We start from the raw sequence: 60948 nt of genomic DNA, 5'->3' as shown, positions 1-60948 counted from the left end.
AGACTCCGATGCTAAGTGATGCTCATAGACATAGAAATACGAGCCCCACGTGCTTATATATGTGGCGCTCATTCGGACCCCCGAACACGCACTGTAGCAAACATTGCGTCTTTGGGGGAGAACACGCAACACCCTCCCTGGAAAAGGGGGCCCAACCCAAGCTCAGGGAGCCAAAACTGAGGCTTGATTGACCTAGATGCTGTTTGACTGCCTTTTGTTGTGTCTTAGCCTCCCTCAATCCCTAGGGGTGTTGACGGGTCGGGTATGACCCGATCTCGACCTATCTCAGATCCGATAAGGTTTGGGTTCAGAATTCAGATAGTAGAATTCAGAGGACCCACTCACTATTCGATCCAACCCTTCAAGTCAGGTTAGCATCTCTCTCTCTCTCTCTCTCTCTCTCTCTCTCTATATATATATATATATATATATATATATATATATATATATATATATATATATATATATATATATATATATATATATATATATATATAGAGAGAGAGAGAGAGAGAGAGAGAGAGAGAGAGAGAGAGAGAGAGAGCTAAGCATGGTTTATATGAAATTTCATACCAGACTTGGTTCCATAATTTTTAACCTAAAACATAATTTTTTTTATCTTAGTAGGTCTAGTCCTAACTTATTTTATGTTATCTTTGACTTTATAAGACTTAGGCATGGTTTTACCTACAGTAGATCTGGTCGAACCTGATACTAACTAACATTTTGAAGTTAGCTTTAGGTCCAGCCAGACTCACCAAGGTCGCGTTGACACCCGTAGTTTTAATTCTAATGATTCTCTAGAACCTAGTGGGCTTAAGTTGACTGAGAAAACTTCGGGCACATTGCTTACATACGTTGACAGGTCAGACCTAGGCTGTTGACCTCTGGCCCAGACTTGAGGCTCACCTCTCACCCTTGCCTGCTTCAGTGGTCTTGATCCCAAACTCCTCCGACCCGACTTGGCTTTGGTGACCTGGACCTACACTGGATCCGGCTATATGAGGACATGTATAGCTTTAACTCCGCATTGTCAGGGTTGGCGTTGCGTTGGCCCCAAACAACCCAAACGCATTCCGATCTCCTGTTTGAGGCATGATCAGGTGAAATCACTTCGTTTGGCTTAAACGAGTTGAGCCCGAACACAGGGTGTTCAGTTTGAGAGAGCTCATATAGTTAAAATTTATATATATTTTATGTATAATACAAATATTAAGTGTAATATAGAAAAAATAATAATACAGAAAATATATATATATATATATATATATATATATATATATATATATATATATATTCCATGTATAAATAACATGGAATGCTTTTCCAAAGCTTCATCTCATTCAGGGACAAGCCGAGCTCAAGCTCCGCTCGGATAAAAATGAACACTAGCCAATCCATGAGCTCAATCCACTGGTAATCGAGCCGAGCCTGAACAAGCCCTGTTTGGTTGTTTTGCCTCTCTTACCAGTTCCACCCTCCATCCTCTGTTGTACAGCTTGTCAGAGTGGGGCCCAACAGTAGATGGATGGTGATCAGGTACAGCGGCACATTGAAATTATGCAATGTGATTGCACCATATCCTAACATCATTTACTTTCCCCTTGTTTTCTCTATTCCCCCCTTATTTTCTCAGTCTGCATTTGGAAGCCAGAAAAAACCTTGTAAGGAAAAAAAAGGTTGCCTAAGAATGCTTTTTTTATATGAAAATTTCTGTTTGTTTGTACGACATGAGAAAATCAGTTTGATGACAAGAAACCCTCACCAAAGCAATCAAAATCTCAAGTGGGACCCTGCAACCACCCTACATTATGTGGCCCACCTCTGAAAGCTACGGACACACCCTTGCGCCAGCGGGGTTTGATCTCATTCCAGAACATCCTCCACCGTTTTTCTGCAAAACTCTCTCCACCGGTGCACTCAACGACTACCCTGATCACCTCCTGTATGCACCCAACCACTGAGTCGCTGGAATCCTCCTCGCCAGTAACAAAGAGCACATTGACCATCCTCCCATCAAGCGTGATTGCAAACGAAAGAAGGGCACCCGTCGATTCCCAGTCTTTTTCGAGTTTGAGCTATCTGGAGGAGAGAGAGTATTGTTTATGTTCATTTTTGGCGCGCCCGTCGATGCACAATTTTTTTTTTTGACGCACGGGACGAGCCATTAAACATGCCCTCAGGTAACCTGTTCCTGTGCCTTGCAGAAGGGGCACATGAGGACTGAAACTCGAGACCTCTATCGACAAGCCCGAGACCACGTGGGCAACTCCCTCGGGTATTCAAAAGTTACAAGCAATGGGCAACTGAAAAGCGAAGATAGTAAAAATAGCATTTATTGCATTGATGTGATAAACTTTCCATTCTTTTTTCCTTTAAATATTCTGCAAATGGATATAAGTAACAAATGTTCAAGAGACCCTGAGGCAAATTGTACAAGAAATTTAGTGGGAGACCACAACCCCTCCGGAATTGAAACTATGTCATGCAGATATAAAACATACTAAAAGTCAGAGATATATCATAAATAAGTTAACTACTATGTGAATCGGGGCCATCCTTCTACAGGCAGTAATTGAAATCTGAACAAGATGAAACACGTCAAAGAAGGGAGCTATTTGATCGATAGAATATTACACAAAAAAACTCAAAGGGGTCGGTTTTTGTACAAAATATGAGGACCGATTTACTGAAAACCCCATACTGAAATAAGTCATAATCAATGATCAAACAGCCAAAGACGAACAGATTCATAACTGAATTGCATTAACTCTCGAATTAAGTCACCCAACCTCATTTCCTTCATATCAGTATCGTTAGCAAATCCTCGAGTATATGCGACCTCCTACTTTGGCAGCCAAAGATTAGCAGTAGTCGGAAACATCGTGCAGACGCAGCTTACAAAGTCATTCTGCTCTTATAACTCATGCATCAATCTTCATGATTTTCTGGAACAAGGGCACCAAACCTCACATTCGCTACCACAACATTCTCATCAGCAAAAAGTGATTTGATGACTGCAGGAGTTTGGAGTGGCCGCCGGCCAGTCATCCGAGGGTATACATCTTCTAGGAAGTAATAAGCATGTCCAGCTGCCATACCCTGGACAGTCAGTGTTCTACAAAGTTAGAACATATTGCAAGCATAATTACTCAAATATCGAAAACACTATAAAGCATAATCAATGATCAAACACGATGATTCAGTCAAGAAGTCAACCTAAATGGGATGCATTAGCAGGATAATGAAAATTTGAGAGTGCTAGAAGCAGGCAAGCAACAATTGAGATACTTACCAGAAGATCAACCCAGGGACTGCTACCCACAAGTATGGAGAAGCCCAAAAGAACCTGCAGACATGCATATATTCAGATTGTGGATGAAACAAAAACATTTTCATTCCACTGAAGATGATGCTATTTTTTCCTCCTTTTTTCCATTCAAAGAGAATTCCATGTGTGAACAGAAAGATAAGAAATAGGTAACAATGGCCAAGTATTCATCAATGGGAAAACAGAAGCCTCATGGACCAATAGCATAAACAGGAGCATCTCCATTTCCATCACTACCACATTTCACATATACACCAATATGACCCTTGCCTTCATCCTTCATTTCTATTTTAATTAGAAAACGAAAGAAATCCGATGTCATAAGAACAGAGAAAATTATTGATGTATATTATTCTATCTATAAGCTTGTTTTCAAATGACATGGATTTATTTTGTGCATTCAAGAACACATCTGAAAGATATATAGCTATAAGTCCAAGTTCAAAGGATGGAAACTTGCATCTCACAAGTAAATGTGTTAGAAATCATGGGTTCTATCATTCAATCACAAGAACGAATAAAGAATAGAGAGAGAACATGGTGGCTGCAGAAAACCTCAATTAGGGTTTACGGTATCTGGCGGTATCTGGCTTATCATTATATATAGGTTGGTACAAATATTAGGGTAGAAGAATACCCCATTACACAACAAGCAAAATTACAATAGATCATTAATGAACATGTGATCCGAGATCCAAACCCAGTCATGAATGACGACTCCTTTTCATCCTCCCTCAAGTTGTATATGATTTTGAACCATGAACAACTTGCCTTTTAACATCCAAAATCGGTCCTCGATAAGCCCTTTTGTAAACAAGTCAACAACTTGATCAGCAGTCCGAACGAATTCGGGTTCAATTTCCTTCTCTTCGACCTTCTGACTTACAAAATTTTGATCAATTTCAATATGCTTGGCACGACTGCGGTAGATAGGATTAAACGACATATTGATGGCACTTTGATTGTCATGTAAGAGAATACATCTAGATATGGATTCTCCTACTTCCGTCAACAGGTGTCTAATCCATGTTACTGCGGCTGTAGTAGCTTCCATTGATCTATATTTGGCTTCTGTGTTGGACATGGCAATGACTCTTTTTCCTATTGCTCCATGAGACAAGATTTAGGCAAATGAAAACACAATATCCTGATACTGACCTGCGCTCATCTGGATCTCTTGCCCAGTCTGCATCTGTGTAAACAAGAAGTTCATGCATGTGATGCTCATTCATACTCTTTCTGTACAGAAGACCATCCCCAATAGTTCCCTTCAAATATCGAAGAATGCGTTTAACAACTTCCATATACCCAATATGTGGTTCATGCATGAACTGAGATACCTGATTGACTGAATAAACAATATCAGGGCGAGTGAAGATGAGATATTGAAGCATCCCTACTATCCTACGATACCCTATAGGGTCCTCATATAAATCTCCATCTTGGTAGTTGAGTATCTGATGAAGTACACTAGGTGTGCTTAGAGGCTTGCAATCTTTCGCACCAGAACATCAATGGTATGTTAAAAATGTAATCCTTTTGTACGTATATATTAGTATATATATAGAGATACATATACATATATACTAATATATATATTTATTTTAGTCTTAATACCCGAAAAGGGTATTTTTGTAATTTCCCTTTTTATGCATATTCCACTTAGGAATATGATTGTAATTCTTTTTTTCCTTTTTATCTTTTTTATTTGCTTTTATTTTTTATTTATTTGTGGTTTTCGTGCCACATTAGGAGGCTCCCCAAAAGAGTCGTTGGGGAGCCCCCAACAGTCACAATTGTGATCGTTGGGGGCTCCCAACGACTCCTTTGGGAGCCCCCAAGGTGGCTCCCTCTTGAGGTGTGTATATAGGGGTGTTCCCCCTTGTATTTATGTAAGGCTTGAGAGTCTCAAACTTCTCTCCTTTTATTCAATACATTCGTATTACATGCATTTGTGCATGTTTGCATTATTTTATGCTTTTTGCGTATTTGCTCAAGTGTTCTTTGAGTGCCTTTGTGCACATCTTTTGTGAAGTACTAGTGCTTGTATGCATATTGTCTCTTCATAGACATTTTTACATGGTATCAAAGCTTGGTCAAAGATTGAAGATCGTGTGATTCTTCGTTTTTTGGGTACCTCGAAAAACATGCCTTTGACTTCTTGGAGATTGGAGTGGGGGCTTCTCTTTCTTCAATATTTTGGAAGTTTCCTACATCAAGTAAGACCTTAAATTTTATTATGGTACATGATTTTTTCTTTATTCTCTCCTCTCTAATGGGCGAAAAAGACTCTCACTTCTCTCTTGGCTTCAAGTTGAATGACTCAAAGTATCATGTTTGGGCCGGGAACATGGAAGCTCACATAAAAGGTAAAGGTCTTTGGGGGTACGTTCTTGGTTCTATACCAGAACCCGAACCAAAGATTACTTTGGTAGAGAAAGGTGAAATTAAAATTCTCGAAGGAGAAAAAAGTAGAGCTCTTGAAGAATATTCCAAGAAACATGAGGAATGGGAAATAAAAATTTTCAAGATTCTTTCTTGGATTTTTTCATCGGTAGGAACTAAGATCAATGCCAATATTATTAAATTCAAGAAAGCATCCAAAGCTTAGCATTATCTTGAGAAAATGTACACGTCAAGAGACTTGTCTCACAAGTACTATCTCCAAAAAAGGGCTTTGACCCTTCAACAAAATGAAATGTCTATAAGAGAATATTTTGCGAAATTATCATCCATATGAGATGAACTCGTCATGCTTGAGCCTAAATGGAGTGGAGAAGCCATTGAGCTTAGGTACAAACAATTGGAAGATGACCATTTTTTTTTATTTTTTGAATGGGCTTAGGCCCGAGTTCGAGCAAATTCCGTCCGCTCTTCTCTCCTCTTTTGTTTCCCCCTCGCTTGAAGATGTCCTTACAAAGCTTAGTGGGGAGGAAACGTGTATGAATACTTGCAAAAACAATCTGAGTGTTCTTGCAACTTCAACTAATGAAGAAAGTGATGTCATTAATGTCGTTTCAAGACCGGAGAACAATGTTCGAACTTATAAGCCTCTTCACTTCAAAAATCAAAATCAAGGATCAAGTGGTCAAGAAGGAAGAAAGGACTATAGTAAAATTGTGTGCCATTTTTGTAAAGAACCGAGGTACATCAAACCTGTTTGCCCAAAATGGAAAAAGTTGCTTGCCATGGCAACCACATCTCAAAAAGAAGAAAACGTGACTCCCTCAAATGAAACTCTTTCTCTACATCGGATCATGGAAGCACTTCAACCACTTCTTAAGGGAGTTGTTTCTGGAGCCGCTACATCTACCTACTCTTCCCTTGGTAAGACCTCTTGGCACTTAGATTGGGGTGCCTCTTTTCATATGTCCCCCAACATATGTTCTTTATCCGATTTTTTAAAGAATTCATCACCATCTTTTGTTTCAATTACCGATGGCACTTCTCTTGAAATTAAAGGAACTGAAAATTTTGAAGAAAAAGATTTTTTTATTCCTAAAATTAGATTTATTCCAAAACTAAATTTAAACTTGCGTTCTGTCTCTCAACTCTCGGACCATGGATGTGATATAAAATTCTCATCTAATAAATGTTGGATACAGGATCGCCAGTCCAGGAAATTGATTAGGGAAGGCTCTAGAAAAGGATATCTTTACTATGTAGACTTTCTTCAAATTCCAAAAGATTCTTTTTGTAATGTGTTACATCACAAAGACATTAATGTATGGCACAAAAGACTTGGGCATCCCATTGTCAAAAAAAAATTGTATCTTCCGCTTGCCAAACACTTATGTAAAGAAAATTTTGTTTGTAATGATTGCACACTTGGAAAAATGAGAAGATTGCCATATTATCAAAGATCCATGTTTACTTCAAAACCTTTTGAACTTGTCCATTCAGATTTTTGGGGACCGGCACCCATTATTTCAAAAGGAGGGTTCTCCTATTATGTGATATTTGTGGATGATTTCTCTAGATTTACCTAGATATATTTCCTCAAATATAAACACGAGGTTTTTGCAACATTTAAATCTTCTCATATGATGATTCAGAATCAATTTGATGAAAAAAAAAAAATTCTTAGAACCGATTCTGGTGGAGAATATCTTTCAAATGATTTTAAAAGTTATCTTGAGAAATATAAGATAATTCATCAAAAATCTTGTCTTAAAACAGCCCAACAAAATGGTTTGATCGAAAGAAAACATAGGCACATTATTGAGACAACCAGGACCCTACTTATTTCCCAAAACATCCAAAAAAGATTTTGGGCCGAAGTTGCCCTTGCATCTGTCTATCTTATCAATCGTCTTCCATCCAAAAACTTGGGTAAAATTTCACCATTTGAAATTTTGTATAAAAGAGATCCTGATTATAGTAGGTTAAGGGTTTTTGGGTGCAAATGTTCTATTTTGACAGATAAAAATGATAAACTTTCTCCTAAGGCCATTCCATGTGCCTTCCTTGGGTATTCCGAGACTCAAAAAGGATTTTGGTGCTATGAAATCAAGAATAATAAGTTATATGTGTTTAGAAATGTAAGCTTTTTAGAAAATGTTAGTAGTTTTGAAAAAACTGAATCTCATGAGGAAAATATGGATTATTCTTTTTTATTTGATCTTTTGTCAAGGGATGATGACAACAGTGATAAGGAATATGATTACAAGTAGAAGAAAATGTCCATCCTCCTTAGCCTCTTATCTATCATGAGGCAGATGATAGATCCTCTAGGTAACCGGTTGTATACAAACATAGAGACCAAAAGTAGTTTTAAAAGTGCTATAGAAAAATATAGTGAGCCTAGTGAAACTATCACTTTGGGTGAAAGTTCTCAAAGAACTGAGAGAAATAGGAGACCTCCTTCTAGATTCATATCTTATGACTCATTTTCTCCCAAACATAGAGCGTGCCTTAGTGCCATACACTCATACGTTGAGCCCAAATTTTTTGAAGAAGCCAAAAAGATGAATGAATGGGTAGAAGCCATGAAAAATGAACTAAGAGCTCTTAGGAAAGCTAAAACATGGAGTTTCAGGATCTTCCTAAAGGAAAGAAAAGTATAGGATGTAGGTGGGTTTTTAAAGTCAAGACCAAGAGTAATGGAACTCTTGAAAGATATAAGGTGCGTCTAGTTGCTAAGGGATATGGGCAAGAATATGGGGTAGACTATGATGAAACGTTTGCCCTCGTTGCTCGAATGGTTAGAGTTAGATGTCTTATTACCATCGCATCAATTAAAAAATGAAATATTTATCAAATGGACGTTTAAAATGCTTTCTTAAATGGAGATTTAAATGAAGAAGTTTATATGACTGCTCCTCCTGGAATGGATTGCCCTAATGGTAAAGTTCTCCGTTTATGAAAATCTCTTTATGGTCTAAAACAAGTTCTCAAAGCTTGGTATGACCGATTTAACAGTTTAATGATAGAAAATGGATTTGTCTCATGCTATACTGACACTGCCTTATTTGTAAAGAAATTTGATAAAGGAATTATTATTTTGCTGCTATATGTTGATGACATGTTAATTACAGGTGATAATACCAAGGGAATTAAAAAAATTAAGACTGCGCTAGCTGAAAATTTTGAAATGTCAAACTTAGGTTTCCTGACATACTTTCTGGCTGCTTTCTCTCATAGAGGATATTTTTTATCCCAAACTAAGCATGCTTGTGAGATAATTGACAGGTCAGGCATTACTGATGACAAAATTTGTGAAACACCTGAAGTTGGATCCAAAATGAGGATCGATGATGAGATTATTTTGGACAATCCCACTCCTTACAGACAGTTGGTTGGGTCATTGATGTATCTTAGCATCACTAGGCCTGATATATCTCATGCAGTTCACATTGCAAGTCAATTCCAACATGCTCCTACATCGGTTCACATGAGTGCATTCCTTCGAATCATCCAATATATAAAGGGAACAACAAATAAGGGAGTATTTCTTTCCTCGTCCTTTGAATTAAATTTAATTGTGTATACTGCCTCTGATTGGAGAGGTGACCTTAATAATCGTCACCCCACCACTGGTTTCTGTATCTTTTTAGGTGAATCACTGGTCTCTTGGAGGTGTAAGAAGCAACAAAAGGTCTTTTTGTCCTCCATCGAAGCTGAGTATAGAGCCATGACATCCACAACCATGAAAATAGTATGGATTCGGCGTCTGCTAGAAGATATGGGAGTTCATATTCTAGAACCAACAAAGTTATGTTGTGACAATAAGAGTGCGATATACATTGCCAAAAATCACACCTTTCATGAGTGCACGAAGCACACAGAGATGGACTACCACTATGTTTGGGAAGAATATTTAAAAAGAATCATCGATCTACCATATGCGACAACAGAGTATCAACTAGCGGACTTCTTCACTAAGGCGCTTTGCTCCCATCATTTTTATTTTCTTTTGGGCAAACTTGCGGTTATCGCACCGTAAGTTTGAGGGGAGTGTTAAAAATATAATCCTTTTATACGTATATATTAGTATATATATAGAGATAAGTATACATACATATATATATATATACATATGTATACGTATCTATATATATACTAATATATATATTTATTTTAGTCTTAATACCTGAAAAGGGTATTTTTGTAATTTTCCTTTTTATGCATATTCCACTTAGGAATATGATTGTAATTCTTTTTTTTTCCTTTTTATCTTTTTCATTTTCATTTTTTTATTTTTTATTTATTTGTGGTTTACGTGCCACATTGGGAGGCTCCCCAAAAGAGTCGTTGGGGGCTCCCAACGACTCCTTTAGGAGCCCCCAAGGTGGCTCCAACGACTCCTTTGGGAGCCCCCAAGGTGGCTCCCTCTTGAGGTGTATATATAGGGGTGTTCCCCCTTGTATTTATGTAAGGCTTGAGAGTCTCAAGCTTCTCTCATTTTATTCAATACATTCGTATTACATGCATTTGTGCATGTTTGCATTATTTTACGCTTTTTGCGTATTTGCTCAAGTGTTCTTTAAGTGCCTTTGTGCACATCTTTTGTGAAGTATTAGTGCTTGTATGCATATTGTCTCTTCGTATACATTTTTACATGGTATACTTATGTTGGGTGAGTGTCATGCCTTCAGTAGTCCTGTCGACTTCTACTCCAAGAAAATATTGCAATTTACCAAGATCCTTCATCTTGAACCTGTGGTTCAGGAGTTCTTTGACCTGCTCAATATGTTCATTAGAGTTACCTATAATGATAATGTCATCTACATATATCAATAACAGGGTAATTGTATCTTTGTATTTGAATATGAAAAGAAAATGATCAAGAAGAGACCGATTAAAGTCATATTTCTCTACTTCAAGAGAAAATGTCAAACCAAGATCGAGATATGCCTGCTTCAAACCATATATAGCTCTCTTTAACCTGCACGCATATTCTTTGGAGTTCCCTTCTGCGTACCTAGTGGGATGCTCCATGTACACTTCTTCAGAGTTCCACGAAGAAATGCATTTTTCACATCCAGTTGACTGATAGTTCACTGATGCTCAATAGCCAATGATAGTATGATGCAAATAGTTCTCATTTTCACAACGGGATTGAAGGTCTCATCGTAGTCTTGTCCTTGCTCCTGTGTGAAGCCCTTGGCAACCAGTCTAACCTTATATCACTCAATAGTACCATCCGACTTATACTTTATTTTATACACCCACTTTGACCCAACCACATTCCGATCATGTGGTCTGGGAACAATATCTCAAGTGACACATTCATGAAGGGCCTCCATTTCTTCATTCATAGCTTCAATCCATCTCTTAGAATTTGTTGCTTGATAAAATGTTGTTGGTTGATATTCCTTACCTAAAGAGGTTAAGAAGAATTGAAAATCCATGAAGAAATTCTCATAACTAACCCACCTATCAATAGGATGTCGAGAGCGAGTAGATCTTCTGGGAGCAGAGGAATCAACAGAAAAAGAATTCATCTCCTGATCAGAGTTGGGGAGGGTCTCTTTCTCACGTCGAGAGTAAACAATGCCTTTATACCTTTCAGGAGCCAAGAGTGGTTCTGAAATCGCATTGTCCTGAGTCTTTTGGGCAACATCAGACATGTTTTCCTCATCTCTTTGATTACATTATGAAGGGCAAACATTATCAACGCTAGAAAAGAGATCAAAATTCAACCAGGGGTGATAAACTTCAGTTTCAGGAGAAGTGTTAGCATTGTGGTCAAAATTTAATTCATTAAATACAACATTCCTGGATATTTTGATACGCTTACTCATGGGATCATAACATTTGTATCCTTTATAATCATCAACGTACCCCACAAATCTGCACTTCAAGGCCTTATCTTGAAGCTTGTGGTGCATTGAACTGTCAACATGAACATAACACACACCCGAATACACACAAATCATGATAACTTGGATGAACACCATGCAAAGAAAATTAGAGTGATTTGTTTTTCAAGATATTCATGGGCAATCGATTTATGATATGGACCGTTGAATGGAAAGCTTCTGCCCAGAAAGTAACTGAAAGGTTACTATCATGCATCATGCTCATTGCACTCTCGATAATATGGCGATGCTTCCGTTCAGCAATCTCATTCTATTGAGGTGTATGAGGGCAAGACACCCGCCTACTTATTCCATTAGTTTGGAGAAAATTAATAAAGTCATTTAAAGAGAAATCACCCCCTCCATCACAGTGGAAACAAAGGATATTATCAGAGAAGTGATTTTGAACAAAAGAATGAAAATTCTGAAATAACTTGAAGGTTTCAGATTTACATTTCATAAAAACTAGCTATCAACAAAGATGAGATAATATCGAATGTCAGACATAGAAGGAACTGGAGTCGGACCCCAAAAATCAGAACAGATAATTTCAAACGGTCTTGAAGCTCTTTCATTAATAGAATGAAAAGGGAGAACATAGACTCTTACACTGAAGACAACTAGAACATTTTTTATCATTGACACTTAAACTTAGACTTGACTTAGGAATAAGACTGCTTGAAACAAGCTTTTCAATAAAACGACTACTACAATGACCCAGACGACCATGCCAAAGATTCGGCTCAATATATTCAGAAAGATTAAAAACACTCTCAGGAGGAACTGAAGAAGATGTGAGCTTCAAGGTGGGAGCAACATGTTGAACACGAGTGGAAGGATTCTCTTGGAACACGTACATATTCCCTTGACGTTTTCCTTCAGCGAACGTTTCTCTCGTGTGAAGATCCTTGACACGAACAGAAAAGAGAGTAAACTCAACTGAAGCACTAATATCATCTACATGCTTAAAGACAAAAACAATATTTTTCTTGATATTAGGAGCACGAATGACATTTGAAAGAGCGAGTGAAGAGTTGGACATAGGGATGACAAAATTTCCAATGTGAGAAATATGGTGATGAGATCCATCTCCAGAAATTGTACTATTTCTACCAACATAAGGAACAAGATTTAGGAGCTTAACAGCATCACCAGTAACATGAGTAGCTGCTCTAGAATCAACATACCAAGTGCCTGGATCATTCTGTTTCAGATTCAAGTCAGTCAAGGCAGATAATAACTCTTTGACTTCTCCACTATTCTTTAATTTATTTGTTCTCTTTCTTGTCTCTGATTGCTTTCCTCTATTTTGAGGATTAAACCAACACTTAGCTTTGATGTGCCCCTTTTTGTTACATAGAAAGCAAGTGGATATTGTCCGTTGCCTCTGCAAATTAGGAGGAATATTGGGTGTAGGCAATATTCCACGAGCTCCTTGTACATTCCTCTCTTGACTGCTTCTTTCCCGAGATTCATACCTGCCATGTCCTCGACCATAAGTAACTCTTGTGGCAAGAACGTCTTGTGCTCCAATGTGAGTGTGAGTATTTTCAAGGAATCCCTTCAAAGTCATCTCATATTGTAAGAGTTTAGCACGACGATCTTCAAAAGCAGGTAAGTCTGGTAAACACAATAAAGAAGTAACCATCATATGATAATCGGGTCCCAGCCCGCTCAAAGTTTGTTGCACCATATTTTTGTCACTGACCGCACAACCCATGATGGCCAACTGATCTATGATAGTCTTCATTTTGTTGAAGTACTCCATGATAGTCATGAAATCCTTTCTCAACATTTGAAACTCTTTCTTTAAAAATATAACTCTGAATTGAGAAACTTAAGAATACGTCAGAACAAGTCGGTGCCATAACTGCATGGCTGAGCAATCATCTGGGATTGCCATTAAGAATATGTTTGAACAAGTCGGTGCCATAACTGCATGGTTGAGCAATCATCTGAGATTGCCACAAGCACCTCCTGTGACAGAGTAGAAGTCATGTAGGCAACCAAAGCCTGATCTCGCTTCATTCAGGATATGTACTATGGATTTCTAACAAAGGTAATAGAAGTGTAACTCTCTTCATTCTTTCCTTCTTGTGATATGAACTCTAAAGGAACAAGAACATAGTCATCCAGATGTCCAGAAAGATCCTGACTTCTTATGAATGAGATGATTTGTCTCTTCCAGGTTAGGAAATTAGAATTGTTCAGTTTCTCGTATACAAGTTGACTAAGAAAGTTGGAAGGAAGACCAGATTGAGAAGAGGAAAATGAATCCATAGTCGATTGAAGACGAAAACAAGAAACAAGAAAAAACTAAAAGGAAGAAAGAGTCAAAACCGCGTAGCAATTTGCTAAAGAACACCGCAAATTATGTAGCGATTTGCTGAAGGACACTGTAAATCGCATAGCAATTTGCTAAAGAATACCTTAAATCATCAAGCGATTTGCCTCTTTTTTTTAAATAACGATATGCAGATCCGAGGCAGAAAATCAGGCGATGCAGTAAAATCTGTTCTGAATGAAGTTAACCAATAAGAGGCACGTTATTGAAAATAATGTGTTTTTATTTTCAGAATGGCAAGGAAAGAGACAGAAGTTCCAAAGGATGAATCTGATCCAAAAAAGATTCAAAGATAATATCAATCAATTAAAAACAGATCTGAGTTCACGTTTAGATCAGAATCTGATCTGACATTAATTTGAAAACGCTGAGAAAACAAGACTGACGTGATTTCAACTCTTGAAATCACACAAAGATCAAATGTGATCGTGCGTGATTATCAAAACTGCTATTGGAGAAGATCGTTTTCAGCAATGAGAAAAGAAGAACAGAAAAGCAGAGAAAAGAAATAGATGAAAAGAAAAGTCCACATGAACAAATCCAAAACTTGGATTTTAGAAGAAAAGAAACATGTTAACTTGAATAGATTTAAGATTGGGTTTAAGAACAAGAGAATAAAATGGAGAATAGATGAAATCGAATTGAGAGATACCTTAGAAAGAGACAGAGAAACTCAGCTTAAAGCTCATAAGAAGGACACGGTCTTCAAGATTGGATCTTCTGCTCTGATACCATGTTAGAAATCATGGGTTTTGCCATTCAATCACAAGAACGAATAAAGAATAGAGAGAGAGAACGTGGTGGATGCAGAAAACCCCAATTAAGGTCTGCGGTATCTGGCTTATCATTATATATAGGCTGGTACAAATATTACGGCACGACAATACCCATTACACAACAAGCAAAATTACAATAGGCCATTAATGAACATGTGACTAAGTAAACTCGAGTTGGGTCTGTGATCCGAGATCCAAACCCAGTCATGAATGATGACTCCTTTTCAAAATGAACATCCGACTCGGTCATCTATCAACTTGTTAAAATGTATTGATTCATATTGTTAAGATTTTTTTTGTTTCTGAAAGGAAAGCTGGGGTTAGGCATATCCCCACCAGTTACACAACATACCATTTGGTTTTGAGCTTGCAACGTCGACGTAGACATCTCAAGTAGTCAATTTATGCAAAGTTTGTGTAATTTTTCTGCTTGTAATTAAATTTAATATATTAAACAATTCAATTTCCTTTATTTCAAATTCCAATTCATTCCTTATGATGCCCATGAATACAACACCTGGATAACCCATTCAATCTGGAGATTATAATGACACTCCATGATATTCACGAATACAACACTAAGTGCTAATAATATCTTTAACATGGTAATTATCTAAAGGCCCCAGGTCCAGCCCAAAGCCCCATTAACCATAGTTGGCCAACCCTGCAATTCGACTCGGGAATCGCCCGAGTCAGATCAGATTGCCAGCTTAATGGGGACGCCAATTCAACCCAATCTTGGTTTAACCAGAATCGGGTGTGAATCGGCTTGGAATCGCCCGACTCAACGACAAGTCAGTCCTGAATTATCCGATTTTGGACTGAGACATCGTGTACCAATTTGGCACAGAGTCTCTGAGTCGGTTCGGTTTTTTAATCGATTCACCAGATATGAAACATTATAAAACATCATTTTTTTATCGAGAAGTCTCTTCCAGACTTCCTCTCCTCAAAGGCTCAAACCCTAGCAGGCCAGCAGAAGCAGGCGACCGCCATCCGCCGTCGACAGCCACCATCGACCGCCGACAACCAGGTCTCTCTCTCTCTGCTTCGCTCACTGAAGCGAGACCACCAACAACAACAACAACAACCAACAAAGAAAATCATTCTGGGTCTTCCACATGAATCCTTCTCCTCCAATCATTTCTATCCAATGTCATGTCCTCGGTGAGGTTCAAAGCATGCATATCCTTTCCTATCATCTCCATCCAAGTCTTCCTAGGCCTACCCCGACCTCTTTTAACTAATATATTTTCCCATTTCTTCATCCTTCTAACTGAAGCGAGACCCTTCTTTGAAAATTAAAAATTTCAAGTATGCTTCTTTATTTCTTTATAGTTTATACTCTAGTTTATTTAATATTCTGCTATATTATGCATTAACCATTAATTGCATTTTATGATTTTCAATTGTTAATGTATATTGCATAATGCTCTTAGAAATTATTAGACATTACAAATGTAGTTATTACTAGTTTTACTTGTTTTACAGTTAGACTTATGAGCAGCTTAATTATTCATTTCATTATTGCTCTTATCAATGTGCAGCTATGATTATTATTTTACTTTTTATGCCGATATTTTGTAGTTTTTGTTCTTTGATGCTTTGATTTAATGGATTTGTTGCTTGGAGTTTGATTATTTGCATCTGCATTGTAGAAAACATAGTGTTATATTCAATATTTAAAGTATTATGTAAAAAAAACAATTAAAAATTTAGGTCCCGAGTCAGCGAGTCAAGAGTCGGGTGATCCGAGTCCAAATCACGGGTTTGCCAACTATGCCATAAACCTTTTATAAGGTATGTGAAGACACAAACAAGCAACACATAGGGCTCATTTGTTTTAGCTGAAATGGTGGGAAAATGGGCCATTTCTCACCCTGCGCAAAACAAATACCTTTCATGTGGTTCCCAGTGGGTCTGGTCATGTTCATAAACTTCCCCTGCCCCTGGGGGAAGCATTTCCCCTCGATGACATGAAATTATTTGGTAAAAAGCGTCTTTTGTATAAAAGATCTTTCCTGCATGTCAAAGAGGGCCAGAGAACAAGTTGAAAGCCAGACTCATCAGAGACATCAATCAACAATCTGTTAAGGAGATTGACAAGATCCATCCAATCTGCAATTCATTATCAAGAGACATCTACAAAAGTGAATCCACCATCCTAGTTGATAATGAATGATAAAGAGCCTCTACATTACTAGACTGCCCTCCAAATTGAATTTGAAGCATACAAACGGAAAGACAGATTGGATGGGAACATTCCTCAGCCAGGACTCCCCATAATAATGAGAATAGAAAATGAGGGTCCAGCCTTCACATAAGCCAGAATCCTTTGCCATTATCTGGCTAGAAGCCACTGCCACAGTGCTATCGAAGATGGTCATTGTTAAACAAGATCTGGAAGGTAATGCAAGGTAGATTCAGTTGTAGAATCCTCAAATTGCCTTATCTATCTAGAGTTATACAAACATCAATAGAGAATGCCTATACTTTAAAGAAAAACCTTAAGCACCGCACTAAATAATGGCACTCCAATGGGTTTAGCTCAATGCAGCTCTTTGTTTAAAAGGAAGGCAAGTGAATACAAGCTCTAGTAAGCACAATAAAACATTTTTTAAGGAAGAAAAATGAAGAAGCTATCTCTCTTCATTATAAATATTTATGTAAACTCGTAATCTAATAATCAAGTAGCCTCCAGACAAAGGCAATCCCAAAACATGACTAGGACTACATATCAATCACTTAAGAACTCCAACCCAATATTCTAGAAAACTTTCCTGACAATTTTAACATTTTATAAGTAACCATTCTTCATTAAATAAGAAAGTACATACAAAATTCAAATAGATTATCGTTGTAATGGCCTTAACAAACTAACAAGAAAGATTCACCCAACATAACTAAAGTGTGTTCACAAGTAATCATCAGGTCTTGGAAAGTAGCTCAAAGGTCGCCAGCTCTATTGTCAGAACACATGACATGAACAACTGACCTGAGACTAATGGTTATGCTGTTGAATTTGCTACACAAGTTAAAAAACTATGAACCAGCATGTTCTTCATCCCTTACATTGATTGCAAGTGAAATTCAAAATTCCAATAACAATGTAAAATGGAAAATAACTCCGCCTGTGTATAACTGTTTAGTTATACACTGCCGGTCCCAAGCCCAGATAAAGGAGGAGGGTTGCAGTAGGCCAATGACAGTCAGCATAAAAACTTAGTCATACCCTATGAATATGAACCAATATGAGAATTTCGTTGGGGCGTTCCCTACTGAGCGACGCATTGTACTCCATAGGCCCGGAGGCAGTGATAAATGGGCAAGGGTTGCTAGGTCGTCGCCCGGAAGCGACGCGTCACACCGGCGCCCGAGTGTGGTGTCAAATAGGCATGGGTTTCCTCACTTTGTTAGACGGGTGGGGGTAAAGAACTTAGTCCAAGACCATAAAATTAGGTTAGCCGCTTGGAACATAGGGTCTTTAACTGGTAAGTTGGTAGAGTTAGTAGATGTTATGTGTAGGAGAAAGATTGATATTTTATGTCTACAAGAGACCAAATTGGTAGGTGAGAAGGCAAAAGTCATAGAACCTTGGGGATATAAGATTTGCTATACAGGAATAAATAGAAATAGGAATGGAGTAGGGATTGTTATGAGTCGTGAGTTTATAGATAATGTAGTTGAGGTCCGTAGGAAGGGTGATAGGATTTTACTTATTAAATTAGTATTAGGTACGGATATTATTAATATTATTAGTGTTTATGCACCTCAAGTAGGTTTAGATGATTCCATTAAGCGTCAATTTTGGGAAGATTTAGCTGGAGTAGTACAAGGGATATCTTATGGAGAAAAGCTTTTCATCGACGGTGACCTTAATGGACATGTAGGCATTAGTAGGGATGGATTTGAGAGTATCCATGGAGGCTATGGTATAGGAGAAAGAAACGAAAGTGGAGAAAGGATTTTAAATTTTGGTTGGTCCTATGATATGATCTTAGCAAACACTTGGTTTAGGAAGAGGAAGTCTCACCTAGTAACATTTAAAAGTGGGGTTAATACGAGTCAGATAAATTTTTTCCTACTTAGAAAGAGAGATAGGGGTTGTTGCAACGATTGTAAGGTTTTACCGGGAGGAAGTGTAGCTACACAACATAGAGTCTTAATTTTAGATCTTAGAATTAGACAATGCCGCAAAAGGGATAGATATAGGATAGATCCTAGAATTAAGTGGTGGGCACTGAAAGAAGCTAAACAAAGAATGTTTGTAGAACAGGTAGTTAAGAAAGTTGATTGGTGTCTCGAGGAGGATTCAGTATCAATGTGGAATAAGATAGCGGGTGGCATGAGAAAGGTGGCTAAGGAGGTATTGGGTGAGTCTAAAGGCGGTGCACCGTTAGGTAAGGATACATCATGGTAGAACGAGGATGTCAAATTAGCTATTAAAGTTAAAAGAGAGTGTTATAGAAATCTAAGTAAGAGTCGTGATAATGAGAATTTGGAGAAGTATATGATAGCAAAGAAAGAAGCTAAAAAAGTAGTTCGAAACGCAAGAGATAAGGTATATAAGGAGGTTTATAACAAGTTGGATACCAAAAGAGAGCGGGAAGGATATTTATAGGCTTGCAAAGATGAGAGATAGGAAATCGAGGGATCTGGGTATAGTTAGATGTATCAAACATGAAACACAAAGGGTTTTAGTCAAAGATGAGGAGATTAAGGAGAGATAGAAAGATTATTTTGATAAGCTATTTAATGAAAGTCATGCTCAGGATCTTGGAGACTTGTCCATTCCTTTTCATGAGATGAATTGTGACTTCATGCGCAAGATTCAAAAGAAAGAAATTGCAGAGGCTTTGAAGAAAATGAAATCAAGAAGGGCAGTTGGCCTAGATGGTATACCTATTGAGGCTTGGAAATGCTTGGGAGAGAAAGATTTAGAATGGTTGACAAATCTTTTTAACACGATTTGGCGGACAAATAAGATGTCTAATAAGTGGAGGAAGAGTACTTTGGTGCCTTTATATAGGAATAAGGGTGATATACAAGATTGCACAAACTATCGTGGTATAAAACTCATGAGTCATACTATGAAACTTTGAGAGAGGGTGATTGAGTCTAGGTTGAGGAAGGTTGTCATGATATTGGAGAATCAATTTGGTTTTATGCCTGGAAGATCAACTATGGAAGCTATAGATCTTCTTAGACAACTTATTGAGAGAAATAGAGAGAGGAACAAAGATTTGCATATAGTTTTTATTGATTTGGAGAAGGCATACGATAGAGTACCTAGGGACGTTCTCTAGTGAACAATGATGAAAAAAAGTGTTTCTCTCAAGTACATTAGTATAATTAAGGATATGTATGAAGGAGTAGTAACCAATGTCCGCACTTGTGGAGGGGTGACAACCAATTTTCCTATAACGGTTGGCTTACATTAAGGATTTGCTTTAAGCCCTTTCCTATTTGCTATAGTGATGGATGAGCTTACGAGATCAATTCAAGAAAATGTGCCATGGTGCATGTTGTTTGTTGATGATATTGTTTTGATTGATGAGTCTAGAGCTGGGGTTAATGCTAAGTTAGAATTATGGAGACAGACATTGGAAGCAAGAAGTTTTAAGTTGAGTAAGAGTAAGACAAAATATATGGAATGTCGGTTTAGTAAGCAACGAAGTAGTGATGGGAGTGTAGTGAAGCTTGGTGAGCAAGAAATACCGGTGGATGACTGTTTCAAATATTTGGGATCTATCATTCAAAAGTATGGAGAAATTGATGGAGATGTAAATCATAGGATAAAGGTTGGGTGGATGAAATGGAAAAGTGCAACTGGAGTGTTGTGCGATCGTAGAATGCCATTGCGGTTGAAGGGAAAGTTTTATAGGACGACTATTAGGCCCGCTTTACTATATGGTACAGAATGTTGGGCTGCTAAGAGACATCATATTCAAAAAATGAGTGTAGCTGAGATGCGTATGCTTAGATGGATGTGTGGAAATACAATAAAAGATAAGATTCAAAACAAGGAGATACATAAGAAGGTAGGCGTTGCACCCATTGAAAATAAGATGAGAGAGAATCGTTTATGGTGGTTTGGACATATTCGACGAAGGCCTAATGATGCTCCAGTTAGAAGGATGGAGAAATGGGAAAATATATTAGTTAAAAGAGGTCGGGGTAGGCCTAGGAAGACTTAGATGGAGATGATAGGAAAGGATATGAATGCTTTGAACCTCACCGAGGACATGGCATTGGATAGAATTGATTGGAGGAGAAGGATTAATGTGGAAGACCCAGAATGATTTTCGTTGTTGGTTCATATCGCCGACCCCAATTGTTTTGGGATGAAGGCGTAGTTGTTGTTGAATGTAAAATGGAAAATGAAGGCTCAAAAGTTCATGTCTTCATTTGATGTAAGACACAATCTGCAGCTAAGGTTTACAAAAGGAAAATCTTAATGATTATATGCATGATAAAATTCATGGTGCATCAGTTTCTACCACATTCACTATTCCAGTAAATCCACAGAAATGGAACTCACCCAAGGAAGATAAGGAGCTGTAAATGTAAAAAGACCCAAGAAGCTCATGTGAATAAACGGATTTCTCTTGCTCCAGACATACACCTGCAAACCCAAAAATCAGAAACAAAAAAAAAACTCAAATTTTCAAGACAAAGCAAGATGGAGAACTTTAATACCAATCACATTAATCCTAATCAGCTTTAAAAAGAAGCATATGATTGATAGCTCTAGAAAGAGAAACCCATAAAACACGAGGCTTGTCGAAGAAACTGACCATCATGAATGTCAAGGAATTGCTGAGGAAGAAAATTCTTGCAAAAGATGCGGACACATAGGGTATCATGCCACCAACAAGTACAATTCCAGTCAAGACAGATGCTCCAAATAACAGCATGTAAAAGAAATCTGCCGAGCGTCCCCTGAATGAATTTTCTTCAAGGAGTTTGCAATATCGAGCAAGGAAAAACATGTGGAAAAGGAAGTCCAAGTCTGCAGAATCCATATAAGAAAAAGTTCAATATCTCCACTTTCGAATTATAAATCAAGCGCCCTCACACTCGCACACAACAGAAAAAAGGGAAAAAAGACAACTGCAATCACTATATGGTTTTTGTGCAACAGCATCCATAATTGCAATTTCCCCTAAACTGAAAAACAAACCCACACAAAGATGTACTGAAAAAGGAGAAATTTAAGAAATAAGAAACTCCAGAAGAACTCGGCCCATGAAAAACAAGCAAAGCAATATCGTGAAAAAAAAAAAACGAAACGATAAAAGGGACAGGGCATAAGATCAGAAACCAAACTAATTTGGGGAAGAAGAAATTTAAATGCATGTCCAAAGAAAAATATTCCCAAGAATGAAACATATCCTTTAACAAAAACGGAAAACTCGGAGTACAGAAATTTAGAAACAGAGGGAATCAAAATTACCCATCTTCCGGAAGTAGAAGAAATTGGTGATTAGGCGCCAGAACTCATATTGCTTCACGATCCGGCTGGGGTTCAGGTACAAGTTATACGGAGATATAATCTGAACCAAATTAAAAAGAAAAAAAAAACAGCATCACTAAATGAACCAAAAAAGGAATGATCAACGAGAGAGACGTAGAGATCAAAAAAAAAAAGAAACGAATTTCCCATCATGGACGAAAGCCAGGACCCCATCAAATCGAAACCAAATCAGAGGAGGATGGTCATAACGGAACACCTCAAGGGAGCAGCCGACGGTGGTAACGATGGCGGCAGTGAGATAGGAGCGAGTGATGATGGGCATCTGTTTGTACCAATCCTCCACGGCCTGAGCCATTCTCAAGACAAATTGGGGAAAGGGAAAAAATTGAAAAGCCCTAACTCGGACGTCGAATGAGAATGGTGCCTAGTTTCTGCCACAAATAATATGTAGGGTACAAAATGCCCTCTTGAACTTTTCGTTCGGTGATTGGCAATGAGTAACAGTGATGATGTCATGTTAAGTGACGGAAATATCCCTCTTTCTGTCCAAAATGTCCTTCCATCTTTTTTGTCTTTTTAAACTTTACGAATAAGTTCTCATGTTTCAGGTATTTGAAATAGGCTGTAGGAGTTTTAAGAAATCCCTCGAATAAGCGCTTATGTTTGAAACCCATTCACTCAACCCGAGTATCCAACAATTCAATTCTTTCTTCATCTTGGCCTCATGTCGCTTTCTTTCACGAAGCGTGGCAGGTCTTAGGTAAAAGGGAGGTTAATTTTGATTTTTGAAAGGCCGACATATAACATGTTTTATTTGATCCTCCAAACGTAGCTGTTAGGCGTCCCTGACTCTCCGTTCACATTTTAGATAAAATGTTTGACCTTCTTTCATTCTCCATGAGGTTCTTTTTTCTTTTTGTTGACCAGCCGAAGCGAGGACGACCACCCTGCCTTAGCCCACCTCCCGTGCGCCAGTTGGGTTTGATCCAATGCTTCATGGAACCTGCAGTGATAGGTTTTTATTTTTTTTCAAAAAAAAAACATTGAGGATTTTAAGTAGCAATTAGGTGATACAATGTCAAATCAACTAATTAAGCACTCCGAAAATGATTTGGGCGAGTTATGATGCAAAATAGAGTTCTTAAAAAAACTAGGATTTTCTTAAGAGAAATCTCATTGCTACCTTTAATGGTTAGTGAGTGCATGGAAGGCCGACACAACTCTCACCACCAACCGACTTGACTACACTATTTCAGAAAAGAAAAAATATCAAGCAAAAAATGTTGGGTGTTGTTACGACTGAGGTAAAAGAAAAAGTAGAAACACTAAAATAAGAACAACTATCGACATCGATATGAGGTTTGTGAACGATCTCACAATTATAACGTTGATATGAAGAAAAAGGAATGCTCTTATAACCTTTGTAGGTGAGTGAGATTCCATGTGAACATACAATTACTTGCATTAAGTATGAGGACAAGCTAACAAAATATTACTGCAACAAATACTTCAAAGTTGATTCATATATAATAGCATATCATATATTCTCATTTTTTTTCGATAATGAATAGTTTTTCACACAACTTTCAATTGACTCTTATGTCAATCTATCCACCAAATGTGATATGTAAACCGAGATGACCTAATGTGATGAGAACGATAACAACATCAAAGGATGTTATGTCATACAAGTGTAGTATATGTGGTGAGATTGACCATAATAAATAGAATCATGCATGACAGTAAGTTTGATTACTTCTTAAAAAAACAAGGCAAACATAACATTGAATCCATAGGCAAAAAAAAGGGTCAATTAATTCAGTGCCTTTTTTTAAAAGAAAATAGAGGAGGACAAGAGACTTATTATGAAGAAGTTGCTATTGAAGAATTGTAAAACTTTTTTAATTGAATTGTTGTGTACATTTATTCATAAAGAAACATCAAATATTCTGTAAATGCATTGCTTTCTTTATAGTGTGATTGATATGTATAAATTTATTAAAAGTTACTTGTATTATTGTGATGATGATGATTCTTTATGATTATTGAAAGTTAATTGAATGTATTGGCCAAGTTTTTTAAATATATGAATATATTAGTAGTTGTTTGCAATGTATTTGAATGGATGAATGTTGTAGAAGGGTTATGATTGGATGTATTTGAAGGGATAAATTGAAAGATTTATATTATATTTTATACATAAATAACATATTTTAAATGATATAAATCATAAATGCATAATATTTTATACTATATCTGAATGTATAAGCCTATTGGTAGGTTCTGAAAGATGTTCACACTAGATTTTGCAAATTCTTTACATTCGCACAAGAACATCATCCAATTATTGGAAGGTTAATGAACAATGCAAACTTCATGAAATTTGCACAAGTTATTAAATTTTCAATTAGATGATGTTCACATATCAGAGTGAGTGAACATTCAAGCATTCGTGTAGATCTAAATGTGCTAACTTCAGGACATTAACCTTTCAATTAGATGATATTTACATATCAGAGTATGAGGACATCAGGATATTAGCATAGGTTAGAGTGTAAGAATGTCAGGACATTTACACATGTCATTAACTTTCTAATTAGAAGATGTTCACATATTAGAGTGTGTGAACATCAAGACATTCACATAGACATCATGTGAACCTCCTTTAACTAAAAACTCGCTTAAACTCAAAATGTATGCCTACAAATGTGTGTATGAAGTTCACAAATATATGTTGCGAAAGTCCATGACTTTGCAAATATGTGTTAATTAATGATCTCAATAAGTTCACGTCCAACAATTGCAGATGTCAAGACCTTCATGCAGTTGGTTGTATGTGAACCTTATTTAACTAAAAACTCTTTTAAGGTAAATACGTACGTACACAAATCTGTGTCCAAACTTCACAAACATATATTGTGATAGTCCCTAACTTGACAAATCTATGTTGATTAATGATCTTGGCAAGTTCACATCACAGAATTGCAAACATCATGACCTTTGCATAATTGATTGCATGCGAACCTCCTTTGACTAAAAACTCATTAAGGTCAAGTCATACGTCAGCAAATGTCTGTATGTACTTTGCATGTCAGAGTATATGATTGTCTAGCTATTCATGCAATTGATTAACCTTATGATTATATGATGTTTGCACAACAGATTATGTTAATGTCTTGACATTCACGTAGTTGATTAACCTTCTAATTTGAATATATTCACATGTAAATGTGTGTGAACATCATCTAATGATAGGTTAATCTCCTTGTTGTAAATGTCTACACTCTAGTGTGTGAATATCATCAAATTGGAATGTTAATATTAGAGTGTACAAATGTTTTGATGTTCGCATGCTCTGATGTGCAGAAGTTATAATTCAAACACAGTATAAAAGCATGTTATTTAAATAAAAACTGCTAATACATCCCGACATTTAGACATTCAAACATAGTATAAAAACATGTTATTTTCATAAAATGTCAACATATCTAGGCATTCAAACACAATATAAAAATATATTATTTACATAAAAATTATCAATACATCCAGACATTTAAACATAGTATAAAAAGTTGATCATAGCCAAACTGCTGAACCACTCGACTCGTCATTTAGTATTCAACTTCATTCAAGTTATGCAAGCAAATGTCATTTTCTTGTAAGCTATATGGCATTGACAACCACATCCACATCATCATTTTCATTTTCTCTGTAAGGGCACCACGATACCTATATAATGAAGTTTCATTCATTAACAAATAAGTATATTGTATTATTTATAAGATCTAGAACCACTTGCTTCGCATATACTTATATGTGTTTCGGTTAATACATGTAACTTTACACTCCAAAGGGACCTTCCTATGAGATGACCCTTCCCTCTTCTATCATTGTTCTATCTCTTATGTGACCAGCTCTACATAGTCATACGTAAACCCCATGCACCGGGTCACTTCTAAGGGTCATTTCAATAGATATGTGTTCTCATTTTAAAACTTACAAGAATCAATGCACAAATTAGTATATCAAGGATCACAAATTCATGTTTTCATCTAAATCAAATAAAATCAAATCAATGAATCAATTTTTGTACTTCTAACAAAACTAAAATATCGATAAAGTTTTTTCTTCCCTACTTCACTTGACTCAGACTTGCATATAGGTATGTAAGTGAAATTTCCCTACATGAAAATTCTTTAACACAATCTAGGTCTTGCACAAGTTGCACTTAGGATGCATGAATCATATTTCCACCAGTGTCAATGAAAGAACCGGTGCCAAAGAAATATAACAAGGATACCATAAACTCTTTGTTTAGTTTATAATTGTCCTTCCTTCCCACACAAGGCAATTTTTCTTTCAATCTTCTTGCTTTGTTGTTGTCATATGTCCTCATCAACCATGACAATTTCAGCCTATCACCTTCAAACACATTATCGATTGCTCCCAATAAAACTTCACATTCGTACTTGAAAATTTAAAATCAAAGTACATTTTTTGGCTCCTCATGCCACTTTAATCTTATAATGCATGTCATATCTTCTAAGGTGATGGTAAACTAAAAATCAAAGGGCTGAAACATGCTCAATGCATGATTCAAAACCACACTATAGAATCTACGAGACTATGACCAATAGTCTATGGTGCAACCTTTAGGAATCATCATAAGTGCATTTGATCCAATCAGTCCTTAGTATCCTCTGATAGCGTTAAGAATCATTTGTGTGCTTCGAACCAATATAACCAATGTGACAAGCACTGTGGATTCTTTGCTATTTGTGGTTGTAGAACTTGCAATGCCAATAAAATTTATTTGAAATTAGTCACATGTTATACATCAATCATTGAATATAACACTAAAATTCATTTTAGTAGACTAGTTGCAACTACATACATTAATAAGAATTCGCATGGTGTCTATCACATATCACATATCAATAATTGAATATAACACCAAAATTGATTCATTTTGGTGATTAAAATGAAGCATTCACAACACATACTACATATTGTACTTATTTTTTAAATATTAAGCTATCAATTGTCATAAAAAATATAATTAATTGAGAATCACAATTTCTATTTCAGTTATACAATTTCAATCACCAAAATGATGATTCTATTTTTAAATTAAAAGAATGATTAAAGTAGATAATATTAGTATTCTAACATAATGAAAACCACTTCAATTGTATAATCAAATCGAATGCTACTACTTTATGATTCTTATGCTTGGCATGTATGTGAAAATGACATTGAAATCATGAATTAGAGTGCCCAAAAATGGAGGCACGTAACCTTGAGATAGGTTAATTATGGTTGTGCGTGAATAACAATAGAATTAATTTAATAAAAGATTAAATATGAATATTATTTCTTTTGGTGCTTACAATGAGAAGATAGGTTTTAAGCACAAAAGGTTACTTATCCCCAATCATGGAGACAGGAGAAACCCCCACAGTAGTTGCGGGGTGGTAGGTGTATAATTTATGAGTGAAGTCTGATATATAAGGTTGGTGGAGTTAGGAGCTCTCTCTCGACAATGGTCATCCCTCACCTAACACATAAATAAGGTAAATAAAGGTCTACAATATAGCATAAAACTAGAAACTTATATCTAGATAATTGAATATAAATATCTATTGAATCTAGTTTCCAAGGTTTACAATCCATCAAAAAACTATAAATAAAGAACAATCTCTTTGACATAGCATCTAGAACTTAAGTGTAATAGTGTTGCATCTAGAACTGCACACGTCAACAAAATGATACTCACATGAAATTGAATACAAAGAAAGAAAGCAGTTACATGTAAACACATTTGAGGATATATGTGAATAGGCGAATAAAAGAGACACATAAATTCGAATACAAAAAAAGAAAGATGATACAAGTAAACACATTCAAGGATGCAAACTCACATGAAATCGAATACAAAAAAGTATATACAACCAAATTCAATGATACAAGTAACAAACGAGTAAAGGATACTCACATGAAATCAAATTACAAAAAGGAAAATGAATAGACTATTGAAAATGCAAAAATATATTAAAAATTATGACATTGTTCCATAGTCATATTTATAATATAAAATAAATAAAAGATAATCAACCAAATTTGAGAATAGAGGCATATCAAATTAAGGAACAAAAACTCACATAAAATTGAATTAAACAAAAAGCAGAATAGCCTAATGAATGTGCAAAATCAACTTGAGAACCATGCCATTGTTTCATAGAATAACTGATTTATATCACTGTTTCAAAAAATAATTGTTTCAATAGTTACAAGGAATGAAACTTGTGCTTATAAGAATATCGCATTGCCGATAATGTGTTGAATGCTAAAAAACTCTCATGTTGTGAAGCCACACGATAGAAATAATGTAAGAAAAATGACATATCATCAAAAAATATACTGAAGAAAACAATATGGGAACCACACAACCCTCACTAAGAACCCTAATTTTATGCAAAATGGTCCTCATATGCGAAACAAAGCTTTGATACATATGAAACATCACATTTAATGCTCGTACGGATGTTCACACACCTTACACACGAGGATAAGGAGATTCGCAAAAACATTATGAGAATATTTGTGAATCTCGTGTTAAATATGCAAATATGTGGAATGTCCACAGTTGATGTCAGAAGTTTCGCATGTATGGTGGATGTTGGTGAGTCTTCTTGTGAACATCAAGATTACATTCACATGCCATACTTATGGTCGTTGTGTTGAAAACGTAAAACTCTACGAGCTTACTCCTTGCCCGTAGAAAGTCACCACACTTTAATGACATTCACATCTTAATTATATTTGTTTTGCATTAATTGGAATCCAGCATATAACGCTTATGAATGTAAGTCTTTTGCGAATGTTTGACTTTTGTGAACATACATTCAGACTTTATGCAAGTTTTAGTTAAAGGAAGTTCACATGGTATCCACACCAAGGCCATGACATTCACAAATGTGTGACATTAACCTGCAATAATCAGTAAACATGCAAAGGTAAGGAGGTTTGCAATACATATTTGTGAAAATCAAGACACACATTTGCAGACGTGTGTCCAGACTTTATGGGAGTTTTTAGTTAAAGAATGTTCACATGGTATCAATGTGAAGGTCGTTATGTTCGCAAATGTGACACGAACTTACAATCAATCAGTAAATATGTGAAGATAATGAGGTTCACAACACAACTTCGCAAAAATCAGAACACACATTTGTGGTTGTACGTTCAGACTTTATGCAAGTTTTTAGTTAAAAGAGGTTAACATGATATCCGTGCAAAGGTTATGAAGTTCACAAATGTGTGACACAAATCTGCAATCAATCAGTAAAGATGCAAAGGTAAGGGCATTCATACCACATATTTGTGAATGCCATACAAACATTTATGAACATACGTTAAGACTTTAAGTTTTTAGCTAAAAAAAGGTTGCATGACATCTGCACAAATGTCAAGACTACCACAAATGTATGAAACAAACCTACCAAGCTAGAACTTTTAAATTCTAGAAGGTTCACATAAGGCTTGCAAACCAAGCTTGCAAATCTTAGAAGATGCGTGCATTTGATATGCAAATCTCCTTTGTTGGGATTCAACTTAATCGGGTTTACAAATTTTTTATGCGGATATAATCAAGTTCATAATTTTTTTGTGTGAATCTCCTTGTTATTGAGATGTTGCAAGTTTTGTATGAAACATAGATTTCTATCACTGAAACATCAGCAAGTTCACTTGTGCCTAAAAAATGAAGAATCAAAATGTTAGATATGAAAAAGATTTTGGCAAGTTGTGAGGTATATCAGGTGTCATACAAAGATAGTACAATCATTTTTTGTTAATTAAATATAAATTGATGATATTTTGAAAATGTCACAATATTTTGACCATTTAAAATGACCAAAATATTATTTTTTTTGCAATATTTTCAAAATATTGCCGACATATGTAACTGGCGGTTAGCCGCACCACGCACGACTGTCTATTCAAATATGCTCTCTTTATCTCATCAATCATCATGATGGTATCATCCCCCAACAGAGAGAGAGATGTCTATTCAATCCAGTGTATTAATGACATCAAGCCTTTTTGTGATTCGATGCAGCACACATCTGGACCTGATTACTGAGTTTCAAATGCCGTGTTTTATGAACAAGGACATGCAAAGCCGTTAAGGAATACATGAGCACAAACGCATGACCACAAGTACATCAAGAAAACCTCCATTCTTTCAAAATTATCAGCTTCAATTACAACAAATTAAATACACATATCGCAAACTTACACTCGGGACAAAATTAGTGTTTTCCCTATCTTTCCCCATGAAGTGTCTGACTGCGTAGAAATACCTAGCTACCATAAATTGAGGGCTACAGTTTTGCGATCGTATAGATGTGACCCTTTTTCCGGGCAAATCAAGGGACTCTTATTGCCAACAGAATGACATTTGTTAACTTCCATATTCATGGAAGAAATACAACGCATTTTCTTCTCAAAAGAATGACCTATATTACTTGCATGAAATATACAAATGGCAGTTTGAGAGAGAGAGCGGGATGATCTGCAATTTCCTTCAAAATGTAGCTCATCACCTACAGCTTATCATAGGAGCTTGCTGGTACGTCGCTTTGTCGAGCCACCGGGAAAGAGTTTCATTATCCAACCCAAAACCCTTTCAACCACCTGAGTTCATGAACCACAAGAACAAGAGGAATTACTGGTTTAGCATATTGCACACAGCAACACAAATCTATCATTTCATATCTTGATGCAGTAGTTCAAAACATTGAGATACAAGCGCACATACAAAATGAAACAGATGAGATAATTACTCGACTTTTTAATCAAATTCTCTTTTACAATTCTGATCTACTCAACCAATGCAATTTTCATCATTTTGTGGAAAAATAGTTCCTCATATTGATATGTTTGATCCAAAATACAAAAGAAAAGAAACAGAAAATAGATAAAACAACAGATACTGGTATTGACACTGGATATGTGACAGTTCATGGACTCAATCCAGCCTATCTTGCGCACACAGTAAACACAGACTTAACTTCGTCATGCTTTTTCTGTGAACATGACTTTTAATCTTAACAAGATTATGTTTGCATTTCTTGGTAAAATATTGGCTATCGTCATGGGTTCCAAACTTCCTAGTTGAAACTCAGGTGAAGGTTGTTTTGACCAAATCTGAACCGATGGATATGTTCAACATGGTTGAAACAGTAGAAATCAACCCTTGAGTCATTTTTTTGACGTATAAATACGATTTTTTGAGGGTTGAATTTGTGGTACATTGTAGGCCATTGATTTTTCAACCCACAGATAGTCCAACGTATATACATATATATGTGAGTAATGCGCTCGTTCTGGCCTGTTAGGCCCCCCCTCCAAAAATCGTAGTTTTTTTTTTTCACACCTAACACCATAGATGTGATCTATAGGTTTTGTTTAATGGGAACCGGATTTTGGATCACCTGAATCTGACATGCTGGTGATCCAAAATCAATGGCTATGAGGGCATCAATTTTTCTCGGCTCATAAAAATACATTTTTTGTTGAAAAAACATGATCCAAGAGTTTATTCCCACTAAATCGAGCATGCTAAACACATCTAACAGTTCAGATCTATCATAAAACACTTCAAACTATGGGGCCTAATGTGGCAGAATGAGAAAAGAGGGCCTAATATGTTCAGTTCTCATATATAAATATATAAGGTTTATATTTGGTACAATACCATCTAGTTTGAATCTCACGATGCGAGTTGTTTTGACACAATCTAACCTCATAGATGTGTTCAGCATGCTCAATTTAGTAGGAATCGACTCTTGTATCATGTTTTTTTTTACTAAAAAACATGTTTTTATAAGTCAGGAAAAATTGATGCCTGCTTTGTTTTTTGGATCGCCAGAAAAACCTGTATACAAATCGGACTCCAGCAATCCAAAAGCCGGTTCCCACTAAACAAAACCGGTAGATCACACCTATGCTGTTCAATGTGAGAAAAACAAACAAACAAGGGGGTCCCACTCCATTTGCTAGGTTGTTTGCACATACAAACGACTGTAGCAAATCTTAACCCATATATATATATATATAGCTCAAATAATTAAATACATAAACATGCCACTGAGTCCTTTTCGTAAAATTGACATGTCTGAGAGATATACACCGTGTTATCCAGTGCGTGTCCATGTGGCACAGGTCTGAATTGCTTCAAAATGGTTTCGACAATTTTAAGTTCTACTCTTAGCAATGGCAAAGTAGCCAACAATCATTACGCACACCACAAATGAAGAAAATTAACAAGGTATACAAAAGTTAAAAACGTTACTGCTATCATTTTCTTTGAAAAAAGGAAAATATGAGATATTTATAGTTATTCTTTGAAACAGCTAAGAAAAATTATATCTGAAATAATGATGCTCAAGAAAGAAGTACCTCGTCCCCCTCATCGGCATATGTTGTAACATTTTGTATGTTGTAAGAATCTCTTGGTCTCACAGTTGCATTATCATGAGCCATGTTCTGAGCAATCAAAAGCTCTAGTCTTTGAGTCTGGGCTTCCAACTTTTGTGACAATTCTTTGTTCAACTCCTACATATGAAAGCAACAGAGCCAGAGCAGAAGCATAAGCATCAAAAGATGCCATTTGTCAAAATATCTGAAAAGAACAAGCTCCAGCAGAATTTTTCAGGGTTTAAAAAAAATAAATTTGACAGCAAGTTAGAATAACCCTCAAAATATCTGAAAAGTTCATCTTCATACATATTCAATCTGTCTATCAGTCAAAATTCCATGCCCGCCACATCAACCAATGTCATAAGTTAGAATAACCCTCAATATTTTGCCATGTCAAACTTGGGGTTCACAAACTCTTGTACTCCCAAGCCCCTAATACTGAAAAAACAAAGTCTCACCTGCTAAGGGATCATCCTGTGAAATAAGGAAGATCGTTCACTGACTTCCAAAGAAATATAAATACATCATATCAACAGTTCCACCATTCATTTCCACATGAAATCATTCAAAGTAGCATCCGATATACACAGTAATTCACCTTCCCTTTAAATTGTAAACACGTCAAAGGCATATGACTCATTCACAATTTCATGTCTCCTTATGAGAAAAGACAAAGGGTATATCTCTCAATATATGACAATAATGTACACCAAGGGAAAATTAAAATTTAACTGAAAACATGCCTAGACTTGGCATATGCCGTCATTCTCAAAAGTATCAGTTGAATGAATGACCAAAACATCAATGAACATGGATGGAGTGAGCATGATTGGAGCACAATTCACATAACAGATTTCATGCATTGACTTACTTTTAAATGGGAAGCATGTGAGGATTCACCAGCCAGATCATGCAACAGCTCCTCTTTCTCTAATGCTAACTGCAAATAGGATTTTGAAATCAATAATATGGTACATTTGCCCCAAAAGCAAGTCCATACAAAATTTACATTGCAAACTAGAAACATAACCACAAAAAGTGGCTTGGGATCTATGTCACACGGACTCGGCTAGGGAGGCACCGCACCCGAGTCGACACGCCCCGACACGGGTGCGGCTTCGGACACGGCCCGGACTCGGTCAACGAGTCGAGGCCGAGTCCGTCCTTGTTTTGGACTCGGTCAACGTTGACTGAGTCCAAAATGTCCATTTTAAGGTAAAAAACAAAAAAAAGATCTTTATATATATATATATTTAAAAAAAAATATATATATATATATAGCATGAGTCTCAAACATAAGCCCCAGAAAAAAAAATCCGGGGGGGGGGGGGGTGTGCTGCCCCCCTACGCCCCCCCTGGACCCGCGCCGGGGGGAGCCCCCGGACCCCCCTTTCTGCAAGGGCAAAAGTATAATTTGCAAAGTTTTATAAAAGCACTCATGTTGGTGCCAAACTTTAGAGGACAATATCCACATATATGCACACAGGATATATATATATATATATATATATATATATATATATATATATATATATATATATATATATATATATATATATATATATATATATATATATATATATATATATATATATATATATATATATATATATATAGCCGAGTCCCCGTGTCCAAAATTTTTAAAATTGCACCGCACCCACACCCACGCCTGCGCCCATGTGACATAGCTTGGGATAGTGTCTAGTCAACCTTTCAAAGCAAAAACGTTTTGTCAAGTATGAGTATTCCGAACAATAAAAGACATGAGATGATACCTCTACAATCAGAGAATTAATGTTCCCAACCATTCTTAATTGATCCGAAGGAAGGGAAGCAGACGCAGATGAGAGAGGAAAACCAATTTCAGGCACTGCGGAAGGGACGGCAGACATAATACTGTGTCTAAGAGAAAAGGATTCACCATCCTGCATGTCATGACCAACAGTACTGGAAACCATGCCAGCAGCACTAGCTACACCAATTTCATTGTTCAGAATTTCAGCACATGAGAACAAAGTAGTTGGCCAATAAATAGGTTGTGATCTTTCTACAAAGAAGCTAATGCAAAATGAAGAATCTATAACAGAACACCTTATAATTAAAATAGGTCTAAAACACTCCTCAACAAAGAAAAAGAAAAGTGTATGCTGGTACACAGGCATACGTACTTAATTCATCAGTAGACGTTGATACATCTTTTGCATCATAGCTCCTCTTACAGGCATCAACAGATTTTCCATTAGAAGAAGCCTTCCACAACTTGGACTGCAGTAGTTTTTTCTCTGCAAGGCATTGGCGAACAATGGGACAAATAGAGAAGATTAAGTTCAAACCAACATTACAACAAGCACCCATATACATTAGCAAGTCTGATATGAAAGAAATCAGCCTCTTTTGCAGATGAATAGGAAGTGATCATGAATCAAAGTTGTGGCTACCAAGAATCACGATTCCGCATATTCAGAACCCACAAATTTTTGAACTAAAAAATTGTGATTTCTGAACCAATTGTTACATAAACTTATTATATTTTATTGAATAACATGTATTATGCATATCTCATAATTTTTATTTAAATGTGCTAATAGACATTATAAAATATGAATTAATTGTTGCATTTCTTTTTTAATTTTAACTACCTCAAAATACAAAGTAAACTTACATTTCAAAAATGTAACTATTTCAATTATTGTGAACCATATTAATGTTTCTGAATGCTGCATTTATGTTTTCACATTCTCCTAAACAAAATGACAAGAGATGTCTTAGTATCACCTACAGATTATAAGCTTCACTTGCTTGCCCATTACCTCTCTCTCTCATGTTCCCAGCCTGACAGGGATTAAATGGAAAAACATATCATGTAGTATCATTTCTGTCAGTAGTAACCACCAAGGATGACACTTGTGATTCATATCAAGTATCACTAAAAACCGATGATATTGAATATGACTGGATCTCTTCTACCCATACAGGAAAAAGGAAAGGGAAAATTCCATTTAGGGGCCAACCTTTTGCCTATAATTACAAAAATGGACCTCACATTTCTGAAATTCCAAATATGAGCCTCTGTTTTCCTGGAAACTGCCAAATAAGGTCTATTGCTAATGCTTCAGGGAGCCGTATCAGGAACTTCTAACATATAAAATATTTTACAATAATTGGAAAAGTAGTACTTGTAGATTTTTTCGTTTTAATGAAAAATACGTTGATAACTGTTTAGTTATACACTGCCGGTCCCAAGCCCGGATAAAGGAGAAGGGTTGCGGTAGGCCAGTGACAGCCAACATAAAAACTTAGTCATACCCTATGAATATGAACCAATATGAGAATTTAGTTGGGCCGTTCCCTACTGAGCGACGCGCTGTACTCTATAGGCCCGGAGGCAGTGATAAATGGGCAAGGGTTGCTAGGTCGTCGTCTAGAAGCGACGCGTCACACCGGCGCCCGGGTGTGGTGTCAAATACGCAAGGGTTCCCTCACTTTGTTGGACGGGTGGGGGTAAAGAAGTTAGTCCAAGACCATAAAATTAGGTTAGCCACTTGGAACATAGGGTCTTTAACTGGTAAGTTGATAGAGTTAGTAGATGTTATGTGTAGGAGAAAGATTGATATTTTATGTCTACAAGAGACCAAATGGGTAGGTGAGAAAGCAAAAGTGATAGAACCTTGGGGATATAAGATTTGGTATACAGGATAAATAGGAATAGGAATGGAGTAGGGATTGTTATGAGTCGTGAGTTTATAGATAATGTAGTTGAGGTCTGTAGGAAGGGTGATAGGATTTTACTTATTCAATTAGCATTAGGTACAAATATTATTAACATTATTAGTGTTTATGCACCTCAAGTAGGTTTAAATGATTCCATTAAGCGTCAATTTTGGGAAGATTTAGATGGAGTAGTACAAGAGATATCTTATAGAGAAAAGCTTTTCATCGGCGGTGACCTTAATGAACATGTAGGCATTAGTAGGGATGGATTTGAGAGTATCCATGGAGGCTATGGTATAGGAGAAAGAAACAAAAGTAGAGAAAGGATTTTAGATTTTGGTTTGTCCTATAATATGATCTTAGCAAACACTTGGTTTAGGAAGAGGGAGTCTCACCTAGTAACATTTAAAAGTGGGGTTAATATGAGTCAGATAGATTTTTTTCTACTTAGAAAGAGAGATAGGGGTTGTTGCATCGATTGTAAGGTTATATCGGGAGAAAGTGTAACTACACAACATAGAGTCTTAATTTTAGATCTTAGAATTAGATAATGCCGCAAAAGGGACAGACATAAGATAGATCCTAGAATTAAGTGGTGGGCACTAAAAGGAGCTAAACAAGAAATGTTTATAGAGCAGGTAGTTAAGGAAGTTGATTGGTGTCTCGAGGAGGATTCAGAATCAATGTAGAATAAGATAGCGGGTGGCATAAGAAAGGTGGCTAAGGAGGTATTGGGTGAGTCTAAAGGCGGTGCACCGCTAGGTAAGGATACATCATGGTGGAACGAGGATGTCAAATTAGCTATTAAGGTTAAAAGAGAGTGTTAGAGATATCTAAGTAAGAGTCGTGATAATGATAATTTGGAGAAGTATATGATAGCAAAGAAGGAAGCTAAAAAAATAGTTCGAAACGCGAGGGATAAGGTATATAAGGAGGTTTATGACAAGTTGAATACCAAAGAGGGCGAGAAGGATATTTGTAGGCTTGCAAAGATGAGAGATAGGAAATCGAGGGATCTGGGTATGGTTAGATGTATCAAAGATGAAACGCAAAGGGTTTCAGTCAAAGATGAAGAGATTAAGGAGAGATGAAAAGATTATTTTGATAAGCTATTTAATCGAAGTCATGCACAGGGTCTTGGAGACTTCTCCATTCCTTTTCATGAGATGAATCATGACTTCATGCGCAAGATTCAAAAGAAAGAAATTGCAGAGGCTTTGAAGAAAATGAAATCAAGAAGGGCAGTTGGCCCAGATGGTATACCTATCGAGGCTTGGGAGAGAAAGGTTTAGAATGATTGACAAATCCTTTTAACAAGATTTGGTGGATAAATAAGATACCTAATGAGTGGAGGAAGAGTACTTTGGTGCCTCTATATAAGAATAAGGGTGATATACAAGATTGCACAAACTGTCTTGGTATAAAACTCACGAGTCATACTATGAAACTTTGGGAGAGGATGATTGAGTCTAGGTTGAGGAAGGTTGTCATGATATCGGAGAATCAATTTGGTTTTATGCCTGAAAGATCAACTATGGAAGCTATACATCTTCTTAGACAACTTATTGAGAGATATAGAGAGAGGAACAAAGATTTGCATATGGTTTTTATTGATTTGGAGAAGGCATACGATAGAGTACCTAGGGACGTTCTCTGGTGGACAATGACGAAGAAAGGTGTTTCTCTCAAGTACATTAGTATAATTTGGAAAAGGCCTCTATATAAGAATAAGGTATGAAGGAGCAGTAACCAATGTCCGTACTTGTGGAGGGGTGACAACCAATTTTCCTATAACGGTTGGGTTACATCAAGGATCTGCTTTAAGCCCTTTCCTATTTGCTATAGTGATGGATGAGCTTACGAGATCAATTCAAGAAAATATGTCGTGGTGTATGTTGTTTGCTGATGATATTGTTTTAATTGATGAGTCTAGAGCTGGGGTTAATGCTAAGTTAGAATTATGGAGACAAACATTAGAAGCAAGAGGTTTTAAGTTGAGTAAGAGTAAGACAAAATATATGGAATGTCGATTTAGTAAGCAACGAATTAGTAATGGGAGTGTAGTGAAGCTTGGTGAGCAAGAAATACCGGTGGATGACTGTTTCAAATATTTGGGATCTATCATTCAAAAGTATGGAGAAATTGATGGATATGTAAATCATAGGATAAAGGTTGGGTGGATGAAATGGAAAAGTGCAACTAGAGTGTTGTGCGATCGTAGAATGCCATTGCGGTTGAATGGAAAGTTTTATAGGACGACTATTAGGCCCGCTTTACTATATGGTACAGAATGTTGGGCTGCCAAGAGACATCATATTCAAAAAATGAGTGTAGCTGAGATGCGTATGCTTAGATGGATGTGTGGAAATACAATAAAAGATAAGATTCAGAACAAGGAGATACATAAGAAGGTAGGCGTTGCACCTATTGAAAATAAGATGAGAGAGAATCGTTTACGGTGGTTTGGACATATTCGGCGAAGGCCTAATGATGCTCCAGTTAGAAGGATGGAGAAATGGAAAAATATATTAGTTAAAAGAGGTCGGGGTAGGCCTAGGAAGACTTAGATGGAGATGATAGGAAAGGATATGAATGCTTTGAACCTCACCGAGGACATGGCATTGGATAAAATTGATTGGAGGAGAAGGATTCATGTGGAAGACCCAGAATGATTTTCTTTTTTGGTTCATATCGCCGACCCCAATTGTTTTGGGATGAAGGCGTAGTTGTTGTTGTAATGAAAAATCCGTTGATGACAGAAACCCCATAAAACCTTGATAACTTATCCTTAGATTAGTTTTGACACAATTAAAATGAAAATTGACACATAGTTCTACTAGAAAAAGAAAGAAACCATAAAGAAAAATCAAAATGCAAATGAGATAAATGCACAGTACATTTTTCAGTTTCCAAAAGCCAACCTAAACTTTAATCAAATATTATGCTCGACGAAAGGCACTTTGTCAGTCACCTTTTTCTTCAACTCTTAGAATAAAAGGCAATTAATAACACTTGTTTTGTTCATTCCATTTCTAATAATCACAAAAGAGAGATTAAAATAACAAACTTTCACAGATTAAAGAACCACATATTACATTAGAGGAAATACATCTAAATCAACTGTATTCATACAGACATTCGTACCTTCCTGCAAAGCATCAATTGTAGATTGCATATTTCTGTGTTCCTTCTCTAAATTAGAAATTTTCTTTCTGCATATAAAAGAAAATGAAAAATAACATTGCTTCAGTTTGCCCTTTTCCAAAAAATTAAGTGTTGTAGTCAAAAGCTTAGAGAGTTAGAGTTGATAACCAATTAAATGGGCCTAGTTAAAAGAAGACAACTACGAAAAAGGACATCTATATCTCACTAATTAGAACTCAAACCACAAAAAGGAACTTATTAATCTAAAAAAGTTCACCATGATGTTTCCAAAAACACATGAAATGGCAGGAAAATAATGGTTGAAGTTTTTGCCCAGCCTAAGCCTGTCTTGTCCAACTCTAATTTTCCTTTACCAAGAAATTCCTGATGACAATGCTTGCTTATGTAGAGGAAGGGCATGAACGAATTCCACCATCCTTTAGGCTCCTTTTGGGCCATACTTGGATGTGGGTAAAGGGAAAGAATTAGACACAGCAAATGCGCCTGATCAACAAGGAAGTCGGAGGGCTTCCTCCGTTTTCAATATTGTAAGAAAAAGAGGTTTCTTAGAGAATTCTGACAATTCTCTGTCTCTTCACAGTCTTGACCACAAATAAAGGTTGCACATGGAATTTTATTAAATCCGTAAACCCTACTACTCCACACATCTTCCTAACCCCTGGAATCAAATCTACACTTTGCAGAAACATCATTCTCTGAACTAGGCATCACTGAAATGTGCTTCACCCTTGCATTTTCAGAACTAATTTGTAAAACACAAACCACCATGGACTTTATGTATCTTAGACTTTTCAAAACATGATTTCACAACAATCTAATCATAGAAGGCACAAAACAGCAAAAAAAGTCATATAGCAAGCTATAACATAACTGACATTGCCCCTGATGCAAATTTCAGATATATTTTTTTACCAAATGGTAGCTGATGATTCAACATTTTCAGCACTATCGAGAGGTGCACATGTGAATAAGCTAGACTGATCAAGAAGAATTGGTTTTAAGAATAAGGCGGTCAAGCTTACACCCAAGAATACAAGGAAACCCTGCCACAAGCAAGTTATATTGCCATTGATCCAATTGTTTTTAGCTCAGGTGCTATTTCATAGCTCCTCAAAGTACATTATGATACACTTGATCGGGATCATTGATGTATGTGGCAATGGATAGTACCCAGAGTACCGGACACAGGACCGGACACAGGAACAAGAACACATTTTCACTGGATGTATACCTTCAATCCTGGACTTGGATTACAAATGGGTCAGATCTGGAGCATGAAAAAAAGGAAATTGCTCATATTCAAACAAGTATTCATGCACAGCACTTGAAATTTTAGACATCTGTTAGCCAAAATACAACTATATCAAACATATATCTGCTTCCAACAAGTGGGATTCACTATAGGAGTTATGTAATTCTGATACTGATTGGCCTTAAGAGAAACTAATCTGTGTAGCGTATTGGTTTTTGCATATAAATGTTCTGCTTGGGCCCATTAAGACATAACCCAACCCATTGGGACTCTGGGTCATAGTTGGGAAACTCGTGACTCGGGCTTGAATCGGACCCCTACTGGGTCACCGAGTCAGCAGGTTGACTCGGTGACTCGGACGAGTCAGGACTCTATATTTTATAGTGTAAGCACATGAATAAGACAGAAATAACTAAACTTCAAGCTAATATGTCAATAGATAAGTTGCAAAACATTTAATTATACATGATTATTAACTTTTTTCATTGAACAATATTAGATTCTTAATAACAAGTGACTTTATATAAGAATTATGCATTAAAATAATAAAATACATGATAAAAAATTTTATTTAATGGGTTGGATTGGCAGTCCTGAATCGTGATCCAGTTGGGGTCTGATTCGGGTTGACTCTGGTGATTCCTGAGTTGACTAGCCGGGTTTGCCAACTATGCTCTGGGTCACAGGCTGCCAACAGACCGGGTTGCCCTCAAAAACTAGTGGGCTGAAGATAAACAGGCCAAGGTTGGTTCAGTCGGCCGAATGCCTACCCTTACTGACTTTTGAATTGTCATTTGGTAATAATACACCACATTAATCACTGAATGGACTTCTGGGAGAAAATAACTGCTTTAAAAAAAACTTTGCAATGGAAGGGATAAATGGTTCATTTAGTAATATTCAGCCTGTATAAGCTGCCTAATCGACACCTTGGAAAATATGTGATTACTTGAGTAAGCTATTGAGGTATATTATTGAATGTCCATCTGCTGCTGGCTGTGTGGTAAATTGGGATTAGTGATCACAGCTAGTATTCCACACTTTGCTACATATGTTTTTTGCAGAACCACATTGCACCAGGTGATAGTAAATGGTTGACAGTGCTACTCTATAACATCAAAGTCTCGTCCAAGGTTATTATGGCGGTAACTACAAGATTTAGTGGGTTGAGTGTAAAATATTCCTAAAAGTTTCATTTCAACATGGCTTGCTGTTATGAACTGCATCATCATCATCATCTCTTCTTCATGAATACACCATAAATGCACATGCTGCACAACTATTTTACCTGGATATAGGTATTAGAAGAAGTTGAGCAATGTATACAATTAAATCAACTTAACTAGGCCACTGGTGTTATGCAACTTCGTTGACCATATCTTTGCCAGGAAAAATTTTGGCTCACAGTTAACAAGCATAACAATGCCATCACTGAATCTTTCACCACTTAAGCATTCATTCATTTCCAAGATCATCATCACTGAAAGAATAGAAAAAATGAAAGAACAAACAAGATATGCTAGGAAAAGATGGAAGTCTGAGAGTACTTATATGAAGATATTTCAGCAGTTGAGCTCTCTAGTTGTTTTTCCAGCTTTAGTTCATTTGATCGCAATCTGAGTGCCTATTCAAGAAATTTACAAGAATTATATTAAAAACGACAGGAATGCCAAAATCAACAATTAAGTAAATTCACCATATAATGTTTTTTTTGCAGCACATGTATGAGCGAGCTAATAAATCAGAAAAACCATTACAATTAGAATGCACAAGTCAAACCACCTGAAAAGCTCGTTTGAGCTCAAATAAGCTGCGGGGAAAGCTGAGGCATCCTTGTAGCTTGATATGTAAAAGAGTGAAAACCAAACGAACCCAGGCCCACGTGTGTATGTATATGTGTGTGCAGGTGATCTGAGTATTCAAAGGTGTGTTTGATTGCAGGGATAAATAGTTGCCTAGGACTATTTATCCCAATTTTGGCATCCTGCTCACATTACATGCAAACAACGCAATCTTTGGTCCATGTTTTTTTGTACTTTGCAAGACTATTTATCCCAGATTTTGAATGTGTGGATAAATAGACTATTTAACCATGCAATAAAATGCCCTCGAAGAAACGTCAGGATGTGGAAAGTTGGAAACAGAGAATTTAGAAAGTATTCATGAAGTGAAATGAAGCAAGTAACAAGCAACGCAGTGCCAAGGACTGAGAAGAATCACACCATCACTTAAAGGGAAGCATGCCTCTCACTACAATTCATGCTTCAAAGCCTTCTTCCCATTGACTAGTGGTGCTTCCAGTAACAATGGTTAATTAATAAATGGGAGTCGCCTTGCCCCTATGGATCAGGTTCATGTTTTATATATCCTGAGGGTTGAGGTTCAAAACCTTATTCTTCACCCACCTACTGCATACTACCGAAGGGGAAAGGTTAGGCTCAGAATTGAGCCCAAGCCTGGCTCGTGGCAAAGCAAGAAAAACTCAAACATGCATTCTCAAGTTCGAAAAGTCCACCTCCTTCAAGCATGTCAAGCTCAAGCTTGCACTGTAATGCATAAAAGCCAAGTCTGAGCAGCCTAAGTTCAACACTTTGCACCCTGTGATATGTCTCAACTTTTCTAATCTTCCCTCTCAGGTATTGCCTCGTGAGGATCCAAGCAAAATAGCTCCTTGTCAGCCTCACATCAAAATCTTTAACGATCTAGCAATAATTTAAAGAAACACTTACTTTTTCTTCTAAGCCAATGACCTCAGATGCTAAAAGTTTTGCTCGTTCATCAGCTGCATTGCACTCAAGTTGCGCATTGGTATACTCCATTCTCATTGCTTCAAGAGCTGACTGTAGTTCGTAAAAGATGACAACAATCAGTGAAAGAATCACTTGCATGAAGATAAGGCAGAATTTGAAAAGTGGCCAGCAAGAAATTTTTGCACATCCACAAACAAGAAAAAGCCAGGGAGAACAAGAATATTTATGGATCCTTTTTGCATTAAGAACTGACAGTTCACACAACACAACTCTACAGACACTAAGTTTGTTACAAACAAAAGCAATCAGTAAAGAAATAGGAAGAAGACTCAGTCATGATGTGACTCCTATAAGCTTAAAATAGAAAAGTATACCAAAACAATGAAAAAAAAATCCAGCCTAAGTGTCATCACAAGCAGTTGAAGAAATTTATGATATAATGATAATATAACAAAAGATGTTGAACTGTATGATATAATGGTAATAGAACAAAAATTGTTGAAATATGGCACCAGAAATATGAAAACAAAAATATGTTGCACGCAGTTTGTTGTCACACTATCAAAAACATCGCCTTCGTGGTTCGTCCATACCTTCCACTGAAACCCAGGGACCACAAGAACATCCAAAGATAACTAAAGAAATCCTCGGAACTCCTAAAAACATGTATCTTTATATTTCTGTAAAAAAATGCTGAGAAAATATAAAGAGCACGTGAGTCCATGTCGTGCCACACTATGTCCAACAGAAAAGCACTGAAAAAATCTAGACTAAGAACAAATTATCATATAGTAATCATAGTTACTAGTTCAACAGTATATATATCGACACGCAACACACCCAATTGCAACTGAGATGTAAAAAGGCTTAGGCCAAACAGTGTCCAAGAATGTTGAACAAACATGTTTTTTAAAATTCAAACCAACCTACCAAATGGGTCTCTTTCAAAGTTTTTTTTTAAACATCCCTTCATTTTTATCACCACATGATGTTATTTTACACAAAAGAGTAAATTGAGCGCCTATTTTTGTGTCATTCGTAGGTGTCATGGAGGAATGTGCAATATGGCAGCGTTTGAGACATGATACATCTTTCTTTTCCCCCAGGGCCTTATTCCACCCCTGTTTTCCCAAAAATATGACCTAAGAGGAACAGCTAAAACAAGTTCCACCAATAACAAATGCAGAAATTTGTGTCAGATGCTCCATATCCATAAATCCAGAATTACTACAACAGAAGATACATTTTAAATAAACTATGTAACATAAACTAATAAAAAAGGTTCAAAATGTGAGACCTTAATGAAATCAATCTTGAATAACACAAGAACATAAAGTATGATGTTATTACAGCAAGGTCAGGTCTCATAAATCACACTATAAAACCAAGAGGAAAAAAATTATAAATCAAGGTTTTCAAATATTATAGAGTTTTCAGGAGAAGATAAGGTAATATATGCTCATTTAAAGATAGCTTCAATGATCCTTTTATTTTCCTTTATAAATCTAGGAGAGATAATTTGCTACAATCGATTGTAAAATACAGTCCACTTAGCAAACCCTGCTCTTGGATTGTCAGAATTGGACCCTATACAGGCTTTTCCAGCAATCCATAAATCCACAGCTATGAATACATTGATTTCTCTCGACTCAAAAAACATATTTTTTCATCAAAAAACATAATCCAAGAGTCGATCCCCTCTAAATCGACCATGCTGAACACATCTATGGGGTTAGATCGAGTCAAAACAACTTGCATAATGAGATTCCAAAACACCCTCAGTACATAAAGTTATAAACAACCACATACATCAACTACAAGGATTCCATCAAACCCAACAAACAAAAGAAGCGAATCTCATTTTTGAAAATTCAGACAGTTCCAAATATATTGAAATACTATTATCAATTGAAAAAAGATACTAACCAGCTGAACCCCAATTTCTTCTTGCAACTTATCCAAATCAGATTTTAATTGATTGACAACTTTACCCTGAAAAATAACGAAGTGTATAAGCATACATAACAAAATTATACAGAAGACAAAGAATAGAAATTGAAAAGTTATAATCTCGATATCGTTTTAGGACATTGAATCCTAGGCATCCAAGCACTACCAAAGAGATATTCAAGAATAAACAAGAATAACAGCAGGCTTGATATTTCAAGGATTTAATATAAGGGATACAAAAATCTAGAATGTGCATGAGAATCATTATAACAACAAGCTTTTACATGTAAAAATGTCGATTACTTGCTTTGCCAATATGAATAGTGCACTTAACCCATGCATATAATAACTAAAAAAACACCTGCCGATTGAAGCTCTCTGTGAGGGACGAATTCTCTGCAGCTAAAGATTCTGCTAAGGTTCTGGATGCATCCAAAGCTCTCTGCAAAGAGAATTTTTCTTGGGTCAAATCCTCAATATGCTGCAACAAGGAGAAAGAAGACATGTAAGTAAAAGCAGGATCAAAAGGAATTAAAAAATTTGACTTGCTACAACATGCAGTACAATCATAAAAATCAAAAGGAGATGTGATATATTAAATAAAACGAAGCAAAAAAAATGACTCCGGCGTTTCAGGAAAGAATAAATCTTGGGGGGAAGGTTGAAGATTGATTAGAAAAATAACTTGACTTTATAGGTGAAACCATAGATAATTTCTGGCTCACACATCAACTTTAACCTATTAACAAGGCTACCAACTCATGGAATTCAATAGTCAAGAAAACTGAAAGCTCAAATAAACTTTTACTCCTGAATTACTACAAGAATTTAAACTATATCGACCCCAGTATGCTAGGATAGGCTGGGTTACAGTTCAAGTGTTGCTAAACTATGTGATAACAACAATGATCTAATCTGCTATCATTTTCCCAGGTTGGATTTTCAACTGAAAAAAAAGGAGAAAAGAAATATTGCAGCCTTCAAATCAAAGCTGCATATGCTTAACATCATACTCTGGCAAAAGCTAATGTTAGAGAAAAACAGAAGAAATAATTTCAATGAAATTCACAAAAAGAACAGGAAGTGCCGGTTGAAGTGGGACGGATATCAGGAGTGGAAAATAGATTGTCCCGGTATATTCAGAAAGTAATTAAGAAGATATGTACCTGCTCCAAAGCTGTAAAGTCCTCGTTCATCCCAGATGAAGGTTCAAGCTTTCTTTCCATGCTTCCATGCCTCGGTGATTCTTTGCCATCACTTACAGCATATGAGAAATTCCTTACATGAAGATCCCTTGAATTTTGAGGATGTGGGTCTCCTAGGCTCATAAAAGATTCCACTGTTGCAGGGTATGGTGAAGACTGGATTACCGCAGCATCATTATTTGAGCTTTTGAAAGGCCCTAAAGACTCTCTTTTTTCCGACTCAAAAGGTGAAGTGTGGGAAATTGAAGGTGCGTTTTGCACAAGAATAGAGTCAAGAAAAGATGGACGAGATCTGAGGTTAATAGATTCATATATAGTCGTATCTGAAAGTGTATGGCCAAATTTACTTTCAAAATTGAAACTTGAAGCCGTAGAAGGAAGCACGTATTTCTGCCCCAGTGCATGATCCGCATTAAAACCATCATGAATGGAGCCTCGAAGTCCTGTAACCCCCGTGTCAGTAGAGTTGGTAGTGGAAATTTCACCAACATCATGCATACGTCGCTCAGTTCTAAAAGACGATGATGCCAAGCTGGCACTTGAGTAAAGATCACCTGCATAACATAAAATCATAAGTTCAAAAAAACAGGAAAGCCTATTTCGTTTGAAGATAATTCAACAAAACAAATAACAAGCGTAAAGCTTCGTACCATATGACTTTGATGCAGCATGGCCCATAGCACTGCCGAAAGCATCCCTCGTTTCATGTGAAAAAATGTTTGATGATGCTTTCACCAAGTACCCTCCACCTAATCTTCCGCTATCTTCTAATGAATCGGCAATGTGTCCACCATCGTTTTCTTCCAAACGGGTATTGCTCACAAACTCAATTTTAGCTCGGCCAGTTCTTCCAGATTCGGTAACAACAGACCGTCCTGTTGCTATCCCAGCAATAACACCTCCTCCATTTCCATCATAAGTCCTGAATTCATGCTTCTCGGCCTTTGGGATGTCATTGTCACCATTACGTGTCCCGTAAAATTCAGAAACAATAAGCACTTTCGACTCGTGAGTCTGTTCACGCTCTTCCGCTTGAACGCTCTCAGGCAACAGCAGTACATCATGTTTGCCATTAGGAAGAAATCCTTTGGTATTCTCTGTGGAAGGAATGACATGATTTTCGTTGCTCAAGGCTTCACGGGTTGCATGGTCAGCACCAAGTAGCTTAGATGGCTGGCTTTCTAGAGGCAATTGATCATGTATGGTGTTGGCAACATCAGCCAGCGGCAACTGACCACCAGGAGACCCCTTTTTAGCCCGGCCTTCCGCTTTTTTCTTGCGGAATTCCTCTAGCTGGGAATACAAAACCAACTCGGCGTCAGGGGGAAGGCATTCGACCGAATACCGTATGCATGAAACACGAACAAGAGTTCCTTTTTTTTTTCTATCCGTCTATTTCAAAACAACGACATCAAAAGAAAAAGCACGAACAGAATGCAAACATATCCGATAATTCAAGGCAGCATTAATCAAAACGAGACACCAATTGAATCGGTCCGAATTACGATCGCCATCGAGCATCGATTTGGGAAGCATGAAAAAGGATGACATGAATCAACAAATCAAGGGAGATCAAACATCACATATCGAATCGAACGAACGGCAGCCGCCCAAGATTTGAAAAAACAATAGGCGTAAAACGATTCGATCCAAGATACAATGAGAATGTAGGATACGAAGGAATCGAGGACGTACCCGCCGTTTCCCAGCTTCAAGATGGCCCTGCTTGCGAGAAGAAGAAGACGACGACGAGACAACCTGGGCCGACGCCATCCGCAAACCCTAATCCAAGCAGAAAACGATTTCAAGACCACTCTAGATCCGCAACTCCCGCCTCGAACTCTGCCGGGAGAAGGCCTCCCATTTAAGGAGCCGCGAGCCCCTTTGGGTCGCCAGATCAAAGAAGAAAGGAGGGGATGACGGAAAAGTAAAGCACAACACGAAAATCTCAACTATACGCAACGAAGAATCCTCCCTTCTGCCTTACAGGGTTTGGATTCCGGCGAACGGCCTGATGAGGAAGAAGCAGGACTGGGATCTCATAAACCATGTTTAGATTCCCTTCTGCGAAGAAAAAAAATAAAATAAGAATTTATTTATCCATAATTACGATGGAGGTAGCATTTCTTTTAACGCGGTTTGCTAATAAATCGGTTACTTTGACTTGGGGTTCCCTCCGTTTTAGTATAAATTTCGGGAAAATAAAAACGGACTGGTTCTTTTTATTTCATGTACTATAATTAAAAGATATTTTAACGGATTCACTCTACTTGTAAATGTGCATTTCACGACCAAGCCACGCTTGAAAAAAAAAATGGAGCAAAGCCCGTGGTGATTCATGGTCACTATTGGACAAATACAAATACTTAAATTGCTCTACCTAGGGACATTCTTATCCCTGGGGTCCTGGCCTCAGTTTTACACTACCAGCTCAACAACAGTAGGTATAGCAGTGCCATCAGGTCTTCATACAACAGTAGGTATAGCAAGTTGAGCCAGCGCGATTAGGCCTTCATATCGTTTGTGATTTCTTAGAGTTATAAATAAAAAAAACATGAGATAAAATAAATAAAAGAGATTATGCTCTTGTCAATAGATAAGAGAGGAGCATTTGACATGGAGCAAAGGGGACTTGGGTTCTTACATCAATGAGCTCAGCCAGTGAGGTGTTTTTCCCTGGTTATCCAAAAAAAAGTGGATATAGAGAGGGTGGGAACAATTCCACCAAGCGGGCGTTTCCACAAAAGAATATTCTGAAAAGAGTAAAAATGATGTTGTGCATATATATATATATATATATATATATATATATATATATATATATAGAGAGAGAGAGAGAGAGAGAGAGAGAGAGAGAGGGAGAGCCATGGCTAACAAAGATCCCTATCTAATTGATTCAAATCAATGATAATGATTGTGGTGTATCGTCCAACTATTTGTAACGGTGGTTATGGTATAAAGAGTGGAGTGTGGAGAAAGGGAATCGAGCAGAAAAAAGTGATATAAGAAAGACATAGCTTACCTAACAAACTGAAGGGCGATCAACTTAGTTGTTGGGCTTTTTTACAATTTTCAGAAACATAGACAATAAAATAATTTATGTGAATATATGGTCTTTATGGAATTATGGATCAAGTGAGGATAACCGATCTTCTTGAGAATAGGCAATAGGCAATCTCACTGCGTTGCAATAGAAAGTTGCACTAGTTTTTTTTTTTTTTACCACTTTAGTCGAGTTGGAGGTGCGTTTTTTTACTCATGGTCGCTGGCCATAACGTACACTGACTTGACGTTGTAAAACTACAAAGTTGGCTTCCACTTAAAAACAGTTGTATTTTTGGAATCCTTGAGGGGTTGGGTGCTTTGGTACTTGCTGACATCCACCAAACTAATTGGGAGCTGGAGTTGGCATCTCCTTGACTCTTAAAAAAGGGAGGTAGGGGAGGAGATGACAATACTATAGGGTGTTCTACGTTGAAGTTGCCAACCCATAACTGTATTTGGGAGATGAGCCAAATCTCATCCCCTATGATCGTATTATTCCGTGGCAAGATAATTTGAGACAAACATTTTTAATTATTGAAAAAGCTTTGACATGTAAATAGGAACACGTGGATTCTGACGTAAACCAATAGATAAAATAAACGTTTGATGAAAACCCCAATCTCCATATACGACCAAATGACAACGAGAAAACCGTGAAAAGGAAAAATTCTTTGATCTGACCTCTTGTTCTCTTTAAATATTTATCTTCTAAATGTTAATTCGTATACGTGGACATTAATGTTCGATCCGCAGACCCAAAAACAATTGATTTAATAGGAATTTTAAGTATGGTAGCCATATGCTCCTTTTTCCTTGAGATCCACAAGCTTTTGTGAAAGATTTGTCGAGGACAATCTTGGAAACGTCCCTCCAGTTGCGCTCTCAACATTGCAGCAGTTGGTGCTCTTGATGGGTAGCGAATTGCTCAAAGTGTTGACTGGTTGAGCTTTGGTGATATGAGTAGTATTGCTTGCATGCTGCTGCTCATGATCTACAAAGGAACCAGATCTAAACTGTAAAGCTATTGGAAACTACGGCCATCGTGCAGGCAGTGTAAAACCCCAAAGCAAGGATTCTCACACCTTCGGGGGGCTATGCTGGGCTTGCGCAGAGAGGAGACGCCCATGAAAATCGAACCTTAATTGCCTGTCTTGCGGGCCCCAAGTATGCAAGCAAACAAGATCGCACTTATGAAATTGCCCTCGTTATAGGTACAAAGACATGGAGGCTTTTTGAAAAGTGCCTGGATGTCATATAGTGACTTCGTACAACGATATATATATATATGAGAGGGTGGTGTATGTTCTCCCCCGATGATTCACTGAATCCCACGTCTGTGTTCGGGGCTTTGAATGAGCACCAATACAAGCACATGGGGCTCGTATTCCCGTGTATGTTGACATAACTTTTCATCGGACTCTGGTGTTGTTATAAAGACTTAAGTACCATTTCTTACTATTCTTCTCATAAAGTGATGGTTTGAGAAAATGACAAAAATGCCCTTCATTCAAAAAAGAAAAAACAAACAATTCAAAAAAAGGACAAACATGTCCTCCATCCAGAAAGTCGAGAATGATGTTGACTCTTCAAAGTCTTCTTCTTCTTCTTTATCCGTTCAAAAAAAAGACAAACATGTCCTCCATCCAGAAAGTCGAGGATGATGTTGACTCTTCAAAGTCTTCTTCTTCTTTCTCCGTAAAACACTATAACCCTCTCTCTCTCTCTAGAGAAGAAATCAAGGGAGGCAAAGAGTTCTTCCTGGAGAAGGCCATGAACATCAACCCTCTCACTCTCTCTCCCTTCTCTCTCTACTGTGCACATCCAACAGACGATCCTACATTGCTCCATCAAACATCGACTGACCTGCACACTGACTGTAGCATCGTTCAACTTGAAGAGTTGTGGAGTCTGATTCAGAGTTTTTGCCCTTACAGGAGAAGGGTTTGGGGGCTCCTCCTAGCGTGGGTAGCATCGTTCAACTTGATTCGTTGTGGAGCCTGATTTAGAGTTTTTGCCCTTACAGGAGGGGGGTCCGGGGGCTCCCCCCCGACGCGGACCAGGGGGGCCCGCCCCTGGCGGGGGGCTCGGGGGCAGCGCCCTTCAGACCATTTTTTTTTGGGCCTTCCAACAGCAATTTATAGTGTTATCGGGCTTTCCTACAGCGATTTGTAGTATTTTCGGGTCTCCAACGAGCCCCACAACGATTTATAGTGTTATCCGGCTTTTCAACAGCGATTTGTAGTGTCTTTCGCAAATCGCTATAGCGATTTATAGTGTTTTGAATCTCACTATAACGATTTGTAGTGTCTTCTGCAAATCGCTATAGCGATTTATAGTGTTATTCAGTAAGCAAATCGCTGTAAATCACTACCCAAATTAGGACCAACTTGTCAGGGCCATATCTCCTTAACCAGAGGTCATATTTCAAATCCGTAAAAAATAGTGTCTTCGTTATTGAGTCTAGTTTATTCCTGTAAATTTTAAGCAATTTATATTGTCATTTTATTCCCCATTTTAACTAAAAACCATACCCTTATTATTTTGTGTTATTTGAGTTGCACAACATCATTCTCGCTTGACATCCACATCTTGATTCTGGCATGCTCCCGGTTGGATTTTCCATTGATTTCTTCCAACCTTTCTTGAAACAAACATGTCTTTCTCACCACGACACCCTGTGCATTTTTTGACCACGACACCCGGGACCCATGCCGGGGGGGGAACCCCCCGGACCCCTCCTGTAAGGGCAAAAACTCTAAATCAGGCTCCACAACAAATCAAGTTGAACGATGCTACCCACGCTGGGAGGAGCCCCCAAACCTTTCTTCTGTAAGAGCAAAAACTCTGAATCAGACCTCACAATGAGTCAAGTTGAACGATGCTATCCACGTTGGGAGGAGCCCCCAAACCCTCCTCCTATAAGGGTAAAAACTCTGAATAAGAGTCCACAACTCATCAAGTTGAATGATGCTACCCACGCTGGGAGGAGCCCTCAGACCCCCCTTCTGTAAGGGTAAAAACTCTGAATCAGACTCCACAACTCTTCAAGTTGAATGATGCTACCCACGCTGAGAGGAGCCCTCAGACCCCCCTTTTCTGTAAGGGTAAAAACTTTGAATCAAACTGCATAACTCTTCAAGTTGAATGATGCTACCCACGTTGGGAGGAGCCCCCAGACCCCTCTCATGTAAGGGTAAAAACTCTGAATCAGGATCTACAACTCATTTAGTTGAATGATGCTACCCACGCTGGGATGAGCCCCCAAACCCTCCTCCTGTAAGGGTAAAAACTCTGAATCAGGCTCCACAACAGTCAATGTGCAGGTCAGCCGGTGCTTGATGGAGCAATGTAAGATCTTCTGTTGGATGTGCATAGAAGCAGAAATAGAAGGGAGAGAGAGAGTGTGAGAGGGTTGATGTTCATGGCCTCCTCCAGGGGAGATTTCTTTCTCAGATAATCCTGAAGTGCAGAGACTGGGTCTTAAATAATCATCTTCGGGGCACTTAAGTCTTTACAACCACTCTTTTTCAAGAATCATCATTTTTTTTTTGCACCAATGGAGGAGAGGGTACTTAAGTCTTTGCAATCGCATCAAACTCCAATGCTAATTAATGCTGACAAACATGGGGATACGAGACACACATGCTTACATACGTGGTGCTCTTTGGGACCCCCGAACATGAGATGTAGCTAACTGACCTGTTCGGGGGGGGGGGGACATATAACCTGCTTCGTATATATATATATATATATATATATATATATATATATATATATATATATATATATATATATATATATATATATATAGCTTAAAATTAAAATTAACTTATAAAAACATGATGAATTACTTTAAAGGCCCCACGACCACAAGTCAAATAATTAACGATGCTCGTATGTGAGGATCAGGATATCCTCTAAATTAACCTTGTTGGAAAAAGGGTAGTAAGTTGTATCCTTGGGCTCATGGTTGACTTGTGTAGCCATTGAGATGCATCCCATTTCATGTGGAAGGTTATCAAGTTCTGATTTGAGTATTTCTACATGCATCCTATAACGGTTTAGCTAGGTTGTTGGATTGCATCTTCATAAAACTTATTTCAGGCTTGTGATCATATTTTACTAGTTTTTCTTTGTGGCAACGGGGAAGACCTGAACATAGATCCCATCATTAGAAATAGGATGGATTCCATCATACATTCAATCCCAGCCATACCGTGGAACCATCAAGTCATTGATTGGATGGCTAGGATTGCTATTTCAAATGATGAGATTCGGAAGTCCTGGCTTAGGAGGGATTTATGGGGGTACCTTGTTGGGAATGTTGGGACTCGTGCAGATGGATCTTGATTCAGGCTCGGTGGCTTATGCATATTGTGTTGAAGCACAAAATGCATATGCTAATAAAGGTCAAAATGACTATGATCTTTTGGAAACCGGTCCCTAGAGATCTTGGTGTCCTTTAGAAATTTGCAAGATGATCCAACCTTACAAGATGGCTTAAATAAAAGGAAGTGTAAAATAGGCCAAGAAGGGGTTTCATCTAAGCGATTGCTAGTTCTTATAAGTGCTGATCTCGGGCATGTAAACCAGGTTACAAACCTCGGATGGGGCTCAATTTTGGACACGTAGGTCCTTATACGTCATTTTAATTGCTTATAAAATTTAAGCAAAAAATGCATGAGTAAAAAGTGATGTTGTAGTGTAAATTAGGAGTTCTGCCCAGCCTGTTGCAGGCTTCTGCCTGTGCGCTGGCACTATGTTGTGCACAGGCTATGGTTGCATCTGTGCTGCAGCTAAGTTTGTGTATTGTGCAAAGACTGTGCGCCAATAACCTCTCCAACGGGCGTTTATGTGCAATTAATAATGCACAGTCCTAAGGACAATATGTACGATCCTGGCCGGTGTATTATCAAAACTGCACACAACAAATTTTTATTCAAAATCCAAGCAAACAAGGTCACGCGTGGCATGTGAGTGTGGTCTGCGCATGCGATGACTACAGCAGCTACGCGATTGTGCATGCGTGACTACAACAATACACAAAGCTCCAAACGCACAAGTGTTGGCTTGGTTGAGGTTGTACCACATCAACCTCATTCAGCTCACATGATTAAAAAAATGGTGTTTTACATACAAAGAAGATTCTGAATGTCTCAAGAACGCGTCACTCACTTCAAAGATCGTCCCAAGCTCCAAAAAAACCGAGGATGATAGTGAAAATCAGATTTGATGGAAGAATTCAATGGGAATGAATGGACACCTAAAAGAGAGTCAAGGTACTCACCAATTCATTGGGCAAGCACCATAATCTTGACAATCTTTTGCATGATGGAATTGCTTTGAAATGAATAACAAAACCACTGTGTTGGTTGCACCCTCATGAGCCCCCACGTGTGGTTTGAGCTTGACAATGACGCCTTTACTTGTCAGTTGTGCGATGAAGAACTTGGTCTCAACCAAGTGTTATACTCCAAACTCGCCGAATGCTCAAGATCGACAAGTTGGCCCAAGGACCTTGAGCTCACCAAGAGTCTCACCACTCGAATCAACTCAAGCAAAAGAGGAAAATACCTCACAACCCATAAGTTGCATTACTTTGAAAAAAACTGAAAATTTGACATAAAGCTTGGCTCTCTCGGTACCCCTTGCTTATAAAGGCCTACCAAGGGTGGATTGGGTACAAAACAGTGGACTCTAGTGTTTTGGGCTACCCACCAATGGAAATGGAACCTTCAATTGTGGGTTGATGGACTGAAGCTTCTAAGTGTTGTTCCTGTTACGGTCCTATTTCCTTCAATAGGCCAGCACAACGCGACAATCCTTCCTCAATGTCGTAAGCTTACTTGTCGCTCGCTTGCCAGTCGCAGAAGCTTGTAATCAGAGTGTAAGAGGATGAAGGGAGAAGAATTATAATCACAAGAAGCAATCACAATGAGGGTAAACAAAAGAAAGCTCAACGCATTTAATTCATTCACAATTTTAGCTCGTAGGCCTCTTATAGTTCAAGTATACGGACTGCCCCTTTAGGGTATTGATTAACCTGAACTGGGCAACTTACATCAGACTCAACAAAAGCAAAACAAACTCTAGACATAACTTTACAATGTAAGCCACAAGGGAATATGCTCTCCCCTTCAAATCATGTGTCGTCCTCGATGCCATCTGCTTCACGATAAGCCTTGACTTCAGTTGGGTAGCGATTGTTCATCCGAAAAGTTGGCTCTCATGTAGGTTCACTTGTTTCCTCCCACTGCACTAAGTATTTCTTCGCTTTGCCCAAGTAGTTGACCTCGTGGCGAATGATCTGACTGAGGTGCTTCTCAGCTCGTTGTGTTGCCAGGCCCTCTGTATGATGAGAGTGTGTTATGACATGCTACGTTCTGGATCTCTATCATTTGTATGGAACTGTTTGAGGTTGCACACGTGGAACACCGGATGCACCTTGAAATCTGGGGGCAACTCCAACTTGTACGCCAGTTTGCCTACCTTTTTTGTGATGGTGAATGATCATTCATACTTTTTGATCAGTCTGCGATGCCGCCTGCGGAAGATGCCTGTGCGACCAGGATAAAGCTTCACCAACACTTGGTTCCCAACTTGGAACCAAGCGGGCCGACGATGCTTGTTCGCCCACTTCTTCATTCTCTTTTTTGCCTTATGTAGGAATGCCTTCGTCAACTCATTCTGCTCGTGTTAGTCTCAAACAAACTGATAGGTGAAGGATGACCTTCCCTTTTCTTGTGCGGCAAAAGTGTGCAGGATCAACAATTGCTATCCCGTGGCTATTTCAAACGGGTTGTGGCTTGAAGACCCACTCTTTTGCAGATTGTAATAGAATTATGCCATGTCAAGAAGCTTCACTTAATTTTTATGATTGACACTAACAAAGTGCTTAAGGTACTCCTCAAGTACCTCGTTGATGCGCTCTATTTGCCCATCGATTTGCGGATGAAAGTTTGTTGAAAATAACAAATCAAAGTCTAGTAGCCAAAATACTTCACGCCAGAACTTGCCCATGAAGGGAGCATCACGATTACTCACAATTCTCTTTGGTATGCCCTAGTGCTTCACCACATGCTTTACAAACAACTCTGCAAGGCACTTCTTAGAAGCTGTGATGAATGTGGCATATTTTGAGAAATGATCAACCACCACAAGGATACAGCTGATGCCATCTACCTTCGACAGACTAACAATGAAGTATATGGTGATGCTTTTCCAAGGACGTTCTAGAATCGGTACATGCTGAAGGAGACCGACTGCCTTCTGGTTGGTTCCCTTGTCTTACTGACAGACGAGGCATGTCTACACATACCCCTCCACGTTGTCTCTCATTTACAACCAATAGTAGCCACACTCAAGGAGTGCTAAGGTCCTCTTCTGACCAGGATGGTTGGCCCATAATGTATCATGTCTCTTCTTAAGCAATTCTCGACGGAGGCTTCCCCACCGCGGCACAAAGATGTATCTCTCTTTTGTCACAAGGAGGTTATCCTGTAGCCAAATTCATCGAGTCTTCCCTACCTGCGCTAGAGAAACAAGGTGTTGTGCTATCAAATCTTACTGCGTACCTTCGCAGATGCAGCTCAACAAAGCGCCCTCCAAATGCACTTCGAAAGGCTCCGCACGTGTAACAGCCAATTCAGGTCTGCGACTTAAGGTGTTCGCCATAACATTGATCTTCCCAACCTTGTACTCTAAGGCAAAGACGAACTCAGCCAAAAATATATGCCACTGAGCTTGCTTAGGCATTAGCTTCTTCTGTGTCTGAAAATAGCTCGTGGCAACATTGTCTGCTTTGACGATAAACTGGGCACCCAGAAGGTAGTACTGCCAAGTCCTCAAGAAATACACGATGGCTATCATCTCACGTTTATGCACTGTGTAACGTTTCGTTGCATCTTTTAGCTTACGACTCTCATATGCGATCTGTATGGACCTCAAAGGTCTCGAGTGATCAGGCAGTCACAACATTGACTCCCTCACTAAGGCTTTCTTCAAGCCGTTGAAGGCATCTTGGCATGCTCTTGTCTAGAGCCATACTCGATTCTTCTTTAACAACTCAGTGAGGGGCACAACAATGAGGGAGTAACCTTCAATGAATCATCAATAATAATTTGCCAAGCTAAGGAATGACCACAACTCTGGTACTTTGCTGAGCAAAACCCATTCCTGAATGGCTCTTGTCTTTTGCCCATCCATGCGCATTACACCTCACCCCACAATATAGTTGAGGAAGTTGTCTGTTTGAAGAGACACTTCTCTCATTTAACACAGGTTATTCACTTTTAGCACCTGAAACATTATTCGCAAGTGCCCGACATGTTCCTCCATGTTGTTGCTATAGATCACGATGTCATCCAAGTAGACTACCACAACGTAAAAAAATTGATTCATTAGGGTCGTGAATGTGGCTGGAGCATTCATCAACCCGAATGGTATTACTAAGAATTCGTAAGCACCATAGCGGGTGACACAAATCATCTTAAGCTCATCGCCATCTATAATCCTCACCTGTCAGTAACCTGATCTTAAGTCTAACTTTGAAAAGACTCGGGCACTGCCCATCTGATCGAACAAGTCCGCAATTAGTGGCAATGAGTACTTGTTCTTTACCGTGACCTTGTTTAGAGCATAATAATCCACACACAATCACTTGGAGCCATCATGTTTCATCTGAAATAGGATTGGTGCACCAAATGAGGCCTTTGGCGACTCGTCCAACTGCCTGTGCAACTCTTTCAGCTCAGCTGGCCCCATACGGTATGAAACCATTACAGGAGGCTTCACTCTCAAGGTCACTCAATCTTATGGTCAACCTCGCATCTTGGTGGTAGATGCTTAGGCAATTCTGGAGGCATCACCCCCCGAAACTTCTTCAACAGTGGGGCTAGGGTCGGCGACACTACTGCTTGCACCATCCCTTCTTTTGTGTGTACGACAACTAAGAATGTCTGCTCCCCATGCTTGACACCTTTCTTCAACTGCATTGTCGACAACACTGGAGTCTTGCCTTTCTGAGTGAGGCACTAAATTGTGTGTGACAAGTTTGACCCCATAATCGTCAACGAGTTAAACTTTGGCAGCAACATCACATTCTGGTTGCACAAAAACTCCATACCCAAAATCATCTTAAAATCGTCCAGGAGCACCATAGAGAAGTTGGCCTTGTCGACCCAACTCTCAATTTGGATAGCCACATCTCTTGCTTCACCAAGGATGGGCTTGACCTCAGAGTTCACTATTTTGATGGTCCTCTGCTTTGGACCAGGCTTCAAGCCCAACCATTTTGTCTCTTCCTACGAGACAAAGTTGTGTGTGGCCTCAAAGTCTACCATTGCTGAAGTAGACTTTCTATTTGTACTGATCTCCAGTTACATGAGTTCCTTACTCACCTGCATGTTTTCAATTGCGTAACTTCTAGTTGTGTTAATCGATCGCATGGCCCCCATCCTTAGTTGCATGATCACAATATCACTATATTCTACCAGCGCTGTATTGGCATGCCCGTCGTCCTTCATGAGTCGCTTTGGGCATTGCCTTGCGATATGCTTATCGCCACAAAATCAACAAGTAACAATTGCTCCCTTGTTGCTATTGTTATACTTCTTGAAGTTATGTTTCTTATCGAATTGATGAGATGCTAATGCCCCCACCTTTGTTGTTGCATCGCTCATCCTTCTTGCCTCTGTGGTCAGGCTTCTTCTCAACTTTGGTTGATGGAGTGAAGGGCTTGCGCTGAGTGTCAGCTAAGCACTTGGTTGTCACTTATGCATCTTCCAAAGTATTGGGGTTGCGCCTTTCCACTTTAGAATGTGCCCATGGCTAAAGTCCCACAATGAACCAGTTGAGCTTGTCCTCATCTGGTATGTTAGACACCTCAAGCATAAGCTTCTAGAACATTCTAACATAGTCTTGCAACAAACCAATATGTTTAAGATCCGCCACCATTCTGTAAGCTTGTCTTTGTGCATTCCTCGGCATGAAGTAGTTACACATTTCTATTTTGAAGTCGTCAAAGGTGTCTATCATGCATTGACCCTTCTCCATGTCACTGCGCTTCCGTCTCCACCAAGCGAAAACATCTCCATTCAGTAGGGCTACTGCAGCCTTGATCCTGGGATCTTCAAGTGTCACATTCTGAATATCTAAGTAGTTTTCTACTTGGAACAAGAAGTTCTCAATGGCCTTGCTGTCGTGAGAACCATTGAACTTTGTTGGTCTTGGCACATTAATCCTTGATGGCCTCTCACCATTTCCCCCATTTAGGGTCATTGTCTGCTGCAATGTGCGGTTCTTCAACTGAAACTTCGCTAATTCAATCAGCAAGTCAGCCACTATAGTTGTAAAACAAAGTGACCTATTCCATCAGCAAGATCATCTGCTCTTGCAGGCTCATCACCACATTATTCAGTCCATCAAATGATTCAACTGCACATGAAATTGCTTCTTTGTGCGAAGTCATATCTTCCACCAACCTGTTGACATTTGCAGCATGCTCTTGGCCCCAAGGTGAACCCATCTCCTCAGCTTCAACAACTGTTTTGCCTTTGCTGTTACGCAAGTTTTGATAGGGCACCACAATGTCTTGATTACAAATTATAGCATGTCGACGCATCTGTCGACATTGACTCCGGAGTTCCTTCCCCAGCACGAGAACGGGCTCTGGCACCACTTATCACGAACCTATTTTCTTCAATAGGTCAGTGCAATACGACAATCCTTCCTCACTGCCGCAAGCCTACTTATCGCTCGCTTTCCAATCGCAGAAGCTTGTAATCAGAGTGAAAGAGAGAATGGAGGGAGAAGAATTGCAATCACAAGAAGAAATCACAATAAGGGTGAACAAAAGAAAGCTCAATACATTTGATTTTATCACAATTTTAACCCGTAGGCTTCTTACAGTTCAAGTATATGGTTTGTCCCTTCAGGGTATTGATTAACTTGAACTAGGCAGCTTACATCAGACTCAATGAAAGCAAAACAGACTCTAGACACAACTTTACAATGTAAGTCACAAGGGAACAATTTCACTCCTTTAATTAAAAATAAACTGTTGAAGTTGCGAGCCTCGTGGCGCTGTCGCGTGTTGCGCGTGGTGCACATGGCACTGCGCTCATGCACGATGCACATGTGCGTTGCACACATGTG

The 60948-nt window shown here is 38.0% G+C and overlaps 2 protein-coding genes across 3 annotated transcripts; both read right to left on the bottom strand.

The window, feature by feature from the left end:
- Positions 1–2602: 2602 nt before the first annotated feature.
- On the bottom strand, positions 2603–22678 carry LOC149844357 (derlin-2.2-like). 2 transcript variants are annotated; one of them, XM_089994288.1, is made up of 6 exons: positions 22488–22678; positions 22211–22310; positions 21552–21766; positions 21296–21379; positions 3296–3349; positions 2603–3102 (listed from the first exon to the last, which is right to left on the bottom strand). In XM_089994288.1, exons 1-6 carry the CDS (start codon positions 22584–22586, stop codon positions 2932–2934), a joined length of 723 nt encoding a protein of 240 aa, XP_089850414.1. In that variant the 5' UTR covers positions 22587–22678; the 3' UTR covers positions 2603–2931. The 2 variants fall into 2 exon arrangements, with proteins under 2 accessions (XP_089850414.1, XP_089850415.1); XM_089994289.1 differs by lacking the exon at positions 3296–3349.
- Positions 22679–30471: 7793 nt separating this feature from the next.
- LOC149844356 (protein BLISTER-like) lies at positions 30472–48790 on the bottom strand. The gene is made up of 13 exons (XM_089994286.1): positions 48445–48790; positions 47400–48042; positions 46711–47303; positions 45906–46025; positions 45521–45586; positions 43574–43684; positions 42392–42468; positions 39572–39639; positions 34885–34998; positions 34492–34688; positions 33588–33656; positions 32696–32851; positions 30472–30928 (listed from the first exon to the last, which is right to left on the bottom strand). The coding sequence occupies exons 1-13, from the start codon at positions 48520–48522 to the stop codon at positions 30848–30850; spliced, it is 2373 nt and encodes a 790-aa protein (XP_089850412.1). The 5' UTR covers positions 48523–48790; the 3' UTR covers positions 30472–30847.
- Between the last annotated feature and the right edge of the window lie 12158 nt (positions 48791–60948).

Source organism: Nuphar pumila, chromosome 2, assembly GCF_984573655.1.
Source record: "Nuphar pumila chromosome 2, dmNupPumi1.hap1.1, whole genome shotgun sequence".
Lineage (NCBI taxonomy): Eukaryota > Viridiplantae > Streptophyta > Magnoliopsida > Nymphaeales > Nymphaeaceae > Nuphar > Nuphar pumila.
The sequence above is the reverse complement of the archived record's forward strand: the minus strand, read 5'-3'. Positions and strand labels throughout refer to the sequence as shown.

Excerpts from the sequence above, each read along its gene's own strand:
- LOC149844357 (XM_089994288.1), bottom strand. The coding sequence starts at position 22,586 with ATGGCTCAGGCCGTGGAGGATTGGTACAAACAGATGCCCATCATCACT. Across the intron at positions 21,380-21,551 it reads ATTCCTTGACATTCATGATG|GTGTATGTCTGGAGCAAGAG; the intron begins GTCAGTTTCTTC and ends TTGGGTTTGCAG. Across the intron at positions 3,350-21,295 it reads CAGCTCCTTATCTTCCTTGG|GTTCTTTTGGGCTTCTCCAT; the intron begins GTGAGTTCCATT and ends GCATGTCTGCAG.
- LOC149844356 (XM_089994286.1), bottom strand. The coding sequence starts at position 48,522 with ATGGCGTCGGCCCAGGTTGTCTCGTCGTCGTCTTCTTCTTCTCGCAAG. Across the intron at positions 39,640-42,391 it reads GCTGAAATATCTTCATATAA|AAAGAAAATTTCTAATTTAG; the intron begins GTACTCTCAGAC and ends TTTTATATGCAG. Across the intron at positions 34,999-39,571 it reads AATTGATGCTTTGCAGGAAG|AGAAAAAACTACTGCAGTCC; the intron begins GTACGAATGTCT and ends AATGCCTTGCAG.